We start from the raw sequence: 72,089 nt of genomic DNA on the forward strand, positions 1-72,089 counted from the left end.
GTAGAGGCCTTCCTGCTCTATACTACTATGCATTTAGTTTTTCAAAGACATGCAGTTGTAAAGAAATCTTCTGAAAATTCATCAAGTTTGGCAGTAGGAATCCTAAAATTTACATCGAATTTTAAAGCCTTTGTTTATATCGAGCACAAGGTTGTCCACATTTCTCTATTCTGATACAAGTCGTTTTTGTAATAAAGAAGGCAAGACTGAACAATATTGTGCTGGTGATGAAATTCATTAAAATAGAGACACTAAAAATCTACACCTTTTCTTTCTATACCTCATTTACCTGTGTTGACCTTGGGTAGTAATTCTGTAGTTTTTGGGCTAAGGGTGACCATTTAAAAACTTAATATTTTTACTTTATATTCCATTATCCCAGGGAAAAGGAATGTACACTTACTGGAGATACATCAGTGTTTAATATTTACGAAGTATAATAGATAAATATTATAAGTTTTTTTTCAAAGAGGGATGGTTAAAAGAGACCACAAGCTACAGCTAAAGTGGGGCGGTCCTTTCTGTACATTTGAGAACCTTGTGCCATTAAAAGCACCATGAAGGTGATGTCTCTGTGAATGATAGGAACTGAGCTATTCCAGTATGTGGGCAAAACCACCCCACTCCATTAGAATGTCATACCAATATTTCACATGAGATAAACAAATTATTTTAAAAATATCCATATTTGGGTCTTTCATCATCTTAAGTAGGTCGTCTAGAAAAGAAACAAACAGTAACATATGGTTTTATACTTTTATTTCATTTCCTGGTAGTAATTATGTGTAATATATACAGGATGAAAGATAATGTAGTACATATATTTTGTGACTTCGTTGTTAACTCTATTTCACTGTACACCATCCCGTAACAAAGCAAAGTCTGCAAATCACAGGATATTAATTCTGTTCCCTGAAATCAACATCAAATATCCCGATCAAAATGTTTCCTTAAAATCGCTTTAAATTTACAAAAAGTGTGATTAAAACAAACAATAAATTTTGAAAAGAAGTTACGTGTCTATATTTGCCAACAGACTTGAAATTTGTCAAAATATCTTTCAATAATATACCTCTTAACACAAATTGAAACACCATAAAGAATTTATTCTAGAATGATCATGTACTAACAGTACTTAAAATTCTAAGTTTCCTGTGACATTTTAGTATTTTACATTGACACTCTGCTCAAGAATTCTTAATTGAAGCAAAGGAAAAATTAAACTAAATGCTTTCCAGGTGGAAAATACATGTATAACAACTTTTTCTTTATACATTTTACAATACAATCAAATACAGTTATTCCCATTGGTCAAACGTCTGTGACAAGATTGGCATGAAGATACTCCATCTTCCAGTCCAGTTGGCAAAAATTTGGCAGTGTCAAATGCTTTTCCACATCAGAGTACTGAAAACCCCATTACTCTGTCATTTGTGATGTACAGTATAGAATACTTTTTTCACATTTTACAGTGATTTTTGTTTAGATTGCTTATCCATGTCTCTTTCTGAATTGATATATCCAAAGATTGCTTCCTGTGACGGGACCTTTTGCTCAACAAATAATACAAATTTGACCTACATTTGTAAGAATATTAAACATATCGAAACAAATTTATCTTGCCTGAGTTTTCAAAACACAATTTCAAATACAAACCAATTCATGGATATTCTATAAAAAAGAAATTCTAATACAAACATGTTAATCCAAGTGTGACTAGTTAAACACAATGCAAAACTGACCTAAAATAAAGATTTCATTATATCTTCATGCATATCATACAATTATAAAATAGATTTAAAGACAACTACCATCTCCCGGCAGTAGATATAACAGGTCACACTTTTAAATTGTTTACAAGTCATACAACAGTGACCCATATTTCATGGATTTATATGTACATTGGTATAACAATTGCTTTGTGCTGAAACTTCAGATCAATTGTGATTTTTTTTCTTGGTTTCTTATGAAAACAAACTTTATTCCAAAATTCTAAAACTGAATACACAAAGAAAGCTGATATTTTAAAAATAATTCTGAAATGTAACTCTCGTGAAATTGACATTTTCATGGACTATCTAAAAATTGACCCTTCATGTTTTAAAGGGACTGATTCACGATTTCCCCCAAAATTTTGTTTTTCACTTTTAATGATCAAAATCTATTGTCTAATGTGTTTAAAAGATTTCACATAAAAATTAAGGTTATACATCATCATAGAAGCTCATTATTTGTTTTGTAAACAAAGATTGCGGTATGTTATTGTTTACGAAATTTCAAAAGAAATCGATGTCGATCTAAGTTTATTATATCTTTTACATTTATAGCATTCTTTAGGTAAAATGTATCATCTAAAAGTTAAAATTTGTGACTATGCCAAATTAAGATGCTTTATATTATAAAATTAAAATTTCATTGGATTGTTTGTATGCATGAAAAGACTCGAGTCTTTGTTTACATAACATGGATTTAAGGCTAAAATATTACTTTTATTCTTGCGTTCAGAAGTTCCAAATTTTTTACTCTCAACATTTAATTAGTTATATTTTTGATATTTAACATCAAAAATGAAAAATATTTTTTTCAAAAATTGTGAACCAGTCCCTTTAATGTAAGATAAATGTAGTAAATTCCTATTTCTGTGGGATGAGTGTACGTGAACATAAAATAGTTTGTAATCATGATAGGAGACCATGTTGTTTATACGTATCCAATAAATAGACATGAATGATCTTTCTTAAACTTTGTATAAAAACGATTACAACAATAAAATTAAAATATAATTCATATATGTTTCTTGCCATTTCTGAACCAAATGAGTAAATGACAAAGTTGTCTTTGGTATACAAATACATATATTAAAATTCTAGAGTCCAGTTCCTTGGAAAACAGGAAAGCTGTATGTTTGATGAGATGGCACGGTTCACAGCATGATCATGGTATAGCACTAAATGTATGAAGGAAGTACCATCATTACAAGTTCTTCAGTCTGAACACATATACACAGATCACCACTCTCATGGTTGGATGATTTCAGATCAGCTTTATACAATGTCAGATCCTCGTCTGGCTAATACTGTGACTAACACACATGCATGGCATTGCCATTTTTGTGTCAAATTGCACTAGTGTATGCACAAGAAGTTCACTTGCACCAACAATTTCCCCCACAAAAGAGAGGATTATAGTTTTTTATGTTTCACTATCACAGATGAGCAGGAAGAATTGCACTTCAAAACAATTGGGGCCATGTCCCACCCTGTATGCACAGGTGACATGACACACCCCTTCCTGTCAGTAATGGCTGACAGACATGTGGGGTTGTTGTAGACCCTCCCTAGGCCTGATGAACACCTCTTTATTTACGGAGAGTCTTTTCACACTGCAGACACCTGTTCCTCTTCTTCTACAAGACATTAGGAAAATTGAATGGAGAAATATTACATCAATTCTAATTCTAAAAAATAGGGTTCAGATCAGTACAGTAAAACACACTTATAACATTCTTGTAACAAATTCACCCTTATTGCAAAGTAATATTTATTCCCTTATGAGTGGAAAATAACAAAATTTGAATTAAATATCAGAAAGTTTGGTTATAACGAACTGCTTTTCACTGGCCCTGGAGGTTCGCTATAATGGTGTTTTACTGTATATGTTCCCATACTAAAGAAGATCAATCACAATCTGTTTTGATGCGTAGGATATTGCACAGGTAAATATTTTCAGAAAGTGTTATTTTGTGTTTCATATGAGAATTTAGTTTTAGTACCATATATGTACATACATTGTATATAATGGTGTAATGTTACAATATCAGCATCAAATGATATAACATCTATATATGTATACACCTGTACATATAACAGGAATACTGTTTATGAAATATAATATGGCTGATGTAAATCTGGAATTACACTTTCTAAATACATTGAAATGAGATTTGTTGAGGTTAGAATCAAATCATAACTCTTCAACTTCCATGTGAAACAAATCATGCTAACAAGGAACAAAAGGGAAAACTAATCCAAACAAAAACATGGAGAACAACAAAAGTAAGACATGTTACCAAAAACAGGGGGAGGGCAAGCAAATGTTTGTTAACAAATGATTTCATTTAAAACAATACATTGCACTGTCTGAAATTGGATTATTGCGAAGTTTAGACCAAATCATTGCAATGCTGAGATCATAAATCGAGATGATGTCCTGCGTGTGATTCCCCTGTTCTGACAAAGCTTTTGGCAGCCATGGATTTTTTTTAGGGAATAGGGGAGGAGTGTGGTAACCTACCATCATCAGAGACTTGGTAATAAGGTGCCTGCCCATTGCAGTATCCTACAACCCCTTCATGTGAATGAGATCGCTCCATCTGCCAATAATGCTTCTGGCGAGCTAGTTGGGCCATTTGTGTAGCAGAATGGTAATCAGGCAAGGGCGGTCGGCGGACTTTAGTGTACGTTTGATGGATAATATGGCTATAGGCTGTTGAGGAATGCAGAAGGATAAATAACTTTTGTAAGAGCATTCAAGATTCCACATCAGAGTATTTTTACAAGCAAGAAATCTTATTTCAGATTTATATCATAACAAATTCATGCCCACAGTATAATTCATATCAAAGAACATTCTCTTTCATTATTTTCAGTCAGTTGTATATTCCACAGATTTTTGATATTTCTTATATGAAATACATCTTTATTAAGGAAAGTACATACAGAAAAAGAGAATCATTCACACACTATTTGCATTTCAGAAACACTGGTCAGATGAAAAAAAAATCAGGAGTTTGTACAGAAGACCCAGCTTTACTTCCACTGAATAAAATCCAAAACCTTTTTACCAATATTAACTTTTTATAAAAATGTTAATATATAGTGCATGTTTGACATGGTGGAGATAGAGCTGGGTCTTGATTATTGTAATGAGTTAGAATGTAGATGGAAGCAGCTAACAGCCAGATGTTAATACAAGCAGAGATGAAGTGCAGAACTCGCTATGTACAGTGTGGGATGATCATGGATTGTTTCATGCGATATTGATCCACGTTTTCATCACGCAAGTTTCTATTAAAGGGGGATGACTTTTCCTCTTTCTATGCTAGGGGGAATTTCAAAATCAATATCACAGTCGATGTAATGGACATGAGAATAAATAGTCTCTATATATGATCTGAATGATTTCCTTATTAGAACTGTGAATACACTCCAATTAGAACTGGAATAAATTAATACACGACACACTCATCTCACCTGGCGAATTTTGCATGACAACATTATAGGGCGGTAATGGAGGTCTTGCCCTAGCCTGGGGCAGAGGTGGAGTACTATGTTGATGAAGGAAGGGCGGTGCTGCAAGAGAATACAGACATCAAACATAGGGGCCAGAGTTCATAGGCATAGTAACTGTAGCAGCAGAGCTGGTAGCCATGCAGAAGGAGAGGGAGATAGTGTAGCGTCTACGACAACACTAACACATACAAGAACAGCATCAGTGTGGAAATTCATTTGGCGTTTATACCTACGCCAAGGAGGTCTTGTTTTAGTGCGTGCCTTTATATGCAGACAGGATAACAAACACTACTGCATTTTTTTCACAAGATCATTACTTTCTGGCAGCTATTTGGGCACAAGAACAGTTGCAGACAGATTTGGAAGCCTTGACAAAGGCTTGCTTTTTGCTCCAAATAAGTTTGTTTCATCTTTATGTATAATTATTCATTTATTATTTTTTTGTGCTTCACTTCTCAGATGGTTGATTTTTAGAACAGTGATTGTTTAGCATTACTTTAATGAACTGAAACCATTTCTTAACAAAATAAAGAAGGAAAACTACATGTAATACACCACCACCAACACACAATCATCTAGTTCACGACAGCATCTAACACAGAAGAATCTACTCATCAACAGAAAACACTACATGTTTGTGCATGGACAGGAGACACAGAATTTGTTGTTTGAGCCAGGAAATGGCCAGTCTGTAGTAATGTTCTGCAGATTATAGCATTATTTCAGAATTCAGCATTTTCCCCTTCCAAACCGTTATTCATTTAGTAAATTTTTATTTGCCTGATTATTTGATGTTCCCGAGATCATGTTGCTTAACTGAAACCACATGCAGTTTAAAACCTGTTAACAAATTTACAAATACTCTCTTCATTCTAGCCCCACAATGACCAATACAAAGCTGTCCACTAAGCTGTATACACTGACCTGTTTGGGGGCCGTGACGTCGGTAATGAGGGGGTGTGGAGTGGGTGGATGATGAGCTGTTGTTGGACCCCACGGAGTTGGTGCTCTGAGTATCATAGTTTGTGGAGATCATACTGTGCCGTGCCGAGTCCGGGGACTCATGCTGGTTGTGGGACAACCGAGCATACTGTGGGTTAGAGCCCTGGCTGGTCTGTGTGGTGTCAGTTGAACTCGACTCATTGGAGGTTAATGAAGTTTGGGAAGTGTGTGATCCTAAAATAATTTGGTGACAACATTTTACTCTCATTCCAAAGATCCAAACAGGCAAAAAGTTTCATTTTCATATACTAATACATATACTAGTAAGAACAGTCAAACAAAGAGTTCTAGTATTTCAAGTCTGAAAAAGTGTGCTATTCTGAAATCAAGCAATACATTCCATACACCGGATTATCATAGTTCATTGTAAAGTAATGCGTCTCACTTGTATGGAGCATGCGCAGAAAATACAAAAGGAAAGGCTTATAACATAAAAAAAATGTAATAATACTGCATTCATAAGAACCACACAAGACAAACTACAGGTAACAAAATGATATGATCATTAAAACATAACCAAATTCCGCTACTTAGTTTTCCCTTCCAACAACAACATGTAAGTTAGGAGGACGAGGTGTCATCTTACCCGTGCGCTGGGGTCTGCGGTAAGCTATATTACTAAGACTGACGACAGATGAACTCTCGGGTGACAGATGAACTGGATGGGACCGTAAGGCCGCTGAATGGCGGGGAGATGTGGGTGGTCGTCGCCCTGAACTTAGGGACGGACTGGTAACCCCTGACGGTGCAGGGGGGAGGGGATAATGTGATTTATGAGGTTTGACAGAGGCGGACAATCCCATCAGTTTCTGGATTGCCTGTGGAGATTCAGCACCTGACGGCAAAAGAAATACACCTCAAGAGTCATGCAGAAGATTTGTTTATATTAAGGATGGGGAGAGCGTTAGTGATGATATCAAATGAGAACGTCACAAGCTACAAGACAGAGACAAAAGAAAAAAGTGTCAATGAAAATAAGTTTATTACTAGCTAAGACAAAAACAAGCTAGACAAAAATGTTATTTTCTTTGGATGTATTCAAATCATTTGGTCAAATAATGCATTACAAGTGTAGGAAAATTTCATATCGAAGTGAGAAAAAGAAGATAAACATAAATAGGTTATAAATGTATATGGAGTCATACTAAAAATATACGAAATCATAACAAAAAGTATAAACTTGTGTGATCTCAGAGTACATGACCAGACAGCGACACTTCTTACCAAATTTTGGACCTGATGGGACGGCAGCAGCTTTGTCATCCTTGTTTGGTATTGTTACACTTGTAACACTCGGAGAATGGTCAGCTCTCCTAGCTGTAATTACATGCGATCAAATGTAATCCAATATACAGTAAGCAATCACAAAATATAAAGTTAAGCCAGGCATAGCTCAAATTCAATGAAATCTAGTAAAACCCGTGAGACTGGATCCACTCAATACCTAACACAACATCCAGATTATACATATCTTAATCTTATAATTGTGTTCAAAACTTTGGTGTTATAATCAATTCCTCCACATTTCTGATTATGCAACATCCAGTTTAGCCACATTGTATTCGTTAGGTAATATTGTTCACCAACACACCTTTGTTGTCTGGTTCACACTGGTATGACATTTCTCGAAGTTTATCCTCATCATAGATGACCTTAATGTTACTGAGGTATGACTTCACTCGTCGCACCATCTGCGCCTCCTCGTACATTTTCTTCGGATTGGGGAGGGTGGAGCCTCTACGATTCCTCACCCTCTTCATGGTTGCCATTCCCATGATCCAAGAACTTTCATACATACTTTGTGTGCCAAGGAACATTGTATTGACATCCTAGGAAGGGGGATATTAATAAAATGTGACTTCTCAAAAAAAAAAGGCTTTTCCCATTTCACAACTAAACATTTTCTTGTAACGACAGAAAAAAATATTTTTCGAAAATGCATTCTGATTTTTTTTTAAAGTATCAAATCCATGCAACTGAAGACAATAACCAAGTGACAGTTCACTTACATATTTAGCTGAACACATATTACACAGGTGGCGAACTTCTTTGGCTATCATTCGGAACTTTTCGAAGTTTATCAGTCCATCGACTTTCGTATCATTTCCATCTTTCAGGAAAGTTAGATCTTTCATAGCAATTGGGAATAATGGCAACTGGAATAGGGAATAAAAAATCAGTCCTGACTTTCTAAATGCATTATCTGTGAATGTGTAAACTTACAAAGTTTTAAAGCAAATCACCCAGTAAATAACAGACATGATCTATAACTCACACAAGTTTATGCAATTACACATACATGCACTAATTTTTCAGCTAGGTGTAGCAAAATTACATTTGAAAAATTAAATATGCAATGATGATAAATAATGAAGAATACTGAAATTTCCATCTGTATTTAATTCATAAGACTTCCTTACCATCGGTGGCTGTACATGATCACTACCGACATAACTTCTGTATTTGGACATATTTTTGGAAGGGTCAATCAATTCTTTCAGGTCCTGAAAAAGAATGGCATTGGAGGGATAAATTTCCCATACCTTTGATATACATGTATAGTGTGTGCAGGAATTATAGTATGCACATGTATTCACAAATTAATTTAATACATGTACAAGTCCTAAATACACTATAAAATGTTGACAATAGTAAAATCACATTCTACGAAACTTGTTAACATTTTTGTGCTGACTTACCTCGTACACCTTTAAATACTTGCTAGGTAATTTCTCCCATGTGTTGCGTAATCGACTTACATAAATTTTGTCAAGGCCACTTAATATTGAAAACATGGAATTGAAATTTTTGCAGTCTTTGCAGTGCTCTGGAAACAAAGATTAAAAAAAAAATTCAAGAATTTCCTACCCAAGAAATTCACTCTACAAATCCAACATGAATAAACATTTCTAAGAAATGCTTTTATCAAAGTTTTACATTCAAAATATAATTAGCATGTGAGCATGCAATACTTCCACATTCTCATACTTACAAGTACTTGTAATCTTAATAAACACTTGGACACTTACTTGCAATCTTAATAAATTGTTTGATCATTCTCATTCTTTTGACAATGTTGATTTCTCCACACACCTCCGTAACGACCCAGTACATCTCCTTATTGACAAGCTGGTTAAAAAAAAAAACAATTGTGCAGGTTGAAATTCCAAACTATTGTTGACTTCACCATTAGACTTGGTGAAATTTCGGCTCATTCTAGCAATGATGGCTACACTCACCTCTGTAAACTTCTGCAGGTTTGGTGTGCCATACTTTGACTTGAGACCAAACAGATTGTCGATGTACTCTGTGGGTTCAATACTCTTAAAGACCTTAAAATCATCCAAGGTCAATTGTGATGCGACCTCTGTGGTATGGAGTTGTAGCAGGCTTATCTGAGCTTCCTTAATCAGTTCCCCTCGTAACTCATCCGGAACCAGGGTCTCCGTGTTCATGTTGTTCTTAAGGTAATACCTGAGTACACATGGAACAGTACGCCTGGGTGAGTGGTCAAAAAACAAACAAGATAATTAAACCCCTGGACCACCAAGACCTGGCACAATGTTGTCAAAATGTTGGGTTAGTAACTAAGTGTTAGTATAGGTGAAAATATGCAGCGCAGCAATGACCTGTTGACCAGTTGTAAATTTTTACAGGATTTTTTCCATACTTCAAAATAATACGTTTTTTACAATACTGATATTCTGTTAAGCACTTGGCTGTTTTTTCTCCTGTCGATTTATCTATCTCTGTGACTTGGTCAACAAGTCCTTGAGTATCTATCGCAGCAAGTCATAACTCAAAAAGTTGGGGTTTATTTTCGTCATACTCTTTAAAAATTTAATAAGCTACATCAAAATAAGAGTCTCTAAACAACAAAAACAAAATCACACAATCTATGACAACAGTGACAGAGGCTGCTAAGAGATGTTGGAACACACAGGGAATCAGCACTCACTGAGGCAAAACTAAACATGTCAAACCACAACAATTTCATCCAATTTCATCCAACTACACACTGCAGTGACAATAAATATTAATCAAAATCTCCATATCTAAACTAATTCTTCCTCATTGTATCACAATTATTTGAACAGTGAATACAAGGTTTGTAAATGAGAAAGCAATTACCATGCATTCCTGACAGCAAATTTACATGCAGTGAATATTGCAATCAATATCAATAACATACCGAGTTTTTTCCACATATATAAAGAGCAGAGTGAGAAAAGCACATTATTAGCAAGCAAAGCCAAAGCATATACTATGAGAATGTGCTGTTACAGCCATTGCATTATGGTGAGCCAGGCCCATATTCACCCCTATCTAGTTCTCGACACCCTACTCCCTAGTTCCCAGCCCTCTGCATGCTAGTAACCATCAGTCTACATGTATTAGTACCCTGCAATCCCATCATTGTGAGTGAATGTATATTTCCTTTATTTCTTTTTTTTTTTCAAAGAGTCATTGAGCTGTTATATATATGACTTTGTATTAATTGGGTTTTATGTTTTGTTTGTGTATTTGAAATGCCAGTCAAATATATATCTTTTTATTAATCGTCCTTAGTTAAACTGATAGTACAGAAGCACTTTTGTTAATTTCCGAGATTAATAGATAGTATTATATCATTAACTGTGTAATAATTGTAATATTGATTAAAACAATAAATACGTGTATGTTTACTTAGCGTACAACGTTCGTGATTTTCTTGTATCACAAACTACAGCAAAACCACAACAGATATAAAATCTACAGTTGATATGCAATAACACCAAATTTTGACAACAATTGAAATGAAGAGGTGCACAGGCAAGGCCAGGGGTTTACTGGAAACAGTTACTTACAAAGTCAGGTAAAATAGATGACACATCATATACAATAAAAAGACAGGAATAATATAAAGAACGAGTTGTTCATAATCTTTAACCATGACAATCTTAATTGTTTTGCATATTTAACATCACATGCATCCATTCTGGATAATGTTTTACCAATAAATAATAAAAGCAGTATAAATATTGAAACTTTCTGAGAAAAAAAGTCATAAAAATTTCAAAACCTTCTACACCATGCAAAGCTACAAAAATATCTCTAAGAAATGTTATTTCAATCCAGAAGTGGGTTGATTTCGAATTATTACGGGGGCCTGACTGCATGCTGATAAGAAAGTCAGAAATAAGTAGGAGTCAGAAAATTCACTGGTAACCTAGCTATAATGGGTTAGAAAGACACTAAATCTACTGTATAACTATCACGGATTGGTTACGACAAAACGTTACTATTCCAACTACACTATGTTAATATTCAATAGATTTCACGGGTTTATACAAATTTTAAAACTCTAAGCAAATGCTTTTCTTCTGCTCAAATAATAATATTGCATGACAAAATCAAAGTAACAATTATTTTCTTCCAGAACACAAACTTGATGAAAGTAATGATGACATTATGAAATAAATCATGTTGTTAAAGATGAAAAAGCAATCCCAATAACAAGACGGGCTGTGGTCATACAAACTGAATACGAGGCGCATATAAATACCTACGCTACATTTAACTATACAGAAAGCTAGCTATGGATACTGTGTATGAGTTAGTAAAAGCAGTTGTTTACCTTCCATTTAAGTTGGCCCGGTCAGGAAGATTGGTCAAGGTGTCTGGTAGTCGCTTCTGTTTGACCAAATTTTCATTCTCTACTGTTACTTCACACAATGAGTAGTTGCTGAAATGAAAAAAAAAATACAGTATATCTATAAAATGTTATTACATTAAATTAATATTAAATATTTCATAGTATCCTACAATATAAAATAATCAAAAAATCTACTATACAAAATTGTAGAGCTTAATAAAATGTAATATCTCATGCAAGTTTGTTACCTGCTGGGTTCTGTAATACTAAACTCCTGGAGTGCAAGTAACACCACCTCTCTTGCATTAGTGTCCTAAAAAACAAATAAAATTTCACATTATATTGTGACACCTTATCCCTATAGTAACTAAACAATTCATGAATAACTTTCTAAATGGTATTTCTAAATGGTAAAGCATCAGTTACCTTGGTGATGGCCAGAAATTTAAATGTCTGGTCTGCTTTGTAAATTTTGACAACCATGTCAGGGAATTCCTTTGCACTTTCCTCCACTGGGAGTGCAGATAGGTCAGGATTGCTGGCACTGAGGTGTTGTGACTGAACACCAAGACTATAGAGAGAGTTGGAGGATGGCAGCCGAGCTCGCGATGGACCTTTGTAGAGACTTTCATCTGATCGATTCAGACTTTCACTGTCAAGCATAAAAACATAACATGTATTATACTACAAAATGTTACACAGATTTCCAAAACTTCATAATCTGTACAACTACAACAAAGCTAATAATCAAGGTTTCAGACAATGGATCAAACTCACTTGTTTCCCAAACTACCCGAGGAGGGAATTTTTGAGAGAATCTTTCCTCCAATGTAGTTGAGCACATTATGTTTGCCAAGTGTGTAAAACTTTTTCTTGTCCCTCTTTTCTTTCTTTTCACTTTTGGGAGTCTTGGATTCCAGGTCCCCCGTGGATGATCTTTTGGTCAGGGTCGGTGTTTCGCCCTTACTCACTCTCTTATCTGGAACATCTAACAGCTCCTTGAAGTCTGAAATCAGATTTGACTGAGCATTAGGAACATCCATTTAGAAATAAGTATCATTTCCATTTCACCCAAAAAACACTTAATAAGTACATCTCAACATGAAAGAGCTATTTCCAAGTTCCAGTTTACTATATAAGCACTAGAATACTATAACACGTAATAAAAATATCAATAATAAAAAAGTATAAAAAGAAGTTTTGATTGGTTCATCCTGCCTGCATGAGCTGTGGCATAATGCATGCTTGTTTATTTGTTTCATCATGATTTATTAAATGTTAAATTCCAACATACCCAGCAAATTGCACTTGACATTAAGAGAGAGGTGAGTTGTTCCCCTTAGTAGTTCCAGCGCACGGTTATGGGAGACATTGCTCAGACTGGAACCATTGACTTCCAAAATCTGTAGGAACAAACAGTTTGAATGTGTTTGTGCATCTTGACATGATTACACAAAGGAATTAAACATAGGAATGTGTGCACTACAATGTCCGAGGGTTATCATGGTTATAAGTTTGACAATGCCAATAAATGAAATGCATATGAGATGAATATAGGTGAGCTGAATGTTTAATGATTTTTTATTCTTCTCAATATTAGCTTTATAATGATTAAATTTTCTAAATTCAAATGAGGAAAAAAAGCTAAAAAGCCCCAATTCTGAATATAATATCAAACCCGGCTTCTAGAAAAGCATTTACAATATTGGTATTTTTGAATTAAAAGTTTAAGTTATTTTTAAATCACTTTCTTCAATTCAATCATTCAGTCTGAATATAATGTTAAATTTTCCGTAATTCAGTGTATTTCTTTCACCTCCTCAGAAGCCCAGCTTGAGAGAATTCTCAGAATAGATTACCTGGTCTCCCCTTTTGAGGCCAGCTTCGTAAGCTTTGGAGCCCTTTTCTACTTTGGAAATAAATATACCACAGCCCCTTTCCTGCCCCCCAAGGACAGAAAAGTGTAAAACTTCCTCTCTTGTGGCCCTGGTTAATGTGATATTTCTGGGTCGGGCCTTGGCAGCACAAGCTATATTCAGTAGCCTTAACTGACCCATCATTTCCTGTTAGTGAATACAGAAATGGTTAAGTGAACATTTCAGAAGAGAAATAAAGCACAGATAACTCATGCCATGATATCATCATATGATGAATGTGTTCTGAGCAATTCATGAATGACATTGTAATTTTGTAAGGGATTAATTTCATGAGTGATGATGATATGACAATGATGTTGCCTGTGCTTCACATTGGTTTTTAAAAGAAACTCCACCACATATTATTGACCAAGGAGTATTCTCCACTACACTAACTCAAAGCATAAATACATATTAATGCATTTTAAATATAATTAGAAATTGTTGACTAATGAAGTATCAAAAACATTCATTTTTAAATGATTTTTACTCCTTCTCTTGGTAACTCTTAAAACACTTTAACAAAAACTAGTGCAGCATATAATTGGTCCGTGATCAAAGAATTTATGAAATTCCATTCTTTGCACTATATGTACAGTTGTATATACTGTGTACAAGATATATGCATGCATTTTGTCTGAATCTGATTAATATCAAGTGCCAGTATGCAGTAATGTTCTATAAATCTTATTCATCTTTCTTAGTTTAGAAAATGATATGTGCATATGCACTAAGATCATCTTTCACTGGAAAGATGTGAAAAGCACATCAAAATTGGATAATTTTTTTTTCAATTATACAATGATGCAAGAAAATAATAACAGAGTTGAAACAATCATCAAAATCTATTCTATCCTTATGGGAAAAAAAACCTTTGAATCACTGATTTGAACTGCAAGCCCTTAATTGCCACAAGTTAAAATACTGGTTAATTATGAAAAAAAATTGTAAAATTGCAGTTGTGTTGAGTTCCATGATTCATTTGCTTAAAATGCATGTACATGTAGCATATACATGTAAGCAATACAATTTCTATCTATTCATGACCCAAATTTAAAACTAAATATAGAATATTGTTTCAGCTCTTGTCTGTGACAACCAATATACTGCAACAGTAGTAGTATTGCATACCAATTGTTTTTATAACTTCAATAGTAAAAAGAGAAAATTGGAGAATTTCAAAACATCATGCATTGAACAAGAACAGAAAAATCCATTCCATTCCAACCAATACACACCGAACTAATCTTTCTACTTGTTTCAATGCTGATCTACAATAGATAACTTGAATAAAAACTATCGTTTTACAATAGAAAACAAAGCTTCACCACCTCTAAATATACTTCATCCCATTTACTGAAGTTTAAAAGAGCACTAAAAGTCTCCATCCTGCTACATTGGTGTTCAAAATTTTTTTTTTATCAGTGTTGCTCACCTCTCGTTCTAGGAGGCCTTCAAAGTTCTCCAGGAACTCACAAAGTGGGGCATCAGTCTCAAAGTCCACAAAGTGGTTATTGACCCACAACAGAACAACCCTGGTCACCTGAAGAAACATGCCATACAACAAGTGGAAAATGTAATATAGCAGGTACATTCTTGGCAGCTGTACAGGTATTATCTCAAAGATTTAGTAGAAATATTACAGTATGTCTAATGATGCAGATAAGTTTTACCAATCTGTATATTTAAGGTTGATTGTTGACAATTTAATGAGGCCAGAGCTAGTATGCCTCTTCGAATAAAATGCATATTGCACAGGTCATTCAATTTCAAGTTGTTGTAATCTCCTGTTTTACACTTGGGACAGAAAATAACAGATTATGCCAGAGCATAAATTTCCTGGATAACATTGAATGTAAGAACCCCAAATTCATTCTAAACGTTTCTGGTATTAGTAATATGGATGATGATACTTTCTTGCTACAGACCTTATTTCTATAACTTGATGTCTCGAACCAGTTCTGTAATTTGCTGGCTAAGTCCATGTTATCTTTAATGAAGACACGAAAACACAGCAAGAAATCCTCTACATATGTGGGGTCAACAGCTGAGTGCTCCTGCACTAAATGCTGCATTAAGTGGTCTGGTGTTCCCTGAATAATGAAGAACATGTAATTGTATGTGTATTGTATGCTGTATACAGAGATGACTCTTGTTTACTGTTACTATGGTTACTATGATTCTGATTTAACTGTCTGTAAACATTAGACAAACAAGTTACAACAATAAAATTCTTCACCTCTGTCATAAAAACACTTTGAGAAAACAAAATTTGCTAAGTACAAGTATAATACCAAACAATTTATCAACAATATTCACATACACAAGGAATTAATAACACACTTTGCCATCAAAAAGTTCAACTCCTGACATAAACTTTAACAGAGAATTCTGTTTTTCTGACTACAGCCTTGTATGTTCTACGAGTTTTAATTTTGTACACTTACTCTTTGCGGCCCTATGTTCCCCAGGGAACCCAAAGGATTAAGTCAAGTCAAGTCAAGTCAAGTCACACTTACTCTTATGACAATTTGTCCCTTCCTGTTTCCCCCATCAAATATTCTGTGTTCTGTTACCATCACAACCTGACCTTCCTCCACATGTTTCTCTGTATTTTCTTTGCCCTGAAAAAAAGCCATTCCAAACATAGTGTTAAAAATTTAATACATTCTAAAGACGAAAAAGATGACCTCCAAAACGCAAAGGCAGAATTGTAAACTTACCTTGTCCAAGATTCGGTGGTAGTCCTCTTGAGCAATACAGACAAACTGACAGTCATCCAACAATGTCCGCATCTCTCCCTTGTGGTACATCTTTTCCAGGGTTGGGGAAATCCCAAAACTGCATTCAAATACAAATGTTGAATATTGAAAAGTATTTACCAAATTTCAAAATAATTAATTATGCAGATGATTTTTACAAAACATTTCTAATGCCTAAAAATTGTCAAGTTCATCCCAGATCATAGCCATGGTAAAATAGGTAAAATAGAAAGTATTGAGTCTCTTAATGTTTCTTTATAGTTTCTTGGCAATCCAAATTAATTTCCCCCAAGATTATACAAAAGGTCATGAAACTTCTTTCTTGTTCATAAAATCCACAATAAACCCGCTGTGTGAGGGCAGTAGTCCTTGACGACCATTTTCAGTTACATGATGAAAGATGTTCTGCATATAAACTATTGCCACATATTAACTTCACAGTAAGATGCCATTTCTTCACAAATCTGTGAACTTGAACAGTCTTAACAAGATTTGGGAGTACTTTCTGATGTATCAAGAAAAACACTTGATATGATCAACACCCAATATGTGCACATTTTATTCGAAGACTGACTTTTTGAACAGAAATTTCAGAGATGAACTTATCATCTTCACACTTTTAATGGAAGCTCACGCCCAGAAATTCACGACAACTTTTAATTCTTCTCTGTTAATATTCAGTTTTAATTCCACGTATGTTGCAGTCGTCGTTTTTCATCTCACCTGTCTCCCATCTGGAGGAACTCCGCTGATCCATCTGAGTGGATGATCTCCACCTGACCATTCAGAATGACGGACCAGGAATCCAGCTCCTCATTATCCCGCATTACAATCGTCCCTCGCTTCTCGATCACAGCAAATACCATCACCGCACACAACTCACGCCGGATTGGCTGCGTCATGTTGGCAAATGCCTGCGGGAAAAAAATAACTTCAATTAATTTCTAATTTTCCTTAAATACTGAATGAAACTCACTCATATGATAGTCTTCTTAACATTTACTCTCAACAATACCTCTCTCTCTCTTTCTATATATATATATATATATATAGAGAGAGAGAGAGAGAGAGAGAGAGAGAGAGAGAGAGAGAGAGAGAGAATGAGAACTATAAGTGGATATACACTTTGTTCTGTTCAAAAATTGTATTTTTCAATCAATGCATTATACATACAATATCTAAGAAGAAAATATTGTCATGGATTTAATCTCTTACTCTAAAATGTTGAATGAACTCCAAAAGTGTTTCAATGTCATCCTCTGTTCTGTCTTTTGGTTCTTTTTGCAGACATTCTTGCACTGCATCTCGTATGGACTGAAATGCACCATTATAAAATAAGTATTTTAATCTAAAAAAGTTGCTTTGTCCTTTATAAACTGCATGATTTTACAAAATGAAAAAAAAAATATCTACAAGTACTTCTACTTTGTAGGTTCTACAATTAATGACTCAATTGTTAAATATAGTGCTACCCCAATATACAATGTGATACTAGTGTGTCATTTATTGAGACTGTACATTTGAATATTACAGCACACTGTATTTTTAAACTTAAGATTAGGAGTCATTCTTGCTCACTATCCACTAGAAGGAAGTTGACACAATAAGAGCTATGTTTCAGCTATTCACAGTATGAAGCAGTGGGTGGATAAAATAAGAGAAACCCCTTATATGGAACACATCACTGACATCCGATTCAAAGATTATTTTTAAAACATATTCACTCTGATATAATATATTTTGAGAACATGTATCATAAGCACTTAATAATGCATGACTAGAGTAGTTTAAACACTGTAAAACAGTTTTGCAACAAATCATATAGTACATGTATCACAAAGTTATGCACCATTAAGTCCCCACAAGTATTCATATCCTGGAGTAAGGTTCCATTGAACTAGGGCTCATTTCCTGCAATTTATGGAAATTAAACTTTGCACTATCAGGAAACTTGCCATACTGGCAGAGAACCCCTATTTAATTTGTACACCAATGACGACTTAATGGCTTGTGTTCTAATTCATCATGTGGTGAACCTATCAGATGACACATTCCAAGACAGAGAATGGAAATATAGGTCTAAAAAGTGGCTACTCCATAAGCTCTAAATTTTCATTAACATCAACCTGCATCAAATGTCTTGTCTAATGTAGTCTGAAAACTTCTGTCATTTCTCTTGATGTAGATTTAATCTATCTATGATGTTCAGTATATTTCTGTATTCTAAGTATTGTAGATATGCTTTTCTTTGTGGTAAAGGTACTTAATATTGAATCTTATACCTATGTGCAACTGTGCAAGATAATATTACCATCCATGTGATAGCTGCACTCATCACCAAATGACAAGAATTTGCAGAGTGCACTATATGTATACCAAAGCTTTGTATACCTCTGTGTTGGACAGTTTGTCCTCTTCATCATCCGAGTCCACATAACCCTCTGGCATACCCGTCAGGTCTATGTCTGCGTTTTCTTGGTCATCAATAGAAGATTGCATCATGTCAGACCCAGAGTAAGCGCTCGACGTATCACTCGCTCGGGAACTCCTTTTCATCTGTATTTCATTCCGTGAGTATATTTCATTTTTATAATCTGGAGGAAGCTGCAATGACAACAGACTCATTTGACAAACCTTCAGCCATCGATATTCAGCCTTGATTACTTTAAACAGAGTTCCATATACAAAGCATATTCCTTTGCAAAGGGGGGGGGGGGGGGGGACATAAATTTTAAGAGCATACCCAGGGATTTTTTTAACCCTGTGAATCCAGGGGCCAGGGCCTTCAAGTTCAGGAAAAATTGTGATATTTCATTGAAATTGGGAAATTTGTTTCATACAAATAAATAATAAAAACAATCAAAAAGTTAACCATTTCATATTTTATTATCAATGTGGCTGGCTTAAACAAGCTTTATAATTTCCAGTCTTTGGCAAAGAAAAAACTGTCACAATTTATTTGCAACAGAGTGGCACTGAGGTTGGATGGCCTCTCATGACATATTCTTATCAAAGAATTCATTATTTGGGAATTTTTAGGCATCATTTTGGGGAAAACACCTGCTTTTCAGCATTGGGAATGAGGCTGAATTTCGGCCCTCTACAGACCCTAAAAAATCCCTGATACCTTACTAAATTAGCTGTCCTAATGGTATTATCTCTCTTTATCATTCAATATATTATCTATAAAACTTGCATAGCTTTCATTTCTTGTTTAAGTCTTTGCTGCTAGTCTTGTGTTCAACACTCAAAAGATTTATGGAACTACTTAGACAAAACTAAAACAAAACTGTACACATAGTATACTAGTATGCAGAGTGTTTTTAGAGTACAAGGCCAGTGATGACTAATAACATTACTGTGAGATTTCACATGGAACACAGCCTAAAACATATGCTTCTCTCACAAGAAAACACAGTAACTGGCTTGAAATATTTCAGAGATTACACAGGCCTTGAGTGCTCAATTTAAACATTATTGTTGGCTTTGATTCAAATGCTCCATGTAAATGGGTTTTTTCTTCAGGAATCAAGATATTATTAGAAATGTATAGTATTAGTTTCCATTCAGTTCCTATTACAAAGTAATTTACAATAATTATGTTTTATCAAGGAATAGAGATACAAGTGTTAGTTAAGTCTTTAAAGTTTTCAAAGGACTAGGACAAATATTAATGTGTAATACTGATATTATCACACTAGAAATTCAAAACTTTCCAATTTTCTTAACTGGTTAAAACCCTTCATCTATCAGCATGCACATTCCTCACTAACAACATTTTACAAGGGAGAAGTGATCTATATCTAGTTGTCTGGGTTGCAGTTTGCGACTTTATCGACTTTTAGATAGGAGTGCAATAAACCTGTGGACCTGACCTCTACTGTCTGCATTTGTTACACATGACCCTTTTACTGTACACACTTGTTACACATGACCTTTACTGTAAACACTTGTTACACATGACCTTTACTTTACACACTTGCTACACATGACCTTCACTGTACACACTTGCTACACATGACCCCTTTACTGTACACACTTGCTACATGTGACCTTTACTTTACACACTTGTTACACATGACCTTTACTGTACACACTTGTTATACATGACATTTACTGTACACACTTGCTACACATGACCTTTACTGTATACACTTGTTACACATGACCTTTACTGTACACACTTGTTACACATGACCTTTATTCTACACACTTGTTATACATGACCTTTACAGTACACACTTGCTACACATGACCTTTACTGTACACAACTTGCTACACATGACCTTTACTTTACACACTTGCTACACATGACCTTTACTGTACACACTTGCAAGGAATTTTTTAGGATCTGTAGAAGGCCGAAATTCTGCCCCATTCCCAATGCAGAAAAGCAGTTGGTTTTTTTTCTTCCCAAAATGACACTTAAAATTTCCAAAAGGATGATAAAAAAAAATTCCAAAAATCACAAATCTAAAAGTTTTTTGTTTGATTTTCGTTAAGAACTCATCACTCAGCACACTTTGGGTAATTTATCTAACTTATTAGCTTTATTTCATTTAAACTCAGGATCAGTATTCTATTTATTTGTCAATATATGACCAAAAAATTGCACAAGTTTGACTAAAAATACTATTATCCTAAGATTAGATTATAGAACTGTAAAAACAAGGAGACTATATTTTTATATTTCAAAACTAAAGATAAATCTTTAAGTGAGGAACCCATGTTCCCTGACCATCCTGACGAGTGAGCAGGAGGCAAATCAACAAGAGAATTTCAGAGTTTCGAATTGAATATGGTCATGATAGTGACAAAAGTATTTCAGTGGGTTTTTCTACGATTTCAGATAGTGATAAAGAAAACGAAAGTATTTAAAATGTTGATGATTTGAGTCCTGATGATTCAGTCACCACATACATTAGAGACAGATGCTTATTGCCTTAGATAATATCTTACTCGGACTATGACTGGGTCATGGCTTTACTGGAAAATTTTCAATTTTCTTTATCATGAAAAACAGGAAAATAAAGTTTTCTTGAATTGGTAGATAAAATCATTTGGTTTTTCTAATAATTTAAAAAAAAAAAAGATTTACAAGTGTTTCCAATTTTAACCAAATGTCGCTGTTTTACTCCAATATGAAATCAAAAGTTTAAAAAAATCCCTGCTTGCTACACATGACCTTTATTGTACACACTTGCTGCACATGACCTTTACTGAAAACACTTGTTACACATGACCTTTACTGAAAACACTTGTTACACATGACCTTTACTGAAAACACTTGTTACACATGACCTTTACTGAAAACACTTGTTACACATGACCTTTACTGAAAACACTTGTTACACATGACCTTCACTGTACACACTTGTTACACATGACCTTCACTGTACACATTTGTTACACATGACCTTCACTGTACACACTTGTTACACATGACCTTCACTGTACACATTTGTTACACATGACCTTCACTGTACACACTTGTTACACATGACCTTCACTGTACACATTTGTTACACATGACCTTCACTGTACACATTTGTTACACATGACCTTCACTGTACACATTTGCTACTCCTGTGGTACACATTTGCTAGATATGACCTTTCCTGTATATATTTACTTATATCTTTGTACCTGCTCTACTGTTGTGTCACAATGCATTTTTCGTAGTTTGGCTTCCTCTTGTTCTAAATCAAACATTCGATTGATGTTGACATTGTTACATTGTCCAGTACGACTGTTTTTCATAATCTGGACATCAGGATAATCGATCTAAAACAGAGACACATATATATTTGACTGCCACAACCTATTTTTCACATTATAAAGATGAAAAACAAAAGAAAAAGATTCTTAAAGAATAAATCCATTCACAATGCAACATCAGAAGATAGAATCCACTGAATTTGAAAAATCACATGCATCATTATTTCCTTGTTTGGATCCCATATAAAAATGTGTGAGAGAAACCGACTCAAAGATCCACTCCCCACAATATGAAATCCTTAGTACAAAACGTATTCCAACATTTCCAAACCTGATGTACATCTTCAAGTTGCTGATACCTCCACTTCAACATTTTGAGGCTATATAGCTTTTAACTTTGTTTTCATCAGTCATACTATGATGTGCACATCCCTTTTTTACAATAAAACGGATGTGATAATTTTCTGTTGGAAGTTTATGACAGGGGAAATGATGAGGCTAAGCCTAGCAAATTGAGATTCAGAATAGAGGAGGCTTGTAACACTGTCAATCGACATCATAAAAGAAACGTTGTCAACAGCAAGAAATGTGTAGTACCTCGATCCTGTACCTGAGAAAAACCACATCCTCATACAGTATTCCTCATTGACGAAAATCAAAACTTGCACATCATTTACAATTTCAAATAACCTTAAGATGCATCACAAAGAAGTCCAATATGCCATCACCATTACTAAGGAACATGATCTAGAAACAAATATGTATATAGAATAAATAACAAAATAATTACTCAAGTACTTGAAAATGTAGTGGGACACATCCGTTGTCGTGTGTTTCTCGTTTCAGGAAACAGTCAGTTGTAAGGATGGACTAGATAAACAGGGTTACAACATAGAGAGCAAAGTCTCCACTCAAATCATGACAGTGGCATCAGGCTTTTGATTTGCTGAATCTAATGTTGTGATTTGTATGAATACATATATGAAGAAGTGTGCTGTAGGTTTTAGAATGCAGAATATATTCACTTTGACTTATTCACACCCTCCCACCTCTTAGAGATTTTTTTTTTTTTTGGGAAAACATTTCTTCCTCTGATTTTATGATTTTGTATTTGTGAAATCCTGTTATCTTCACACCTTCTTTAGTCTGGTGACTTAATCTTTAAAGTTGCCCATTAATCATAAAGGCCTTGTCAGTAAAGTGACTTGAAATGGCCATTTCCAACACAGATCAACTCTAGGAAGAGCTGTCCTAGGAAAAATCAATAGAGAGTTGTATGCCTCCAACACATTCACTGGTATGTAATCAGGGACTTAGCTAACAAATTTATGGGGATGAATTGTGCTAACACCCTGTTACAATAAAACACATCAGAAAATGTAACCAATCAGAAAAAAAGTTGATAAGTTCAAATTCTTTTCATTTTTCCTCAACCTCTTTTTAACTCATCCGGAATGTTAATTTGGAATAATCACCGTTATTTACAGAACTTGTAGCAGAATATTCAGAGACTAATGAAGCAGGGAATGAAATTGGAAAATAGAAAAACTAAGCTTAATAACAGTCTGAGGAATTCTCAGGGTAAAAAAACCCTAATGTGTTTGTTTTTGTAATCAGCTGGTGTAGAATTATATGAAGTATGACAGAAAGGCAGGGAAACTGTGATAAACCCTGCACACCATGCCAAAACAATGATGCAACAGTCAGCTTCTTCAGATTAAGATAACTCAGTACATCCCAAAACACTTGTTCCTACATACAAAGTCAGAGAACACTGCAACTGGGTGTGACATTCACTATCCAAAAAATCAAAGTGCAGTCCAGATAACTTGTTGCAAATTCTTTATAGTAAGAGTCTACTACTTACAAATTTGGTTTCCTTTGGAACTTTTCCCATATAGGGATTTTTTATAAATACTTACAACAATCATCTCCGACGGTTCCAGAATGAGGCACTCGCTGGCCCGCCGGGTACATCCTGGTGTTCTTTTGCCAAAACTGAAAGAAGCAAAAATGATATCAGCACTGTCATGTACTGTGGTAGTGTTCTTGTTTCACAATGTCAGCAGATACTTTTATCATGTTTCATCAGTCCATTCTAAAGGCATATAGTAAATGTGATATTATAAAGTAACTGCAAAATCTCACAAATTAAGTCAGTAAGCCAATGGGTTCTATGAATTTTGCCCTCAAGCAATGAAAACACAACAAAATATGAATGTCGATATAACCTTGGAATTTGAATTGCAGCTATAAAAATTTATTCAACTTGTTAAATTATAAATGATGGACAAGTTCACTTTGTTCAGTTACACATGATATTCATGAGGCACATATAAAACAATGGCCAACATGTGTAACTGTATAAAAAAAAAAAAAAAAAACACCATGACAAGTATACATAAAAAAGAGATGATATGCACCGAATACGTAAATTTGTGGCTATCAGTGATCAGTATGACAAAATGACTGATCTGTCGATCAAATATCACAAAACTTGGCTTTGTCTCAATGATCTTCATTTATTTCAGTAAGAGCATTATAGACGATTTCCATTTAAATGAGAAGACTGTGTGTCATGTCAACATCATTAAAAGAGCTATTTATTGTAGGTATATAGCAGTGGGCCTGGGACAAAGAAGTGTGAAATGACTAGCAGGCTCGGGGACTCTGACAATAAGATGAGTAAATACCCAATTATTAGGACATTACTTCAATGTTTGTCTACATTCAACATTTCAATCTGAAATAGTCCTTTAAAGTTTGGTCTCTAACATCAATATAGATGTACTGCAAAAGACAGACTAAAAGATAGAGATCTATGAAAAGAAGATTACATAATTATTGAATAACTTTTTAAACAGATTCAGTCTACAGATTTCTATTCATCTGGCTTAGGTTTCAAACAGCACCTCCAAAATATTTCTGCAACAATATACCTGTCAAAGTTAACACTGGAGTCAGACAGAGACCAGACACCATCATCATTTTCTATCCTGATGTCCGGCTGTATTCTAGGAGATCTAATTTCACTACTTGGTCCCACAGAACACATACTTTTTGGTCGCACTTTGAGTGGGGCATATTCCGCGTGCACACGTGTTGCATATCGAACTGGTTTACCAGGCGATGATTCATACATTTTTTGAACACATAAATTTTCAGCTCCATTAGCATCACTGGATAAACTTTTTAATAAACAACAACAAGAATTTAATTTTTCTGAAGCACTAGTTCTATGTTCACACAAATAATCCATCTCCTCCAAATCAGAGTCGGGGGAACACTGCTCCCGACTACAAACATCTACACCCTCTGACTGGGGCAGGAATTCTTCAACTTCACCAGAGCTGCCAGCATCCAGAATCAGTGAAATTCCCAACGAGTGTGATGCATCGTTTTCTTGGCCACTGCACATCAGGTTAGACAACTCTGGGTTGGGTAAACAACATTTTTGAGGAGAGTGTTGACTTTTTACACCAAGCACCTGCTCCTGGACAGGTTCCGATTGCTGTGTATCCACCTCCTGGTTCTGATCATTACCAGATATGTTGGCATTGCCAACAACGTAGAAAAACATGACAGGTTTTTCACAACAATCTCACAGTTGACAACCAAAAAAGATCCCTCTGCAGAACATTTTTTTCAGCACTATTTTACCCCCAAAACAGCAGAATCAGCATCTCTGATAGTTAAGACTTGTCCCGGCTTAACAACACACTTTGGGCTATCACACCCCTCCATGTACAAGGCACTGATGGGTCAAAGCTGAAATTTGAGCCAGCTGTAATCTCCCTATTGATACACACAGACTGGCAACGAGCCTCCCTAATTAATGACAAAAGGTGGTTAATGGAAAAGTGTCACAGAGTTGCACATAAAGTTCACCGATATATAAATAAACACAAGGCATGTAGATATGAATCCAGTCAGGTGGAAAATCTGAATGACAAATGAGAATGCATGTCTAACTCTTGGTGAACATAGGAGAATTGCTCTAGAGTTTTATGTCACATGCAGTCTTGCACTTTAAATAGTGTGTAGGTAAAATAATAATCCTGGCATTCTGTCTTCTTTGTGCTGGATTTTAATAACCTCTTTAAAACTTTTTGTTGTTTCTCTATATGCCCTACAATACACTTTATCCTGATCACAAAATAACATCAAAAAATGTAAGTCCAGTCACTTTATAAGCCACCCCAGTCAATCCTTCTGCTTTCTCAATCAGTTTACTCGGTACATCCATTTTTTTTTTCCAGAGAAAAATTTAAATCATTGACAGATCTTTGCTCAAATAATACTTGATCAAGCATGTAGGTTTACACTGTAGACATACGGTAGATAAAATCCCAACACCCATAAACACATCCAAACCGAATCAAATCAAACAAGTGTTTAAAAGACATCGAATCTGAACTCTTTCCAAACAAAAAACGACAGGTGCTCTCCGGGACCTGTTTAATGAAATGTTACTAGATCAGGAATTTGATATTGTCCAACAAAATGAGCCAAGTGTGGGTCCTGTCTGTTGTCTGACAATTTTTTTTTCTCTCTTCAATAATTCTGCACAGAAAACAAGGAGACAAATTGCTGGAGAATGACCCCCAACATCTGCTTGGCGCATATTTTGTCTTCTAGTTAAAAGCCAGTACTTGCACCTGGATTATCTTCATTGTCCAAAACCGTAGCACCAAATGACCAAAGAATAAGCCAATCCAAATCCCCCTCATGGACATAGAATGACCCAGTTACTTCCTGTCACTCTGAAGGATCTTGAACTGGGGTTTTTTTTTTAAACATGGTGCCAAATGTTGACAGATTTTTAAACTTTAACGACAATGATATAGACTTGAATTTTTAACTACTGGCATGACACAGTTAACAATCAGCATCTAGTCAAAGAACGTCCATGAATATATTGACAATTCTACAGTTACTGACTATCAGCTGCAGAAATAACTTGCAAATGGGCATGAAAATCTTAGATAATGTTGCTCGTTAATTAACCTGAAAGTTTTAGATTTTTCTAAAGATATAAAAATTCTTTCAGCAGCAAATATTTCCCTAATCTCTACATACACATGTGCAAAGTCTCATGTGTCTGCTTATTAATCATCTATACAGATTGCAGCCACTATCTGACTATATGGTCTCGAGAGTGCACAAACACACCACAAAAATATTCACTTGAAGGAACTCCTAAATTTGAACTTGCATTTCCGCATACAAATTACATGCTTACAGTATTTCATTGAATTTGGGAAAATTCAGTGTGTGTGCATTAAGTTGCTTTGATGAAGATATGATTAAAAGTATTTTCTTCTGTTAGCACATGTACTGCTAGCCCTTGTGTGAACAACATGTCACTGCTCTCCTATTTTCAGAACAAGTTGTATGTAATTAATATTTTTCCATTACAATCCATCAATTATTATACATATCTGAGAGGGGTCGGAAGTTGGTAATTACAGTTTTGAGTCTGTGTCAATACTGAATAACGGAGGACTTCCTGGGCTTTATTGGAGTTCAATTTACCATCCTTTTTTGGTCAAAGTTGTTCTTTGTATTGAAGGATTTCAATCCAGGTTTTTTGTTATTGTTATTTTGCACCTTTTTGTTTCATACCAGGATTACTGTTTGTGATTGTTAGAGTTGACCTATTTTGAAAATCAAAACAGACACAAGCAATTACTGAATGCACTAAACATTCTTAAAGTCACTATAATCTTAAATGATTATAATCTCAAATGATACTCTTTCAAAAGAATTTTCTGTGAAAACATAGTTCAGGTCATAGGATATCCTACTCCAGCATGCTAGAAATCATGGAGAAATACTTTTGACTTGGCACTGCTTAATATATATAGGTACATATATAAATGTTAACCGAGGCTGAGTAAGTACCCAAGATAATGGATGCATCAAATGAAGTCAGATTTTGTTGTGTTTATATGTGGAATTTTCTATCAGTTGATCAAACAACAATGTAGATTGGTCAATTAATACACGAAATGCACCAATAAAAAGATGGCTTTGAAGGATTTTAATTTTGGGGTAATGCTCTTCCACTGAATTTTCGAGTAAAGATTTTTGGAATGATGAAAAAATAAAGGTGGTTTCATTGGAAATTTTTGTGGTAAATATGGGTTTTCAACAATATTAAAACATTTACAAATAGTTTTACAAAATTCTGTAGCAATTTTAGGGGGTGATCCTATGTATAACGGCATTTCCTGTGCTTGGAATTTTTTTGGGGTTTTTGATTTGACCCATTAATGGTAGCAAATTATATTCTGCACTTCCAATTTCTGTGGTTGCATTTAATACTAGTGTGTATACCACAGGCAATTATATCACATAAGTTTGAATTTACTATTAAAGATTATTCTTTTAATAGTAAATTTGAACCCAGGCGATATAATCGACTGTGGTATATACCTATGAGCATACATATATATTCTTTGGGATTATAATTTTTACAGATTTTCCAATCCACGAAAAATGGACAACCACAGAAAATCCCCGTTATATGGTACATCCTTAAATACACAATACCACCAGTATGTGTCCATGCAAAAATTCTTTTTAGGATGCTTTTTTAAAAATAAACAAGTTTGATTAAAAATCCAAAAATAACCCTTTAAATTTTTTTCACTTAACTCTCAAGACATCAGATAATTGTGTTGATAGATTTCAAAGACTGGTGGTTTTCATCAAAGTCAAGCCAACCCAGGAGCATACCTCTTGTAGAATAAGTTTCAGAAAAGTATACATTAAAATGTGGAAAGTAAAACCAGGAGAGTCATTTGTCTGCCAAGTTTTGTTTTGGAATTGGCAGTACACTTTTGAATTAAGGTCCTTATCAGATACCAGGCTATCAAAATTCCTTCAGTTCTGATAAAATCACCATTGCAAAAGAATTAATCCTGAATCTCACTTCGTTTCAGAAACTGATTTCATTTCCCATTGAGTAAGTTATAAAGTTCCTGAAAGTTTTGCAGAAAACACGAACTTTGTAATTGAAATCTTAATGAAAAATGTTGTTTCAATTTTTACAAATCATGTAATATCTACAAGGAAAATATTTTCAGTTTTTTTTAAAAGTATCACATATTTAGAAAACTTAAAAATAAAAATGATCAGAAAAACTATGTCCAAATCAAATCAATGTGATAAAATTGATACGCATATGTTTACATACCAGTACTTACCTGACAAACTCCACTTCTCGAATCATTTTATACCTGGAAGCTAACTAATCACATCCCTTAATTCCCACAGTGGTGTAACAGGAAACTAATTAATCCTTTCAAACACATAATATAATTCCATGATTAAGTACTCCAATATAACAGCAAGCAATGTATACTACAAATCTGGAGGATGCAAAACAGATTTTCCCTATGCACACATCTGTCTAAACAATATATCTTGTTAATTCCCCAATCTTATGTGTTTGGTTCCTGTTGCTTTCTCAGCCAGATACATCAGACACTGTTTTCAGCAGGGGCATCTATCTAAAGGCTGCTGTAGGCTGTAGTAATGACTTGTTCTTTAAGCACTAAGAAGTCACCTTCAGCTACCCAACAATGCCTTCCTCTTTGCTTCACTGAAACTCCTTTGAAAATAAGTACCTAAGAAACTGTTCTACCACTACAGGTTGATGTCAAAAGTTTGGCTTCATAGAATATTAATATTCCTCAAATCTAGACACTTGAACTTGGAAGTGCAAAGTATCAAATGTCCAAATCCACTTGAACCAAATACAGGCATGTGTCAAAATTGAAGTCATTCAATTTCTACTACCTACATACAAACACTTCCTAAACATGAGGAATTCTCAGATATATGTCATAATAATGAAGAGGAAGTGCCGGGAAACAAATATCTGGAAATCTAACACACACACACACTCATCTCAGTAGATCACACAAAGGTTGTGGTGAATTCTCCAGCCCCACACTTAACTACTACAGATCAGATACACCTCTGACTCACATCTCCACCCCTGAGTAATCCTACAGATGTAACAGATGATTCCACTACTCCATACGATGATAGAGGACAGCAGTGGATAGGAACAGAGAGACTCCTTACTACAAAGGACAAATGGCCAATCTCCTGGGTCCTAAATCCCAGGGTAACTGATCCCCCATGGTGTGTCCATAAAATCATGCAACATGATAACCATCTGGAGGTGATTACAAAGCTGGATCAGATAACCATCAATCCTAGAAGATCCCACAGATTTTGTACTGTACTATTAATTGCCAAGACAACCAGTGATTATGTCAAACCTGTATCATTATCCTGTGATACTACAACAAGCATTACATACTCCCATCAAATTCCTTAAGGTATCAGAATTCATATCAAATTGGAAAATTATATGCAGTAAGTGTTGAACATTTTTGTGACCTTGCATGACCTGGGGGTATATAGATTAGATACTTATCTACAAAAATATGTCAACACTCATATACCTTGTGATCACACTTATTTAAAACTAAATCAATGACCTGGAGGGAAAAAAATAATGATTGCAAGAAAGAAATATATTAAATTAAATGTTCATTTAACTTTTGGGCATAAACTGTAGTTAACTGAGAGATATCATATTTTCAAAAAAGATCAATCTTGGAGCCCCCAAAAATTACCCCCAAATCTATGATGTAAGAACAGTTTATCAAGTTAAATATAAGAGGTCCTTTTCACTGCTTACACCAGACAAAATGCATGACATGCTTATCTTTTGTAACATATACTCCCTCCCAGGAATCCAATGGGAACCAACCAAAACAAACAGCAAAAAAGCACATTTGCTGTCTGTATTTTCAATGCATCAGAGAGAAAAATTAAGATAAACAAAGATGCATCAATATTTTTAAAAGGTATTGATATGAAGGGAAGAAGCTGTCCTACAATTATCAGGAGAAGGGTCCATCTGCTCCGTCTGCCCTCTGTCTGTTTGTGTTAGTCTCTGATTCAGACTGTGATCGGGTCATTGATGAGTTAAGTGGGTAGTGACTCAGTTCCTTCTAACCTCTTATTACCCAAGTGTAACATATATGTACATGTATCTATTAATATTAAACTGTTCATAAACTCTTGTATTTTTTTTTTAATGAAGTTAAAATGCAGAAGATACAAATCCAATTTCCTTGAATTTCAATGTCAATGAGAACTCTCTTTCTGCCATTTCATTCTCAAGGTGATCTTCTAACATTTGAAGGTTAAATTCATAACCTTGAAACTATCAAATAAAATCTTCAGTTTTTCCCAGTAAGTTTTACATTCTTCCTTTCAATTATTTCCATGCTTCTTAAGTTTCAGGGCCTAATGAAGTTTTATTAAAAGACTATAGGAGTGTAACATTTTTTAAAAAAAAAGGGGGGGGGGGTGTCGCAGGATATCCTTTCTTAATACTAAGTACACAGGAAGTCAGTGTTTAATAAGATGAGATACTATATACTGGCCTATTTTTGTTAAGCATCTCACTTCATAGTATGGAGGTCTGTCAGTACATACTGATCATTGAACTGAGATTTCTTAACTATGCTAATCACTCCCTCTATAAGATATCCGTAAATCACATCACCTAAGAAACAATAGGGGACTATATTCAAGTGTTTCCACATTTAAGTTTCAATCTATTTTTTACAGTAAGGATACTATAATCATTTTATCAATCATTCTGTATTCAATACACAATAATATAATTCCTATACCAATTTTAAAACGAAAAACATCTAAAAATAAGTAAAAACATCCTTGTACTCATGACAAACATGCTCCATTCTGTAAAATTACTTTGAAACAAAAACAAAAAAAGAGGGTGGGGCAAAACAGAAATTACAAAAATGACATTACCTGATTATTTCAAAATTTACAGATTCATGGCTACTAAATGATCAAACTCATTTTGTGCAACTTGTTTTTACCAATTAAATTGTCCGAATTAGAAATTCTAAATGCTAAAATGGTTGTTTCTTATTGCAGAATATGATGTAATTCTCCGGTTTGACGTTCCATTTTTTTCAACCAGGGAGCTACACAACTGCAGCTACAAAAGATGTGCATTATCAATATTTCTGCAATCATCAAAAAAATTCTGTTTGTTATCAGATGTTTTCTACATGCGTAATGTAGTCGGCATGAATCTACCAGCATTGTTAATAAAAACTCTGTAATGTGCATGTGCACTCTCTATTATTATCATGGTCCTGTTTGAAGAAATAGCTTATATATAAATATATATATATATATAATAAATGAAGTCACTAATGAAATGCATGTATTATAATGACGTGTGCTATTTTTGATTTTCATCATCATTTATCATGGGATGCTTATAATAGTTTCTGAATCTTCTATTGGCTGTGCAACATTTGCCAATACTTTGTACAACAATTTGACTTTGAATTTTGTACAGCAGTTTAGAAATATGCTTAAAACTTTTTTATTTCCTATTTCCCCCCCCCCCCCCCCCCCCCCCCCCCCCAAATGAATCAATGGATTTTTGCAACCATTAAGAACAGGAAAACGTTTTTAATTTTATGGTCTGCAAATGGAAATTTTACAAATTTTTTTATCCTTTCTGAACATGAAAATCAGGCATATTCATTTACACCATGTGCACCTACTGGGGTCACCTTGACAAGAGCCAAGTTGTCTGTCGTCCATTGGCTAACCATATTACATCCACTCAGGGAAAATATTCAATTTTTCAGTACTATTCATCTCTTTGTAAATAAATCTGATAACAGATGAACTTGATAAATGTACTGGACGGATGAACATTGGCTATAAAAATCAAACTTTTATAAAGAAGACATTTAATACTAAAAGTGATTGAAGTGAATATCGGTTTGTGTTATAAATATATGTAAGATAACATAACTATGATTCTCTCTTACAAAGGCTGTATGGAGAGATAGGGCTGGGGTTTATTGAGATGTAACAGTCAATTAATAGCTCATCTCTAAGAACAGACTTGTGTTTACAAACACTACACAAATAGACTTGTTCCCAAATCTTGATGTGACACAATCATCCAATGTAAGCGGATTCTAAAAGGAATCCTATCAAACACAGCTGCTGGATTCCACTAGATTCTTTGTATCCTGAACTCTGTCTGAAAGCTTTAAAAATTTAAAGCTTTCAATTGTCTAAGAGACCCATAAATGCAATTTAAAAATAAATCACAAGTTTTTCCTTCCAAAACTTCACACAGAATGTGAATTTTGATAAACCTTTCAGTTCTGAAGAAAAAGGTCTGCCAGACAGAACAATCAAAACATCAAGATATATTTAGTTTTATGTGCAGATTTTCAGTCAAGTGTCGACCTACAATGTACCCCCCAGAAAAACGCACATAAACCTACTGAAAATAATAATTCCTTTTTTTCCCCTCTCCCCCAACAGTGCCAGGAAATCTCCTCTGTTGGCGAGATAAGTGACAACTTGATATCAGAGATACAGCAATATAAACAACTTATACACAGTGAACAAAACCAGCAGAAAGTAAAGAGATCTACAGGGAAGAGAAAAGGAGGGTTCAGTTTCAGCAAAATCACTTTTACACACCTTGAGCTGTTGGCAACAGCAGTTCAAATCCTTGAAAGCTCTTGAAACTCAAACTGAACCATGTCTAAACAATAAGTATTTCCCACCTTTTTTCCTTGAAGATGTTAACTGCCTTTAACCAAACAGCCCATTTCATATTGGTAAATTAGATGCCAGATGTTTTTTACTGCTGTATATCATCAAATATGCTTTTGTAGGTAAAATTACAATTAGTTTTTTCCACTACAGATTATGAAGAAAAAAACACCAACTCTGGCACCACAATTTAGATTGCTCTGAATTGAAGTAGCTACATGTATGAACAAATTCATCAAATCAAAATCCAAACAAAACAAACACCCCCCACAAAACAAACACCCCCCCCCCCCCAACAGCTTCCACATGGTGACTTAAACAATGTAAAAATCAACAACTGGAGCTGCCAAGTTTATCTTCTCTGTGTAGATACAAGTAAACACTTTGGCTGGTAGTGTATAAAATATACAATGGCTAGACTCTGTTCATGGATAATTAATGTTAACAGATGAGGTATCATGGAAGCTGGTACAAATTACAGCATGGAACTATAGGATATCTTGACATCTGTCTACAGATACTATAAACAGCAGTATAAAACTGGCAGCCCATCACTCAATACCCATAATTCCATTTTATGGAATTAAATTATTAATAACTATCTTAGTGCCACAATTTTTTTTTTTAGCTATTCCCATCTCAAAAGGGCCTTCCCTTTATAATATCCAAACAAAAAAATCTTCATTTTCAACCCTCCACCTCAACTCAACCACAAAATACCAATACCTTTAGCATAAATCATGACGTAAATTTCGATCCACACACGAATACAACAATATAAGGTGATTACTAATTTCCTCAAATACAAACCATCATTACATCAAACAAAGTACTACTGCCTACACATTTCTGCCTTAAGCACATGCAGAGACAATATCTCTGTCCCTTCTTAATTTGTGGTTTAATTTCATTACATCTGGCAAGCAAAATATCAGGGACCCTTTGTGAAACCAGGCAACCTATAAAATGTAGGAACTGAAGGGCAATGTAATACCAAGCAAAGGCTGTTATAACTAAGCCATGCCATTACAGGAAAATTTCATATGATGCCATTTCCAAGAAAACCATGCGTGTCTAAACTAGTGAGCTAGGAAACAGAGAACGGTTTGTTCATATACTTTTTAGTGACAACAGGAAAAACTATAATTTCCTTAAAATGATATTTTTAAAAGCATGATTCTCAGTGCCTCCCTGTGTCTCATTTAATGCTCAAAAATAAACTGCAAGTTGTTACATAAGGGAAATGATGAAGAATAAGTCTGGCACTATACCACACCAAACCTAGACCATAAGCCACAGCAGGTTTTACAATGACACACCCAAAACTCATCACCATTAACATTCCAAATGCATCTATTACAACATTTGTTGGTGTACTAGATTACAGCACCCCTGCTAGTTTCTGTGTATCTATCTATGTGCCATTCCTATAGATATCCAGACTTTCCAGTGCAATATCGATTGGTAATTCAATGTAAGGTTTAACACATCAATCTCTCTTCTCAAACATTTCTATGAAATCAATTTCCCTACTTCAACAAAACCTATAAAATCTGATGGACCCCTCGTTCTATCTACTGAGAAATATAGTGGATAGATAAAAAAAAAAATTCAGTGAAATATTTAACAAAATGACAACATGATGGTAGCACCCACCTGACACAGTACACAAATGATCTGTCAACTTTAGTCCATTTCAGCATTCCAATCTAACATCCCACATGAATTAAATTACTGTGAAATCTCTCTGTCTGCTTGTTGATACTGTCAACACATTACTCTCAGTGCTTTATTGATGCAAGGTAAAAATTCCCCCTACCTGTCATTCCTCAAAATCCGACCAGCCATGACCACAACCGCTTATTAACTCATTAGAAATAATGTTATCTGCACGTTATATCACAAAAACATACCAAGACGATTCAAGTCTTAATAATCACTGCATATGATCTCTATTGAAATAGTATATAATATATTTTGTCTTACCTCAACTAACGAAATGCACACTAGGGTAAACTTGCTTGTAAGTCCAATCAACCAAATACTTTCAAAAATGTCAATATTTTCATTTAAATTCCAGTGCAAGGATATCTAAACATTGGAGCAGCTATCCCTCTTTGCAGTTGAGTTTTGGACAATAGATTGCATGGAACACAGGGAGAGAAATAGGACTGGGCCACCATATAAATAAACATCCCTGTTTATGGCGTGGATATCCTTCCTGTGCTATATTCGTGGAGTTGTAGGTCACGACAAATACATACGTAGATACACGTTACAGCTTATAACATTGTGTCAATACCAACCCTCTCATCCCATTTTTTACCATGATGAAAATTAAGCTGTCACTTTTGTATTGATTATCTGAAGGCTTTACACTTCCATAAGCTGCGCTGAAGGGATCACTAGAATAAATTCATTACTACATGGGTCACTTCCTAACAATACTCCGAAATAGTCAAAATCACTGTACCTTCTCACAATTCACCATTTAGAAAAACAAGCTCTCAAAATCTTCTTATACTGTGGGAGAAGCTGACTTGAAAGAAATTTACAGTAATTTGTTTCAACCTTGAGAGGTTCTTTTTTTGGCTTTAATTTGTTAGTACCTTACAAATAAAAACACTGCAAGAATGTCAATATCTCTATTGATACCTCCAACATTTTCCACATTCACCCAATTCACTGCTCCAATCCTTATCAGGCTAGTTTCCCATATGCTATACATGGCAGTTAACAATGCAGACTGCACTGGAATATTTGTATGCCTGAGGCCAATCCAACGCAATAAATTAGTTACTAAAGAATGTGTAGTTCTTGCATATGTCTTGCCATGCTTGTTAGAATTTCAAATGCATAAAGATTATTGACAAAAAGGAGGAGACAACTTAGGTTCCTTTAGTTCTCGTTGGGGTTTTTGGAGCAAAACTTCTCTGTAGGAAATTATTTGAGCAGATTAATTGACAAAAAATCTATAACAGCTCTTTCTTCACTTGAATACATCATAAACTATGCATCTTGTTTTGATTTAAAAAAAAAGAAATACTTGGAAAAACATGTATGCTTTCCTCCCTCTATATAGAAATTGACCTAAACATTAATTGTGTGAAAATTGAACAATAATTTATTCAATATTTTGTCATTTTTGTGAAACTTTCACATGTTATACACAAGTCATGATCACTTTGCCCTTGAAGTTTTCAAAAGGAGGTATATGACTAAATCTTATGACAAAGTAAGTATTAGAACTCGGCATCAGAGTTATGCAAGTCCTCTAGTACCTGGCGAGTCTCTGTTTGGCTGTCCATTAATAAATAACACTTTGTGATATGATATCTCAAACATTTTGACCTCCTATAGACTTGATATTCTATATATATGTAAATGGGGGATGGTCATCAACTGTCACATTTATGTTTAATGGCAACAAGGTCAATTGTCAAATTTATAACAGGTTACAGAATTTCATAGATTGTGTGAGGCAAAATTACCACTATTTTTCAAATTGCAACATTTTTTATTTAAATTCTAGTATACAGGTAGATAGCAATGGTAAAAGATAGATCTATATATTTGGTGATCAAAGTTATAGCACTTATATATCAAGAGCTCTTACACAGATCCCACCCCCAGCCCCCAAAAGTATATGTCATGTGAAAATTTATTTCAAAAGCCAAGTGCAAGATGGCAGCTATATATGCCTGTCAATCTATCCTACCTATACAGCCCTAACATTAATTTACCCCCCCCCCCCCTTCCAAATCTAAAAGATGGAATTATTCTCACTCACAATCAAACTTTTGCAAATTTAAGTCCTATGATTTATACCCCTTTCAATACATGTTTTAATTACTATCCTATGTCAAGAGCCAACCATTACAGGCAAATCATGTCATATGCCTACTGGTACCTGTCAAACTAATACAGAAAATAACTTTCATCTTAAAGATATTCTTTCACAAAAATGTTTTCTATCAAATAATGGCATGAATGTGTATCAAAAATGCCTGTCAGTATATGGTATAAATTGTTTTACTTCCCCTTGGGAACAATAAAAATGGACACTTTACAATTAAATGGCCACAGTTAAATGCTAAACTTTTAAGTGCTTTCAGAAAATAAAGTGTACCTAGAGGTCAAACATTCAAGATCTGTCAGACAAGGTATCTCTTTTTCTTCTCTAAACAAAAGAATTGTACTAACAAATAAATTATATAGAAAAATCTTCAGTTTTAGTTAATATACATTACTTTTCAATCACATTATAAAGCCAATTAAAATAGATGCACTATGTGACTTGCAATGAAAGCATCTTTGCAAGAGAAATGCTACTGAATCCTGAAAGATTCATCTCCATTACAGAAATACTCATGCCCCATGAAGTTTATTTATTCATACCTGTACTATTTATGCTACTGATCTAAAACTCTGCACATCCGACTTTGTACAACTGCATCTCTCTCCCATTTAACCATGTGACATGATAAATATCAAAGCTGGACAAACCACAGGAAAAACTGTTCACAATGAGACAGGCACACAAAGGTCCTTAACTCTCAAGTACCAGGCACCAACAAAATATGCTTCCTCTTGTATTCAAGGAAAACTGAACTTTTCATCTACAAGATTTGATATAGAGTGTGTTTTATATTTCACCACATTTCTTTTAAACATCTGCTCTACACAAATGATTAGCAAGGTCATTATCATTAGGTAGGTGAGATGCAAACTGATGGGTGCTAATGTCAGAAAAATTTGCAGCTTTTAGAGATGGGCAACACTCTTTATATGCATACATGCAATTTTCTCCACATTCATGTAGGCAAAACATCACGGTGCTTTTTCTGGATGATCCCTTTTGTTAGCTGTGTTAATAAAATATTAATGAAAACCAAATCAATATTACACCCGAAAGGCATGTTAATGTAATCACATAATTAATGAGGACATCCTATCAGCATTATTAAATACAGTACCCCATAACTTTTAAATGCAATCCCTACCTCACATGAAAATGTTACAAGTGCCAAAAAAAACTTCAGAAACTAAATTGCTCTGACAATATTTTGTCAATTGGCCAACCTGTTTAATAAAACATTTGGTTGGAATTCAAGCCAATCAAATACCTGACCACAAGTTTTTGTAAGGAATTACCTATCATTTTGGCTCAAGTGTACAACTTTAGAATTATCCCTACTTATCACTGTTACCACTACCTCACATGGACTTCTGACTTCTGTGCCAGGCATTCTAATGAGTATTACTGACATCAAGGCAGATTCAATTGTTTGTCTTAATAGTACACGCTAAGCAAACTCTTTCCATACCCTAACATTATGAACTCACAATCTATGTAATTCATTAAAAAGATCCAATCTCATTACTTATTATACAGGCATCGAATTAGGATAAAATGTTCATCAAATAAAGCTAGAGGGTGTACAATCTAATTAAAATTAGATCTTTGATCCGCTCATGCAATTGCATGAGCGGATCAAAGATCTAATTTTAATTAGATTGGAGGGTGTAAAGAGAAAAAATTGTATTAAAAACCCTCCCAACCTACACTTTATGTATGAGGAGTAATCTAATGAATGATCAAACTATTGTTTACAATGAGAGGCATTATCTGGTACAGAAAAAGCTAGTATCTGTCATGTCTTCTACAAGGAACAACAAATCTGGTATATTTTTTTCTATTCCAGTCTGACCTTTTCACCTTACTTAAGCAATCTTCCAGTGATATGACTCTATACAAGAAGAACTTGTGAAATGACAACATTACATTATGAACATCAGGATGTTGGGCCAAGTGATAGGAAGAGGCTTCTTAATGCTCCTCCCAGTCAGTGTCCTTGTACATTACCATCGCACGCCCCAATCACAAACTAAACACTGTCTCCAACTTCCTCATTTCCTCTCAAAAACCTCATTCAATGAACTCAATGCCATGTTAATTTATGCATCTGGGTCAAATTTAGTGTTTTCTCTGGTGTATATATACCTGTAGCATTTACTCCTCTCCAGGGGATGTATCAGGAAAAGCAAAATTAAAGTCTCCCATGATCTATTAAATATTCTTAAAAATTTCACACCATTTTCAATTGAGATCAATTTAAACTCCCTTCAGTTATACATGTACCATGTCATGATAAACATAATTTCTTGAGACTGTCGTGAAAATCATATCACCATAACAACATCAAATAGGTTCAGAAGTAGGGACATACTCTGAGTAAACAAAAATTGTCTAAATTACATTAAACATGTACTCTGGTACTTACGAATTGTAACAGTCTTTGCCCAGTTATCCAGTGTTAGAATGGGCACAGTAGGTCAGCTTCTGGAACTGGACAATCTAATCAGACACTGACCAATTTTGATTAACGTGTCCCTCTAATCAATAATGTCAACTATTTCCAAGTCTTCCAATCTCTCACTCTACTCAATCTCTGGCAGCTGATTGCTTTTTTCAATCAACTTTTTCCAGAAACAAACACCAGGATTTCATGCAAGACTGAGATTGAAGCAATGTTGTTTCAGAACATGTATGTATTGTTATTAACATAAATATGATTTGTCAGTGTTCATACAAATTCCCTTTGGTGTTATTCATAAGTCCGGGATTAGACTGAACATCATTCAGGATAAGCCGACTCAGATCTTACCTAATGTCAATGCCCAGTATTGTAACTAGGGTGCTCATTAGGTCTTATGAATATCCTAGGTACAGCCTCCACCTTACAACCATTAGCTAACTGACTAACAGAAGTCTGTTGTCTGTATGTTCTTACATGTAGATCTTATCATCAACACATGTCAGAGACATTTCTCTTAATGAGGGCAGGTTCACCTAGAAATTTCATAAGTCATCATGACTTTCAACATCATAAACCACAGACATTCTGATTTTTTAATTCACACAAAAATGAATATCATCTGAACATGAAATACTTCAGATGCCCTGTGAGAGCGTGACCATAGGCCCATTTTCTAGATGTGGAGACAGATAGATAAGTTGATGAACCAGGAAAGACCATCTTCAACTTCCCTATTTCAGTAAATTTAGATACATTATCTAGAAACAGCCTTTTAAAAGAAGACAAGATTATGGGGAAAAGATTAGCTGTGCCAAATGCAAATTATATCCTTGAAGATATTTTCATACATGTCCTAAAAATACATATTATGATTCAGAACATTATCATTGCAAGGATATATACATTACTTCTGAAGTATTTTCTATACATCTTCCGAAGTATCAGTTCATGCATCCAGTTGATGCAACAGATGTTCAACTGCATAGCAAATTATCCTCATTACTACTACCTATCTTCTAAACGCTCACTGCACAAAAGAAAAAGACACAAGGAAAACAAAAGGATAAAACCAGCCCATGAAAGCTAGCTGGATCCCTTGTAACTACTTCAGTTAATTTAACATTATGTCATCCACTGCCAAACCCCTCTGTGTGTATTGCCTGTCTCTTGTTTCTGTTGATCAATTAAACCTAATTGAATGTACAACATATGGAAATAACTATTGTAGCTAGCATGATTAGATTACCACAAGGCCTCTGCCTAGGACTCCGGAGCCAGGGGTTCGATAGAGCATGGACTCCCAACTCGTGCTTGGATAATATATAGAACAGTTAATACAGATATTCCACAACCATAACATTCCCAGAAACTTCTGTCAATGGAGCACAGAAAGTGATATCAAAGAATCATTTTCTATATAGCTTTTTAACTTTGATACTGGATACTATTTATCCTGATAATAAACAATTTACAAACTTGCAATAACACTAAAAGGATAATAATGCTTGGAAAACATTTTTCCATTGTCATATGAAATTGATGTGGCATCTGTTTTATATAAGTAACTGCCAGCTGTTCTAAAACAATGCACTTCAGATGCTGATGCTGTTACCAGTAACTTCAGAAATCATTACTTTAACATTTTTCGGAATGCATTACATGTCAGAAATCATTGCATTCCCAGACGTCATCTTCATTTGATAGGAGATTTTAAAAGTTTTTCCTAAACTATTCCGAAATCTGCAGATATTTAGATATTGTATTAATACATAGAGTCCAGATGTTTATGAAATTAGCAAATATATTCTTGTGATTTTAGATTCTATAAATGATCTTAACATGTACATATTAAATTTTTGCATATTATACATGTATATCTATTACTTCATCTAGTTTTGAGAAGTCTGCAGCAAAAAAAAATTGCATGGCCTCGTGAACTTGTCCATGGTGACACAGAGAACAGAAATATTTATTTACAAATGTTCATTTGAATTTTTGTAAAAAAGCTTTTATGTGTCAAGAAGTCTACTATGTCTATGATGGTCTACAATAAATTAGGACGGACACCTCTACATGTGCTAAGAAAGTATAGAATATTGAAATATTGGTTAAAACTATCGAAGACAAATAATTGTATTTTACAGAGTAAGCTTGTGCATTTTGACAGCCAACTCGTGCCAATATTCACCAATATAAGTTCAATAACCCTATAATATTAGTATGTCCTTTTTATAATGATTGTAGAAAACAGTATTTAAAGAAATATTATTATAAAAAACTCTCCACTTTCAAGCTTATCCAACTATTATCAACTGGAAATATTACCGAATTATGTAAACTTGGTAAATATACTTATATAAATGTTCGTCTATTAGATCTCAGTTATTATAAGATTATCCTCAGTATCTACCCTGTCCATGTACATCAGTATGATATATTATGTTTTATTACTATTTCATTGTATAAGTTGTTGTATATACTTTATACCTATGAACTGTATGGTTCTTGGTCAATAAACAATACAATACCTGCTTCTGGGCAGGAACATGGAGCCTTCAATGAACACAGACCCTGACAACAGTATATACCAGCAAGTACTCAGCTCCCCTTGACTGCAAAAAAAAAATACAACAGGGTTACTAAAGAAAGATAACTCTTTCATTTGAACTTCAGTTAATGTAATGCAAAAAATAGCACAACACGCACTGAATACTCCAAAGAAATACAGATAATAGCAATTTTATATGATTGCTATTCAAAGGTATCAGGTATGATACTATTCTATTTATAGTTTGACACTGATCATGAATTAACACACACCAGACCACACACCTCTGATGCTAAACAAACTCACAAACAATATATATATACATACACATCGACCTGTTTATTTTGCCACACATTATGAATGCTGCTGCTTTTCTTTTGATAAATATGTCTGCCATTTATACTTCTGTGGGTGGGGAAGACAAAATTCGGTACTGATCGATACAGACCCTGTAGTGTACTAATATTCCACTTGCGTACCAAATGATTCTTGTGAACGGTCTGCACGGAACACTGAATGGTTTCCTAGAAATGCTTTGCACGAAATGCAGACCACATTGTGAACAGTCTGCACAAAATGGTAGACATGGCTTGCATGCCTTGTAAATGGTCTGCATGAAATGGTAGGCATGGCATGCACACTTTTATTTTTTCGGCATTATTTAGTTCGATCTTCCTGGGGTAGTTTAAAAACGAAATAATTTGAATATACATGTAATGGTAATATTCTCGATATTAAAACAGGTTGAGAAAGAAATGATAGTAATCCATTTTTAAATGATTGTTCCTGTCTGATGCTGTAAATTACTTCTTTTAAATCATCAATAAATATACAAAAACCAACCATTAAATAAATCAAAAGTTTCCATTTTACTTCCTCAATGACTTATGAGCATGTTCGGAGAACCACAAATTAATGAGTTTCTCTAAATTTAAAAAGAAAAGAAAAGAATGTAAAAAATTGTATCGTCATGGAATATTGATTATTCAGCTTATGAAATCATTGATTCATTGTCAATGTGCTCTATTAAATGCATTCAAACTGAAAACGAAATGGTTGTGTCTGTTTCGCTATTTTTATCTTTAAATATATGTATAACAATAGGAAAATAATTTTTTAAAAACTTTTCGTCAGGCAAGACTGAAACATATTCTTGGGGGGGGGGGGGGGGGGGGGGGTGTGTGTGTGTGTGTGTGTGTGTGCATCTAAACATCATACAAGCCAGTCGAGAAGAACCTGTCACCTTGGATAAGAAGGAACAATACAAAACAAAAGGAAAAAATCAAAATATGAATGAAATAGATGGAAAAATAAATCACATATTTAAATGAATAAATAAAACAAATAATGACTACAGTTATTATCAACAGATTCTTAGTGTTTTGATCCAACTCCAACTGCACTTTAATATCACTAGATACATAAAAATAATAAAATCTAGCTTAATCATAATTCTATTTCTTGGAGCAATATTAGTCAGATTAATTTATTTACAACATATTGCTAGCAATTTTGAACATGCCATTGCTTTCCAGCATTGCTGTATTTGCCTCGATCAGTTTTAAACCTAAAGAAAACTATTTGCATATTACACATTCATTTTTAAGAGACAAAAAATTATAAACATCTCATTTGTCATATCTCAATTGCCCCAGCCAAATTTCACAACTTCTGTAATAAGTCAAAACTGTTGTTAACTTCAAATACCCGGATTAGCTGACCTCTGTTGTGGTAAAAATAAAAAAACACCTCAGAATTGGCACAGAAGACACAAGTTATACACAGGTCGGTCTCTGCATTATCCAGACAGTTCTAATAAACAATTTTGATAAAAATGCTTTTATTGAAAAACGAAACATGATTAAAGAAAATAAATTATTCCTATATGCAAAAAAAAAAAAAAGGAAAAGAAAATGAGGGCAGAGGTATATACCATGTCTCTGAAGACTACCATGGGTGTTCAAACTGCTTCAAGAGCTACGAATGTATCGACATTTGCTCTGCATAGTGGTTTTAAAATATTTTGATTACTTCCAAATGTTCACTGTTGAATGTCCATTTTAGAGAAATTTTAAAATAATTGCTTGAACCTGTATACGTTCCAGATCCCATACTGAAATGACTTGCATGGTCTGCAAGTTTCTAAGGGCATGGCTTGATCATGTATGAAATGATTCTTGCACAAAACAGTTTGAACACAATGGTGAACGGTCTGTACGGAACGGTGTTCAAAAGGTCTACATAGAACGTTGAATGATTTGCACGGAATGCTGAACGGTTTGCATGGAACGATGAACAATTTGCACAGAACAAAACAATATTTTGGGGGTGTCGTAGCACGCTTCAGGGTCTGTATAATTTAATGATCATCTGACAAAAAGAGAGAATCATAGTCAAATATTGCAATCTCTACAAACTTGAAGCTGGGAAATTTAGAACAGCATCCTTTAATTAACTAGTAATGTGTTCACATTTCAGTAACAGTAAATGGTCAGTAACATATTTGATGATAGCCTGTGTTAAAGGAAAGTCTTTCCTAGTAATGAAGGCCAATAAGGACATTGCTGATTTATGTTATACTGATGGGATACATTTCGTAGACCACCCCCCCCCCCCCCCCCCCCCCTGGAGTGGATACCATTCTACCACAGGTTGATATTTAGATAAAACTGGTACCTTGATGAAGCCAGTACCCATTAAAAATGCAGATAATCGTCTAGGGATATAGATAAGTATCCTGGTTGCTATTCTGACACATGAAGACCACCAAGTCATATACTCTACATTCAAGTTAATCTGAGCATATAGCTTATGTGATCAAATTCATGATCAACACCATCATATAAACAAGTAAGCATATTATCAGATCCCTACAAAACACCTACAGATCTCACTTAACACTGCAGTAAACAGCTGCATCAAATTTTTAATTCACTAAAATATTCGTCTTAGGTGAGGTTTCTTTTTTTCTAGGATAAACAGAACAGCAATTCATACCAATATAGAATGTCATTGGCCTCGTGGTATTCGTATCGAACAGTACGACACAGAGCTCTGAGGGCTGGCTCTCGAAGTGATGAAAGGGCCTCCATTCCATGTAGATAGGAATACACAAGGTCCAAATCCTGCAAAAAATTATCAAATGTTTACTCCCTAACCATAAATTTATATTTGCAGGCAAAAATTCTATGATTTATAAATTTAAGTGCTAATGTTTTCTATATTGAGGGTCGATTCACACTGGGTTACATAACTTAATCCACATTATCTAACCCTCACATATGTGGGTTTACTTGAATTATTAAAAATAAAGCACTATAAAAACATGCCAATATTTCAATAGTTATAAGAAATTTGTCACATCTTTATAACATTAGCCAAATTCCAGCTTTGACATGCTTTATAGTAAACATATTCATAACCAACTTCACATTTACACTGCACTTGATCCGAATTAGTTAACCCACTTTGCAGTTTTTCTTAACCCACTTTGGAAATGGTTTTAAGTCAGCCCAATGTGAATGCATTGTGAATTGACCAACTTTAACCGAGTTAACCAGATGAACTTTGTAGTATGAACTAACCCAATTACATGTTCCAAATATACTCAAAACCTAAGGGTATCTCTCTTTTCCTTGTCACATGATCACAATGTAACGTACACATAAACCAAACATACCTGGGTTTGTTTCTTGAAACTTTTTCTCAATACATATACTTAATTAATATGGGTTAAACTTTATCAAAATGTCTTCAAACAAGAACTGTTTAAGAAACATTATATAGATGCTCCCAAATGTAATGATAGTAGGGATGTCAAAATCGATATTTTCATTATCTTAATATTTGATAGCATTAGTCAAAGAAAACTCAAATATTCAGATCATTTTCAATAAACATATTACGCTTAATGTGTCTATCATAGTTCATTTTCTTTTTCCAAATATACTACTCAAAATTTGATAAGGATCATAGATATTTTTCTGTTTAAAAAATTGATAACTGCATAACTGGCAATATTGTGTCCAAGTGAAATAAAAAAACGTCTTCAACAAACTTGCACGTGCATTTCATGCCATGGGAAATGCATTTTTCATCACAGTTTATGCTTTTGCTACCATTGCACGATTTTCACTCAGGCATCAGTGTCTGATTCTTTCTAAAATTTCAAACTCACTTGAGTGTTTACACTACGTTTATCAACACAATGCCCCCTCAACGTGCGTCGCCTGACGACAGAACAACTGGGCAAATGTATTGGAATGCTTGACGCTGGCTATTCACAACGTGACGTTGCAAATACACTAAACGTCAGCCAGAGCGTTGTAAACAGGGCCTGGAACCGACAGCAAACTTTTGGTACAGCAGCACACCGACATGTGGGTGGTCGTCGGAGGTCGACAACCCAATGCCAAGACCATTTTGTGGCTCTTCAGGAACGACGCCATCCCTTCTGGACAGCAACCAGCCTACGTAACGACCTCCTGAACGCCTCGGGGGTGAATGTGTCCACTCAGACGATACGGAATCGGCTTCACAATGCAGGTCTCAACTCGAGAAGGGCATGTGTTCGAGTCCCTCTGACTGTTCGACACCGGCGGGAGCGATTGGACTGGGCTGAAGATCATGTCACTTGGACACAGAACGATTGGGTTCAAGTTCTGTTCACCGATGAGTCCAGGTATTGTTTGGACTTTACAGACAGGAGGCACCGAGTGTGGTGACGACAACGTGAACGTTTCCATGATGCCAACATCAGTGAACATGACCGTTATGGTGGTGGTTCCATCATGGTCTGGGGTGGAATCAGCAGGGATGGAAGAACAGATCTTCATGTCCTGGAGAGAGGAACAATGACGGGGGTGCGGTACCGGGATGAGATCCTCGATGTTTATGTCAGATCCTACGCTGGTGCTGTTGGCCCTGAGTTCATCCTGATGGATGATAACGCCCGTCCTCATCGCCCCAGGGTGGTGGAGCAGTACCTTCAGCAGGAGACAATTGTCCACATGGACTGGCCAGCGCGCTCGCCGGACTTGAACCCAATTGAGCATGTATGGAACATGCTGCAGGTTGACCTTTCGAGCCGTAGAGCACAACCCACGACTTTGGCAGAGCTCGGAAACGCCCTCGTGGAAGAGTGGAACAACCTTCCCATTGGAAACATCCAGGTGCTTATTGACAGCATGGCTCGACGTTGTCAAGCCGTCATTGATGCAAGGGGAGGCCATACCCAGTATTGATACTTCAAGTGTAATGATGGACTATCCCCAAAAACTGTGTATTTCTTTCTCTGGTTTGCTGTTAACTTTTTGTAATGAAATGCCTTTTGGTGTTGTTATCAGATTTCAAGCATTCCGTATTAATAAAAGTTCATGCTGTTCATGAATTTTCATTCATAACCTGAGTAAACACATTTCTAAGTCAAATTTATATCTTTTGTTATCTTAGTGGTAAATTACACACATATAACCTAGTGATCCTTATCAAATTTTGAGCAGTATATTATCAAGTCTAAAGAGTTATCTTTCTTTGGTTTTAAGACTACACGAGTTCTTGAGTTATACACAAGAAATGGTTTAGGAGCATATATATACCCCCCTTACGACCTTTCTCTTACTCTTCAAGAAAGAAAATAAAAAGTTTTAAACAATATAAGTTCTATCACCAAGAAATGATATATAAATGTATCAATAAAACAATCACACAATTTAACACTGAATAAGATGTGTTTGTGAAAGACAAATGCCACCAACAATGGCCAATTCCAAAGATGGCCAAGGTCACAAGGACAAATATCTTGGCACCAGTAGAAAGATCTTGTCACAAGAAATGCTGATGTGCGATAAGAAAGCTCTAAAATTTACCATTTAGAAGTTCTGACTGACACCAATGTCAATTTTTTTAAAAAGTAGGTCAAATGTCAAGGTCAAAAGGTTTAGAACCAAAGGAAAGGTCTTGTCACAAGAAATACTCATGTGAAATATCAAAGCTCTAGCACTTACTGATCAAAAGTTATTAGCAAGGTTAAAGTTTTTAAAAAGTAGGTCAAACTCCAAGGTCAAAGTCACAGGGTAAAAAATGTTGGTACCCATGGAAAGGTCTTGTCACAAGGAATACTCATGTGAAATATCAAAGCTCTAGCATTTACTGTTCAGAATTTATTAGCAAGGTTAAAGTTTCTAAAAAGTAGGTCAAACTCCAAGGACAAGGTCACAGGGTAAAAAATGTTGGTACCCACAGAAAGGTCTTGTCACAAGAAATATTCATGTGAAATATCAAAGCTCTAGCACTTACTGTTCAAAAGTTATTAGCAAGGTTAAAGTTTCAGATAGAATGACAGAATTACAGACAGGACAAAACAATATGCTCCCCGATCTTCGATCTCAGGTGCATAAAAATTAACTTGCGGACACATACCGGTCCTTTGTACAATAAGTAAAATTCAGTGTTTCTAAATATATTAAACCTAAATGTTATGAAGACATACTACTTTATAAAATAAGAAATGTTTCAAAACATATATGCCTCTCCTCCCTTGTTTGGTACTTATATTGAAAAGGATCAGAATGTCTCTACAGTAATACTAAATGAAAATCTAGTCGGGGCAACCATAACAATAAGTTTGATCTCTCAAGATACTGAGCAACCATTTCCAAATAATTAGTCATTTAAGTCATGACCCTTGACCTTGTGACTTGAAAACTAATGGGGGTCACCTACTTGTGTGCTCAATATTTTGAGAACCCTTTACCCATTTCATGACAGACATCAAACTTGGTACACTGGTTCTACCTTTGATGTAGATGACTTCCATTGATTTTTAGGTCACAAAGTCAAAGGTTAATGGTCAAACTACTCTGGACATAAGATATTGTCCACTCAATAGCTTGAAAACCCTTTGCTTGACATACATCAAACTTGGTGAACTGGTACATCCTAAGGAGCATACAATCCCTGGATTTTGAGGTCACAAGGTCAAGGTATTGACCGAACTACTCTGGACACAAGATAATGTCTGCTCAGTATATGAAAACCCTTTGCTTCACAGATATCAAACTTGGTACACTGGCTCGTTAGGATGTACCAGTGTACACTGTCCCAGTGTACACTGTCCAAATAAAGCCAGTCCAGGTACTATTTTCTATGCATTAATGCAGTAAAATAGTAGGGGCTGACTAAGTTTAGTCAGACTGCAGTGTACAAAGTCTGCTGTCTGTCAAGCAAAGGGTTATCAAGATATTGACCAGACAATGTTTTCTTAAGCCCAGTTTATTTGACCCTTGAACTTTGACTTTGTCACCTCTAATTCAATAGAGGTAATCTATTCCTTTGTTAGAACCAATACACCAAGTTTGATGTCTGTCAAACAAAGGGTTTTCAAGATATTGCGTGAACACTCCGTCTACTGACTGATCATTATAGGTTATAGACTTTGTATGGGAAAATATGAAGACTGAGTTTTTTGGCGCGTAGACGGACTGACCTTGCAAGGTCCGTCCGCGACAAAAAACGAAGTCATCATATTTTCACATGCAAAGACTATAACCTTTTTATTATATACTCTCAATTTCATTTAGAAACAAACAATAATTTTATTTTTAACAATTTCTTTATTGGTTTAACTGAGTAAAATATAAAAAATTTGAAAAATAATGGCTTGTGTATTGATTGCGGGCCGGAATGTTTCCGGGCATATATCGTGCAATATATTCCCACAAACTTTTAAAGAAAAAAGAAAAGATGAAATTGAAAGTATATAATAATCCAACATACTGCCTGACAGGTCCCCATTTGGAGGGGGGGGGGGATAATAACAACAATTGTAAGCTAACATGATGAAATCAAGCCCACAAAATAATGTCTCTATGAGTGTATGTATTATGTAGAACTATCCATTGCAAAACAAATTTCTTACCTGATAAGTAAAGTTGAAAACATTAAATTATTTCATGAGAGAAATTTATGTTGAGCAAACATTATTTCATAAAAAAAAAAATTAGTAACAGGTAAAATAAAAAGTATTGCTAATTAAATTAAAACATTGAATTATTTAATGAAAGAAATTTATATTAGGCAAAATATTATTTCATTGAAAAAAGCTAGTATCAGCAGTGATTTATTTTTCTACACCCAATTTATATCTGGGTCCCTTACCCTTTCAAAAACCACCAAATTTTCCTACTTGAAGTTGCGTTTTTTTTCCCTTAATTTGTATTGTAAACATATGTTTTTGTTGAATTGAATTTTTCACATACAACATATTTTAATGTGCATTTGTCACTTAATTAAAGGCCTTTCATATGGAAATTTAGAAAAATAACTGAAAGTGTTAAGAAAGAGAAAGTTACTAATGTAGAGCTATCAGTGTTATTTTCATCTAGCAAATTAATTTCAGTAAAATGTTAAAATTACTTTATATTGTAATTGACATATATACGTGTATATATTCATTTAGGTTAATTACAATGTTATAGATTTTCCCCCAATTTGATAAAAATGTCAATGATTTTTTTCCCAATCGTAAAGGCCCAGGCCATTTATGAGAAATGTTGAGAAATCATTGATCAGGTTAAAAAAAGTACTGGTTATCGTCAGCACTATTCATGTTAAATGTATACATTTTGTACAACTAAAATCCCCTGGATAAAAAGCAATGTATGCAATTTCTACTTTGGATCATTGCATCCATAGATAGACCGGATCACACACAAAGAGCAGAATGTAGGTCACCAGACTCTTCCTAACAATGGTACAATGCATCGTAAGGTCTGTCACCATTTCATCCTAGTAAATCAAAGCATTCAAACATGTTTGAAAGAAGGAAAACATAATACCCTATATATAAAGCCTTTAAACCACTCTGGCATCATTCAACAATGTGATAGAACTGTAACTCTCAGGAAAAATATCCACCTGGTGTGAAGCCTTGGATTTACAGTCCAGTTTTTAATCCACATGATTTCCGTATTAGATCTCTGTCATTCCAATTCCCCCCCAGAGAACTACAGGTCTGCATCTAATAGGACTAATAACGGGACTGAATTCGTTTTGTTTTCAAATTTCTCCATGACTGTATAAATTATACCCTAGCTATACATGTACCTTATGCAGTACATACTACTATGAATATATGTAAAATATAAACTACTTATATCTTTATATCAAATCATTACTGTAATTATCCAGATACAAATTCTAATTGAAAAATAACAGTTTAATACTCACCTCCACCCTACCCCCAATATATGAAATCAATTAATATTAAGAATAAATAATTCAGAGATAGATATACTGGATACAGTTAGTTTTGAATGTATATAGATTCAAACACCATCACGACACCTCAAACATTATGCCCCATATAGAAATAACATTATGCATGCCCTAGAACTTACCAGAAAAATAATCAAAGAATTGCCCATAATAATTACCTGTTCTGTGCGTTGATGAGGGAATTTCTGCAGACACTTGATGAATTGAATATCACTGTGAGCAGACATCTTCCCACGTCCTTCACCTTGCATAGAGGGCATGTAGCCCTTCGACTGATGGTGGTACGGTGTAGTGTACATTTTTACACCAAAGTCTTCTTTCTATCAATACTACATGCTATATATTCCTCTATATCTTTTTTTCACATTCTCGTTACAGATTAGACAAAATAGGTAATTATGGTCACTGTCTCAGATAAACATCAGGAACATATTGTTTTTCCATCACATATTTGTCAGATACGATAGACACAATAGCTTTTTTTCAGTCTCACATTGAAGGTAGAGAATTCAATCATCGCAAACATGCAATTCTTCTTGGTGCTCAGCGTTGATTCTGCCACTGCTTATATCCAGACGAAACTTCTCAGTGTCTTGATCTGTAACAGAAGGAAATGCTTATGATTCCTAAACGTAAACAAATAATGCTACTGATATTCAGTGTTTTGGAGTAATAGATAAATAAACCTTTTTTCTGATGCATAGACCAAAGACTTTTAAATAAATAAACCCAATTACCAATTTACTGCCTTGTAATTGAGACATCATGACTGCTTCAAACAAATTCCATGATTAGTGTACTTATTAAAAAAAAAATACTGAATGTGAACTCATGTTAACTTTAAATGGCAAATACAACCAATCATCTGAACTATTATGAACTTCTTTCTTAATTTTCTATAAATCAATGCACAAGATTAATTAGCTCCTACAAATACTGCTTAATTCATCATCTAAAGTAATCGTGAGAAGCTGCAATGGTGGTGGTCGATCAATATGTTAAAAGTTTAGTCAATCAGTGTAGTTTAGCAATGAGAAGATCAGTTTTTTGCATGTCTAGATCAGTCTGCTAGTTCAATTTCTCATTCTCAACACAACTGTATTCCCTTATAGGACTTATCCCCCCACCCAGGGCAAACTCCATTGGTTAATAGAGTACTAATATATCCCACAGTAGGGCATACTTCAATGAGAAATACAGAACTAGTTCCCCCCACACTCCACTGTGAAATACTGAACTAGTTCCCTCACTCTCCACTGTGAAATACAGAACTAGTTCCCTCACTCTCCACTACGAAATACAGAACTACATGTAGTTCCCCCACACTCCATAGAGAAATACAGAACCAGTTCCCCCACACCACTACGAAATACAGAACGAGTTCCCCCCCCCCCCCCACACTCCATAGAGAAATACAGAACCAGTTCCCCCACACTCCACTGTGAAATACAGAGCTAGTTTCCCCACACTGCACTGTGAAATACAGAACTAGTTCCCCCACACTCCACTGTGAAATACAGAACTAGTTCCCCCACACTCCAGAGAGAAATACAGAACTAGTTCCCCCACACTCCACTGTGAAATACAGAACTAGTTCCCCCACACTCCACTGTGAAATACAGAACTAGTCCCCCCCCCCCACTCCACTGTGAAATACAGAACTAGTTCCCCCACACTGCACTGTGAAATACAGAACTAGTTTCCCCACACTGCACTGTGAAATACAGAACTAGTTCCCCCACACTCCACTGTGAAATACAGAACTAGTTCCCCCACACTCCAGAGAGAAATACAGAACTAGTTTCACACACTCCATAGAGAAATACAGAACTAGTTCCCCCACACTGCACTGTGAAATACAGAACTAGTTCCCCCACACTGCACTGTGAAATACAGAACTATTTTCCCCACACTGCACTGTGAAATACAGAACTAGTTCCCTCACTCTCCACTACGAAATACAGAACTAGTTCCCTCACTCTCCACTACGAAATACAGAACTAGTTCCCCAAACTCCATAGAGAAATACAGAACTAGTTCCCCACACTGCACTGTGAAATACAGTACTAGTTTCCCACACTGCACTGTGAAATACAGAACTAGTTCCCAACACTCCACTGTGAAATACAGAACTAGTTACCTCACTCTCCACTGGGAAATACAGAACTAGTTTCCTCACTCTTCACTGTGAAATACAGAACTAGTTCCCCCACTCCAGTGAAAAATACAGAATTACTTCCTTCACTCTCCACTGCAAAATACAGAACAAGTCCCCCCTCCTCCCACTCCAGTGAGAAGTACAGAAATTGTTTCCCCACCCTCCACAGAGAAATTTATAAACTAGTTTGGACTGTTCCCCAACTCTCCACACTCCAGTGAGAAATACAGAACTCACTCCCCCACTCTCCACTCATAAAGACTGAAATAGTCTGCTAAAAGACACTGTATCCCAACAGGCCAAGCTCCAGAGAGGAATATATATAACTTTGCATATAGTACATTGTATATAAGATTTTCAATCTTATCTTTAACTATTCCAACTAAATTTATCATGCACATAGTATATATGTATTAAGAATTACCAATGTCCATTGATGCATTACAAAGTTAACCTTAAAGAAAATTTCTGTCTGACATTGTTGCATGATTGTGAAAGGTAAAATAAAGAAGGAAACTACAACACTGAATGAAATCTCCTCAACCTCCCAAAGGCATGATTGAGCAAAGCAAAATAGCATGGGTTTCATTTTCTCTACAATTTTCCCAGCAATTATCAGTAAAATCTACTATAATTTTATTTTGTACTCCATTGCAAGAGGGTCAAAGCAACTACCAACTATTCTCAGACAACACTAATCTAAATACATCACAGTGCACTAATTGCATTTTTTAATGCCTTTATCAGTTTTTGGTTATAATTGAAAATGTTTACACAATTGAATAGAAACAATTGCTGTAATTTATCATTAAATCTGACATAATGAATGCTACACGACTTGGGTATTCTATAACAATATGTTCAGCTAGTGTTTGACATCATCATAAACTGTGCATATGTGTGAAGCAATTAGAGGAATTATTTGAACTCTTGAGTTTTGTACACAGAAGCTGTCTATAGCTTATATTGATTCCAATTCATGTGATATCCTAACACTGCAATGAGGTGCATAGTATATGAGATAGAGTGTGTGGCAATTGCCTTTACCCCCACCCACACTTCTGTGCCTTTGTATCAATTTATGTTATCAAATAGTGTACCATGGATTACATATACTTCCTTTCAGAGAGTTAACTTTCCATAACATTATGAATATTTCAATATAAAGTCGATTTAATTTGTTTTATTTGTTCTAAAAAAGGGACAAATGTTGATAAGAAACATACTGTTGTGACTACTTTACTTAGTATTTATAAATACAACATATTGACTTTAACTATAGTGATATTTGCATTTGTAATTTCATACACTAGATGTATTGTGAGACACAACCGCCACTGCAGTGATTTTTCTACATTTTTTACAAGGGTCCTGTGGCTTTCAAATTGGGAAAAATTGTCGACATTTCAATCAAACTGGGAAAAATCAATTTTATCATAAATAAGTTTTAAAATCATATCAAACATTATATTATCTTTATTTTATACATCTAATTTTCTTTAACCTTCTAAAATTTTGAACTATTCTATCCAAATCATCATTCCCATAACTCTTTGTTAAGTTGTATGTATATATATTTCACATCAAATGTTTATTTTTTTCAAATACGTTTTTCTTTCAGAATTTTATTATTGGGAAAAATGCATGCTAAATTGGGAAAAAATTGACAATTTTTAGGAGGGGAAAGGGCCGAAATTTCGACCCAAAATGGGCCTTAAAAAATCACTGCACTGTCAACTAAAAGTAAATCTTATGGCAACAAATTCATGTCACTAGAATTAACATCTGAAAACTGCAAAGTATAGGTAATGATAAAGTCTTAGTTTAAATAGGTAGGTCAGAGGTCAAAGCTGTCCATTGTGGAACTATTCAACATAGCAAAACCCCATCTCATACAACTGCGAAACATAGACAATGATAAAATCTTAATTCAAGTAGGTAGGTCAGAGTAGTGATGGGCAATCGGACCAAAAACCACAATCGATTATCAGACACATGTAATCGATTAATAATCGATTATAATCGGAATTGGCATTGAAGTGTTTTCCCCTCAAATTAGATGTAACAGAATCATTAAATTTATGCAAGGACCTATATACTAAGTATATAGCCTAGGTCCCTGATTTATGGAAACAACATTTGAATTTTTCTTTGTTTCATTTATTCACTGGTAAATAAATCAGAATTCCAATATATCAAGTAATGGAATTTATCTATAATCTCAATGTACCGCAGATATCAGAGATAGGCTCCTTTATTTGACTGTTGAATGTCGTTGTTACCGTCCTTCATATCTCCCGCCATTTTGTTTGCTTATTTTTGATCGGGTTTGACATACAGAAAATAAAATTTGAACAAAGTTGAAGTGATGTCCGGATTTTGTTTGGTCAACGATGTCGGCGACTTTTATTTTGTAATCGATTAGTAGCATCGTAGGTCTCTGAACGACCGACAATCGATCATCGGCGACAATCGTTTCATCACTAGGTCAGAGGTTAAGAATGTCCATTGTAGAACTGTTCAAGATAGCAAATCTCATAACTGCAAATTATAAGTAATGATAAAGTCTTAATTTAAGTAAGTAGGTCAAAGGTCAAGGATGTCCATTACAGAACTGTGCAAGGGGCTTTCACACAACAGCACAACAACCATATATACACAATATCAAACCCTCTTTCTCAAAATTAAAATTTATTACCAAAGTTTATGTTTCTAATCAGTGGATAAAAGGATAATGTCAAATGGTCATGAAATTTGCACTTTGATTCGGCATAATTGAAGAGGCCTTAACACAGAGATATCATCCACAAAATTTCAAACCTCTTTCACTTCTAAGTCAATACAGGAGCTGTCCTACCATTTTCACACTGGGTCCAAGGTCAACAGAATTGGAAAAATTGACACGTAAAATGATCAAATTTGAAAAGTATCATTTTGTGCTTAATAATCAATAAAAGTGAAGGAACTATGTTTTGAGCCTGTAATGCATTTTAATGATCACTCTATATATATCATGTATATATATATATATATATCTAATAGTTAAATGCATAATTGTAACATTCCAATACGCAACTTCCGAGTTATCAGCTCTTCAGTGATAGAGGTATGTTCAGTGTTCCTTTGAACGCTTGGGTGGGTATAAGATGTATACATATATATACTATAGACTAGTTATGTAAATACGGATAAAAATAATGAAAGTGTAAATTATGTTAATACCAGCCATTGGTATACATTAAACTGACCATTTCAAGAATAATATTTGATTGAATTACGCCATTAAATTTAATATGAAATTTTTTTATTTCCTCTTCTGCACGAGTGATATTTTAATCTGAAGAAAAATGGTGATTATCGATTTTGTTTGAGCTATTTTATTATTAAATACTAATAAACTTACTAATATTGTATATCCCTGCAGTTTGGGTGATTGCATGATTGATGTCCGATAATCAGCCTTTAGGCAATATATGAAGGCAGCGATAAGCATTTGTACCCACCGCGTGTGGACGATAGTATGTTTTGCATCTCACTGTGCATAAGAGTTCCACAAAGGGAAAGAACTATTGGGCAACTCGGAAATTGCGTATTCTATACACATATTAAACACAGAAACCATTTTATAAGAACATTTCTACGAAGTAATTTTATTCATAATAATGACATTTTATTCATTTAATATTAGTGGGGTTTTTCAATTGATATAATTAGTTAAAACAAATTGATATATTCAGATGTAATTGCCTGTGTTTTAATTTAAACAAACATAATTACCGAGGGACAGAAATTTCTAGGAATGATTTTTCTTGATCCACAATCCGCTTTACCGATACCGCTTTACTACTCGTCGAGGAAATTCAAACATTTTCATTCTCACACAAGAACTGCTTCTTGAAACCAAATTCCTCATGTTTGTGGTGTTTTGAACTGACCTTTTTCAATAATTTTTTGTATAATATCTAAAATTGTATGATAGAATTACAATTAAATTTAATAACCAAGTAAACAATCTATGTTACATGCTCTGAACTACTCATTATGCAATAAGAGTTCATGTACAAATGACATTCATCATATATCTTTTAAAGACAAGCATTCAGCTTAAAACGGCACCAAGGAAAAAACTATCTTTCCATGGTCTTGAATGAATACAAGATTTTCAGACGCTAGTCACTCCAATCTCCAGTTTCATAGTCTAACGCTAATCAAAATTTAAGAATACACATAATAATATACGATGATTATACCCCCCCCCCCCCTCCCCTTCATACATCAACAGCTTTTCAATCAAAACTTTGAATTTGTTCCAAGAATGTGAATCTTCTTTACATATGCTATACAGCTAATCATACAATAAATTGTGTACAATACTGTAAAGGATAAGTTCAGTCAACATATTTACAGTGTGGAACATGAAGATACTGTACATTATTTACACCTGTCCAGATTTACCTGGATTACTCGCTTCATTAATTCTTAAGTACATGTGACCACTGTATTTAATTAAGTTAATTGCAACATTTCATCCTTAAAAGAATATTCCATCCTTTTTTCACACAATTTCATCGCATGAACTGCCTAACAATGACACATAATCCTTACCAAAATATTTTTTGCATGGATTTTCCGCCATATTGGTTTTGGACTGTTTACAATGAAAACGAGACTGCTTCCTTTGACGTCACTTCGCGCCACTTTGAAATATTAGAAAATCTTACAAACTCTGCTGGAAAAGATTTAAAATGTGCTGTAGAAATTGGCAAAATGTTTCAATATTTGAAATGAAGGCGATGGTGTAACCTGTCAAACAAACATGGAACATATGTTGCTTGCTTCATGTGAATATTAAGCGACACAACTTTCTCTAAAAATTAAAGTTTGATATAACATGTATACTAAGTAAAGTCGCTTATAATAGCTATAAAAATGCATTAAAATTGCGAAAGAAATCAAATAATCATATAACTGATCAAACTTAACAGATTTTCGACAGAAGTGAAAACTATTCAAGATCAGATAAATTTTCTCTTATATACTTGTGAGAAAATAGAATTTGTCAAAAACAACGTTCCGACAACAGTGCGGAGAAATGGTCTTTGGAGCAAATGATTAAAAAAAAAAAAAAACAGGGGTAAATGTTTAGCATAGGATGTATATTCAAGTATCAAATCAATGATGAAAATTAATCGCAGCAGCTTTAGATTTCTTAAAATCACGTGTATATTGGAGTGTAGTTCGTCTTTGATGTCGAAGATCTCTGCTAATTTCTGCGCCTCGAGTGTTGTGGGTTCGAAGATGGCTGTCATGGAACGTCTTTCCACACTCTGCGGGACAAGACAGTCCGGATGGAGCGCGCTGTCGATGCTTTTCTCTCATTTAGCATAGCCCTCTTCTGCTTTGCCAGGCACGATTCTCTTCGTGTATCTTTGCGCCCATCTTCACGCTATCTAGAGCGCCAGGCAATTCAGTCAAGAACTAGATCTTCATGGATCTTCCCTAATCTCGGCTGAGATTCGGCTTGGCTGAATATTTGGAAAGACGCCTTCATCGATGATCGAAGGCGTCAGTCCAAATATTCAGCCAAGCCGAATCTCAACCGAGATTAGATCTCCCCGTGTGTCAGGTTCGATGTGAAACAGCTTGGTGGATACTTTCAGGGAGTCTTTGTACCGCTTTCCCTGACCACCTCTGTCCAGCATGAGCCATTTTCTAGGTCCACTTACAGGAGCTGTTTCGGGATGCGTGTGTCATCCATTCTTCTAACATGACCAGCCCAGTTGAGATGGCCTGACCGCAGCATGGTGTTCAGTGGCGTAGCTTCCATTGAGGCAACCGAGGCAGCTGCCTCGGTAAAAAAAAAAAAAAAAAAAAAAAAAAAAAAAAAAAAAAAAAAAACCTTTTACGTTGTTAAAATGTCGATAGCTTCTGGGGGGTGCAGCCCCCCAGACCCCCTGCCTCGGTAATATTCGAACCCAAGCTACGCCTATGGTGTTGGTGCTGTACATGTTAGCGCGCTTGAAACTCAGTATCTGGGATCTTGTCCTGCCATATGAAGCCCAAAATTGTAGACAGACATGCTGTGTGAAAGAGGTTTACTGTATTGGTGTGTCTCTGGTATACCGTCCAGGTCTCACTTGCATTGAATAAGGTTGTCAGTACAACTGCTCTGTACACGCTGAGCTTTGTCACTGTGGTTATGCCTCGGCGGCCCCATACAGTTTTGTTCAGGCGGCCAAAGGCTTGGCTTGCTTTAGCTATGCGGGAGTTTACTTCGTCATCAATGTGGACGGTTCTAGATAAGGTGCTTCCAAGGTATGTAAACTTTTCCACAGGGTAGAGGCGCTCAGATTTGATGTAGATGCTCGGCTCAATGTAAGGGCTATTTGGTGCTGGTTGGATCATGACCTCAGTTTTTTTGTTTGTTTTTTAGCGCTTATCGTCATTGAACCAAAGTTGCCACAAGCATCCGAAAACCTGTTCAGGCTTTGTTGCATGTCAATCTCTGTTGAGGCATAAAGGGCGCAATCATCTGCAAAGAGAAATGTCTTTCAATCTTTTGAAGTGAACCTTGATCTTGGTTTTCAGGCACTGCAGGTTGAAGACTCCCCCATCGTGATGAACCTTGGTGGGCAGTCATATTTCTCCATGATTAACCATAAACCAGTCGTGTTGACTGTATCAAACGCTTCCGTGAGGTCTACAGGTGTTGTGTAGAGGCTGGCGTTCTGTTCTTGACATTTCTCTTGTAGTTGTTTTACAGCAAAGTTCATGTCCGCTGTCCCACGACCTGAGCGGAATCCGCACTGACTTTCAGGTAGGATACCATTTTCAAGGTCACGAAGAGGTCTGTTCAACAGTATGCGTGCGGGGATCTTTCCAGCGATGGGTAGGAGTTAAATTCCTCAGTGGTTGTCACAGGACTGTATGTTTCCTTTACGCTTGTAGAGGTGAACTATTGAAGCATCCTTTGGGCCCTGTGGTAAGATTTCCTTTGCCCACATTGATTGGAAAAGTTTGACCAGTTTCTGAATCATCAGTGGACCTGCGGATTTAAAAATCTCGGCTGAAGTGGCGTCCGCCCCAGGAGCTTTGCCAGCTAGTTGATATTTGCTTTATAACCTTTTTGATCTCTGGAGCAGAAGGAGGGTCGTCAAGTGTTGTGTCAGTTGGGGTCTGAGGTAGGTGATTGGTTGTCTATCGTTGCTGGTTGACGATGACCTGTGTAGAACCGACTCGAAGTGCTCTGCCGTGCACCTATCAAGAATCCCAGGCTTGTCTGTAATATGTTTGGTTCCATCGAACAGAGAGCAATGGTGGTGCACCAACAGACTGAGGTCCGTACAGTGTTCTAACAGCTTAATTGAAGCGTTTGGTATTGTGGGTGTCAGCGAAGCCCTGGATTTCACCGGCCTTTTGACAGAGCCATCTGTCCTTCATATGCCTTGATTCAGTCTGGACAGTCTGTTTTTCTTCAACAGGGGATGCTTACTCCTCCTAGGCACCTGATCCCACCTCTGGTATGTCCAGGGGTCCGTGTTTGCCCAACTATCTATTTTGTATTGCTTGTAGGAGTTATGAGATTGATCACTGTTCGTTATCTTCACCTTGCATAAAGCAGCTGTGTTGGCTGGAGTCTTGTTTGAAAGGTTTAGCTTTAGGATCCTGTTTTTCTTTTCAAGCAGCTTGTCTATGGCCTCATTGTTTTCACCAAACCAGTCCTGGTGAGCGTGCGTATTAGGACCCAGTATGTCACTGCATATCGCGTGTACAGTATTCCTGAAATCCTTCCAATCCTGGTCAAAGTTGTCAGAGTTTAAGGTCAATGACTCGAGTTTCCCATCCAACTCACTAGTGACTTGCTGCTTGGTGGTGACATTATTTAGCTTGTCAATATCCAGACGCTTGGGTGGTTTCTTTCCCTGTGGACGCCTAGGTGGTTGAATATGAAAGTTGAGCTTGCATATGACGAGGAGGTGGTCCGTCCAACAGTCTGCTCCACACATTGACTTCGTCACTTGCACACCAGTCCTGTCTCTAGTTCAGACAATAGCATAGTTGAGGTGTCAGTGTTGCGAGCGTGGGTGCATCCAGGTGGTTTTGTTTCTGGTTGGTAACTGGAAGAGTTTTTGTGACACTAAGGCGGTGCTGGGCACACAATCTGAGAAGGAGTAGACCATTGCTGTTACATGATCCAATGCCGTACTTCCCAATGGCATCATCCCACGTTTCTACATCGGACCCGACCCTGGCATTAAAGTCTCCGAGAACCACTAGTTTGTCTTGTTTGGGTGTGAAAGCAATGATAATGTCGAGTTCCTCATGAAACTTGTCTTTGGTGTCATCGGGGTTTGTCATGATAAGGGCATAGCAACTAACAATGGTAGCATTTCTCTTTCTCTTCAGTTGAAGAGTAAGCGTCATGAGACGATCAGAGTAGCAATTTCCCTCAGTTCAGCAATATTCACTTTGTATCCGGACAGTTCCTTTACTATGAGTGCTGTTCTTTCCGGTCTATTCGAATCATCTTTGCCTATAGGAGTGTTCAAACCTTCCACGCGCCGACTGTGATCGCTATCTGTTGTTTTTCTTGTTAGATGTACATGTATTTCGACCGCATAATGGGGATCATTTCTAGCCCCTCCCCAGGCTACAGGGGTGAACAGTGCGTACCTGAAGAGGGCTGCTCAGTCAGTTGCCGGGAACCTTTGCTGTCTCGGTCAAAGAGCTGACGACCAGTGTCTTGTGCCGCCTGCGTGTAGGGTCACAACTGCAGCTTCTAGTGTATCCACACCTGCTGTTTTCGCCGTTTGCCACTCGCCACAGGACTTTGGGGACATTATTGGAGTACAGCAAGGGGAAAATGTATCCCCCCTTTTTATATCCCTCGTAGCAAAAGATCTGACATACACATCATGTGGTAAGTTGCAAATAGCATAGGAATTTTATTATATATACGGGAATGTACAGCTTTGTCAGAAATAAGGAGGTTTTTCGTAGTCAGTATTTAGACCCATGAAATGTATTCAAATTACGTGAGATAGTGATAAATTTAAATGTGTAAGCAAGCACTGAACATTTTTATGTACCAATATAGAATATATTTGACTTAGTCTTTCCTCCCCAATGCATATATCCAATCAATATTGCTCATGATGTCATTTTCTCTAAATTATAGTACCATATAACTAAGTCTATGCACATGTATGTACATTTGTACCTCTGCTATATTTGAGTATATCTGTAAAATCTTATGTAGGCTCTACCTTGGATAAGGCACTTAGTATCCTGAGAGAAATAAATGAACTTGAAGAGGGACTAAAATACATGTATTGACATTCGCAAACTTTTACAGGTCGACACACTTAATTAAGTTCCTTATTATATTTTTACAGTATGATTCTTGCATTAATTAGCGCCGCGCATGTACTTTAATAAATGTTTCAACTTTCATCGCCTATGGTAGATACCGCCATGCTCATTATACCTATGTACTCATTTTTTCTGCTACATGGTCTGGGGTAATGGAGAAGATTTCCCAAAATAAAATATATTTCTCTATATATATCACTAATTCAGTCATGTTCGCCAGCCAAGGGTGACGCTCCACGGGGTTTCTCCTTGAAAAGAAGTTGCTCCACCTTGTAACCTGAACCCGGGTAATGGATTTCACAATTTAAGTAGCTGTCTCGTGTTCCTGATCAGTATGTCTGTTGTATGTTTAGGGGTAATGAAGATTTTTAATTTGAGCTTTTAAGGAAAAGGAGTTTATTTAAGACCTCCTTGACTTCACAAAGGACAGCGACTTCCCAAGGCCCATAAAGGAGGGGGGGGGGGTATGGAATTTACAAATGTTATTTACCAACCCCTAAATATGCTATATATTCTAATTTTATTTCAAAGGTCGATGGACAACGCACATCGAGACAATATGCAGAATAACAATTAGTCATTTGAGTGATTCATCTGACTTAAAAAAGAAGAAAACGCTTATTGATTTTAAGTACAGTGATAAAATATTCTGTGGACATTATTGCCCGGCCGTTTCAAATGTCAGGGTAAGATGCCTGTCGATTTCTGGCTGAAAGGTCGTTGTTTGAAATTGCAAATATAAATCTATAGCAATGTTATGCCAGTTTTTAATCTTATCCATGCGTCATATATACAGAGCGTACCTGCAAGCGAAGTAGAAATAGTCTTGGTTAATATTTTGATAAAAGAATTTATATTACTATGGAGGTGATACACATAGTTTGTTGGTTTCGGGGTCTTTTTGGGGGGGGGGGGGGGGGGGCGTCAACAAGTCAACAATCACTCAATTTGCGTAAGGGATGTCAACAATCATTCAATCTACGATTTGGGTGGGTGGGGAGTGTCAACAATCATTCAATCTACGAAGAATATAATTGTTGTTACTAATTGCTTGGTTCATTAAATGTTTCCCCTGGCATTATCCATTCCTTCACTGCTTTCCTTGAAAACAGGAAAGAATTCGGAAGATGCTTTAGTTCATGTCTGTACCAATATGTTCAAGACACTTGGGTACATGGGTTGATAAAAATCTAAAAAAAAAAAAAAAAAAAAAAAAAAGAAGGTACTTGTGAATTTCCTATCGCGATGGTCAAAAGTTGAAAATATTACCCTTCTTGTATACTCTATACAAATGGACTTCAATGAGAAATCTTCGGAATCAACTGAATTTCATACGGTAAATTTGTATTTATTTTACTTATTAAAACTTTTCATATTTTTGATTTTCATCGTCTTTGAAAAATATAGCAAGTGTCGTTAAAACGTGTTATGTATACATGTATATATATATATATATCATATATATACACCGAATCAGCATAAATTAAGCGTTAGATCTTTCGAATTTCCCCCATCGTTCACAACAGTAATATGGTTGAATGTGGATAAAGGATATCACAACAAACACAAAGTTGAAAAAGACTACTTCAAAAGTTTCTGTAATACATGTTGAAGATGAGTAGTGATGTCGTGTAGTGAAACGAAAACCTTGAAATTTGATGTTTGTCCGACTCGCACTTTTCAAGGATTGTCGTGCTGTTTCTACCATTTAAACATTACCAGCGCTTGGTGGAATCGGTATAGAACAGCATTCCAGTCTAGATAAGTGGGTAGATAGAGAGGAAAACACCCATAATATTTTACTTAAAAGGTCGTAAGTGAAAGTCATAATTATATGATCTGGGTCGAAAATTTTCAAGTATACATGTGTGTATATATATATATATATATATATATATATATATATATAAAGTCAAAAAATAAAATCCAATTCTCAAACTTAAATAAATTAAGATCTAACGCTTAATTTACGTTGATTCGGTGTATATAGTATATATATAACACATTTTAACAACATTTGCTACATTTTTAAAAAATGATGAAAATCAGAACTATTAGATAAAAGTTTGAGTATTGGATTTTATTTTTTGACTTTATTCTACCCCGATACCAAGAAAAAAGAATTTATTGAATATATATATATATATATATACCGGTATATATATATATATATTCTGCCGGAATATTACTATTTCCCTGCTCTCTTAACGATCCTTTCACAGTGCAAGTCATTACCCAGAGCTACCTTGCAAAAAACCAAAGAGAAAAAACCCACTGCAATTATTATCGTCTTCGCATTATCTTGGCACATGTATGCAAGGACTTTGTACAAAGAGGTACCATTCCAATTTTCTGTCTCGCGGTTGCAGATCAAGTACTACATGCACATGTATATCGGAGGTGGGGGAGGGTCACAGAGCTATGTGAATTTGTTCTTAATCCACAGGCACATGGCCCCTGTACCGGAACCCCCCCCCCCCCCCCCCTCTGTATTTTATCTGAAAATAGTCCTGCACAGGAATATAACCGGAGATATCTGATAATAGTCCTGCACAGGAATAACACCGGAGGCATCCGATAGTCCTGTAATGGACAGGAATAACATCAGAGACATCTGAAAATAGTCTTGCACAGGAATAACACTGGAGATAACTGATAATAGTTCTGCATTGGGTAGAAATAACACTGGAGATATCTTAAATAGTCCTATAATGGGCAGGAATAACACCGAAGATACATGTATCTGAAAATAGTTCTGCAATGGGCAGGAATAACACCGGAGATATCCGATTTGGATGAAAAGTGGATATGTACAAAACTTTAAAATTTACTCTATTTAGTGAAAAAATCAAGTTTTAGAAGAATGAAATACAAAGAAATCAAACTTCTGTTGGACCCAAACCCACAATCTACAGATCAGTAGTTAACATCCACAATCTACAGATCAGTAGTTAACACCCAAACCCACGATCTACAGATCAGTAGTTAACACCCACGATCTACAGATCAGTAGTTAACACCCAAACCCACAATCTACAGATCAGTAGTTAACACCCACGATCTACAGATCAGTAGTTAACACCCAAACCCACCATCTACAGTTCAGTAGTTAACACCCAAACCCACAATCTACAGATCAGTAGTTAACACCCACGATCTACAGATCAGTAGTTAACACCCAAACCCACCATCTACAGTTCAGTAGTTAACACCCAAACCCACAATCTACAGATCAGTAGTTAACATCCAAACCCACCATCTACAGATCAGTAGTTAACACCCAAACCCACAATCTACAGATCAGTAGTTAACACCCAAACCCACCATCTACAGATCAGTAGTTAACACCCAAACCCACCATCTACAGATCAGTAGTTAACACCCACAATCTACAGATCAGTAGTTAACAACCAAACCCACAATCTACAGATAAGTAGTTAACACCCAAACCCACCATCTACAGATCAGTAGTTAACACCCAAACCCACAATCTGCAGATCAGTAGTTAACACCCAAACCCACAATCTACAGATCAGTAGTTAACACCCAAACCCACGATCTACAGATCAGTAGTTAACACCCAAACCCACGATCTACAGATCAGTAGTTAACACCCACGATCTACAGATCAGTAGTTAACACCTACAATCTACAGATCAGTAGTTAACACCCAAACCCACCATCTACAGATCAGTAGTTAACACCCAAACCCACAATCTACAGATCAGTAGTTAACACCCAAACCCACCATCTACAGATCAGTAGTTAACACCCAAACCCAACATCTACAGATCAGTAGTTAACACCCAAACCCACGATCTACAGATCAGTAGTTAACACCCAAACCCACGATCTACAGATCGGTAGTTAACACCCAAACCCACGATCTACAGATCGCTAGTTAACATGTTAACCTACTGAGCTACCCAGTTATCTAAAAGGTTACTAGTTATTGTTATTATAAATATTGCTGATATTTATATTTTCATTCATATTTCAAAAGGAAGTCAGCCATTATGACGATGTTTTATTCCCTCCTTGACATCAGTGTCTGATGCAGAATAACGAACGATAACTCCCAAGTTATTTCCATCTTCCAACGCTTTGCATAAGGATCAATACTGATCACGGATGAACCTGTTGCGATAGTGACCTGGAGGTCATGAGTTCGAGCACCAGCCGTGCCATGTCAAATCGAAGTAATTTATCTTTGCACAAAACCTGACAAATAGGAAACAACATGCTACTAGAAAATAGAGACATTTCATTTTACTCCCTAGATTTGTCACAGTTGATTGATTTCCGTTAAAAAAAAATGTTCAAGCCTGAAAGCTAATGTTATAATAAACTAATTATAGTCCTCCATTATCTCTCATTCATTCCCCTCTTGGTACCCCACAACTGGTTTCGTTCCACTACATACCAATACATGTAGCCCTAACCCTATCACAGCAATCAAGATACACACATCATCAATATTAACAAAACTGAGTTACAGGTACTCTGCATAATGATATACCAATGAAACAATTTATGCTGTCGATTATGAAATAAATTTCCATTTCTGAAAATACATAAAAAAAAAAAATTAAATCCAAAGTAGACATCTAAAATCTATAGCCTACATGCTACATTAATAGAAGGACTCCAGTTACTTCAGCCTGCTCAAAGTGGGTAGATACTTTTGACTTGGAGCTTTGTATATATGAGACTTTAAACAAAGCTCTTGTATTAATACATGTAGTAGATTCAGATCTACATTAGTGTGACCTAACTTAGGCAGTGATAGAATATCCAGGGTGGCCCAAAATGAACAGTGCATGTACAAACTTTTGTGATGAGTCTAGAAAAAAATACAGAACTCTGCATGTTGTTTTCAAAACTTTTTGAAATGTCTCATTTAAAAAAGTCCCTGTGTATCTGTACCAACAAATCTGCATTTTAATACTTTAAAAAACAACAAACAGAAAAGATTAGGAATTGTATATAAATATTTTAAAATATTCAACAACTACATATATATATTACAACAATATTTCATTATATTGTAGAAGATGAATGTGTGGTATTACTTGGTTAAAACATGACTAACGTACAATAACAAATACAAAATAGAGTAAAAGAGCAACGACTGACACCTGATGGTGGCGAAGTCAAGTCATGGGGTTTTATATTGTTGTAACATTCAATTTCTACTGTACCTACTCTGTACAGATTCAAGTTAAAATACTCAATACAAATAAACATGCACCTGACAGAAATCCTCCACGCCAGTGTCTATTTGAAATATGAAAACAGGATTTCATTTTAGATCTTTAGTTCCCTATAGTACCGGTATACAAATACGTTTCTGAAAATCTCCGTTGGATCACGGTTTGGAAAAAACGCAGTAAACACATTTACTGTTACATGTTTACAACACATCAGAAGTACAAAGACACTTAAACACTCTGCATGTTTGGTGAACAGATCAAAGGATCTTCAGCAAAGGGCTGCTTTCCAATCAAAAAGTAGAAAATGTTGACGAGTCTCTCCTGCTGCGTAAGGGCCGACGAGGATTTCCTCATGAAGACCGTGGTTACACCTTTAGACACCAGTGTTAATTGAAACCTTAGGAGATTAACGCCCCAAAATATGGAGGCAGCATTCATGGCTATCAAACTCAGCAGCCAGCAGTCGGACCAAAACATAGTATACAAGGTGCTGCTCCACGTCCGATCAGCGTAAAATCTGGAAACATACAAGGCACAGTGCACCAAGAACAATGTCATGGAAACCAGACAGCTAATGATGAGCCAACAGAATAGAGCATGGTTCTTCTTGGCCACGCAGGTTAGCAGGAAAAGGCAATGGTGGTCCATGTTTTCATAGCACTTTTCACACAGACGACAGTGCTTTGTTCTAGGACCTCTGACAATCTACAATCACAATCAGAGTACATGCAAAAACACCTTTAATATCTTATGTTATTGTCTTCTCTCTGAAAAACTCATAATAAATATTGGGTAATATGGCTACTTTACAACCTGATTTACATTTGTAACATCGACTATTTGAAATCTAAATTTAATGTTACATCATTATCCAGCTTCTCCACAGAAACAGTAAACCCCAGTAGCAATAAGTCTTACTTTTACATGGAGTGGATACTATACCCCACAGCTGCCACAGAACTGGTCGGTTTTTCTCTGAGGCACACACAGGTCCATATGATACCTTTACATTGAGACCTGTATACTATACACCACAGCTGCCACAGAACTGGTTGGTTTCTTTTGAGGCACACACAGGTCCATACAATACTTTTACATGGAGTGTATACTATACCTCACAGCTGCCACAGAACTGATCGGTTTTTCTTTGAGGCACACACAGGTCCATACAATACTTTTACATGGAGTGTATACTATACCTCACAGCTGCCACAGAACTGATCGGTTTTTCTTTGAGGCACACACAGGTCCATACAATACTTTTACATGGAGTGTATACTATACCTCACAGCTGCCACAGAACTGATCGGTTTTTCTTTGAGGCACACACAGGTCCATACGATACTTTTACATTGAGACCTGTATACTATACCCCACAGCTGCCACAGAACTGGTTGGTTTTCTTTTGAGGCACACACAGGTCCATACAATACTTTTACATGGAGTGTATACTATACCTCACAGCTGCCACAGAACTGATCGGTTTTTCTTTGAGGCACACACAGGTCCATACAATACTTTTACATGGAGTGTATACTATACCTCACAGCTGCCACAGAACCGATCGGTTTTTCTTTGAGGCACACACAGGTCCATACAATACTTTTACATGGAGTGTATACTATACCTCACAGCTGCCACAGAACTGATCGGTTTTTCTCTGAGGCACACACAGGTCCATACAATACTTTTACATGGAGTATATACTATACCTCACAGCTGCCACAGAACTGATCGGTTTTTCTCTGAGGCACACACAGGTCCATACAATACTTTTACATGGAGTGTATACTATACCTCACAGCTGCCACAGAACTGATCGGTTTTTCTTTGAGGCACACACAGGTCCATACAATACTTTTACATGGAGTGTATACTATACCTCACAGCTGCCACAGAACTGATCGGTTTTTCTTTGAGGCACACACAGGTCCATACAATACTTTTACATGGAGTGTATACTATACCTCACAGCTGCCACAGAACTGATCGGTTTTTCTTTGAGGCACACACAGGTCCATACAATACTTTTACATGGAGTGTATACTATACCTCACAGCTGCCACAGAACTGATCGGTTTTTCTCTGAGGCACACACAGGTCCATACAATACTTTTACATGGAGTGTATACTATACCTCACAGCTGCCACAGAACTGATCGGTTTTTCTCTGAGGCACACACAGGTCCATACAATACTTTTACATGGAGTGTATACTATACCTCACAGCTGCCACAGAACTGATCGGTTTTTCTTTGAGGCACACACAGGTCCATACAATACTTTTACATGGAGTGTATACTATACCTCACAGCTGCCACAGAACTGATCGGTTTTTCTTTGAGGCACACACAGGTCCATACAATACTTTTACATGGAGTGTATACTATACCTCACAGCTGCCACAGAACTGATCGGTTTTTCTTTGAGGCACACACAGGTCCATACAATACTTTTACATGGAGTGTATACTATACCTCACAGCTGCCACAGAACTGATCGGTTTTTCTTTGAGGCACACACAGGTCCATACAATACTTTTACATGGAGTGTATACTATACCTCACAGCTGCCACAGAACTGATCGGTTTTTCTTTGAGGCACACACAGGTCCATACAATACTTTTACATGGAGTGTATACTATACCTCACAGCTGCCACAGAACTGATCGGTTTTTCTTTGAGGCACACACAGGTCCATACAATACTTTTACATGGAGTGTATACTATACCTCACAGTTGCCACAGAACTGATCGGTTTTTCTTTGAGGCACACACAGGTCCATACAATACTTTTACATGGAGTGTATACTATACCTCACAGCTGCCACAGAACTGATCGGTTTTTCTTTGAGGCACACACAGGTCCATACAATACTTTTACATGGAGTGTATACTATACCTCACAGCTGCCACAGAACTGATCGGTTTTTCTTTGAGGCACACACAGGTCCATCAGTGTCATGTGTTTCCCACTCTCTTGATCTCGAATCGATTCTTTGGCAATTCCTACCAAGCAATGACACAAAATGTTGTATGTGTAAATCATTATCACATAAATACAAACTATCAATGTACCATGTTCCACAAAATAACAAGCTTTACATACCTGGATCACTTCTGAGCACTTTGATATACAAATAAACCATCACTAAGGCAAACAGTATCGCTAGTACGATGAAGGTGGGATATTCATTACAATCTAGGTGCAATTAAG

General features: G+C 35.7%; 2 protein-coding genes across 34 annotated transcripts in view; both read right to left on the bottom strand.

The window, feature by feature from the left end:
• Window positions 1-742: 742 nt before the first annotated feature.
• On the bottom strand, window positions 743-58,958 carry LOC125671586 (rap guanine nucleotide exchange factor 2-like). 32 transcript variants are annotated; one of them, XM_056162337.1, is made up of 32 exons: window positions 58,893-58,958; window positions 52,288-52,727; window positions 45,851-45,978; window positions 42,834-42,917; window positions 24,247-24,322; window positions 22,253-22,390; window positions 18,998-19,210; window positions 17,822-17,920; window positions 17,330-17,520; window positions 16,568-16,685; window positions 16,364-16,468; window positions 15,773-15,937; window positions 15,280-15,387; window positions 15,083-15,115; window positions 13,788-13,991; window positions 13,223-13,331; window positions 12,706-12,934; window positions 12,355-12,580; window positions 12,177-12,241; window positions 11,911-12,018; window positions 9,533-9,767; window positions 9,323-9,422; window positions 8,993-9,120; window positions 8,714-8,797; window positions 8,303-8,449; window positions 7,885-8,122; window positions 7,518-7,610; window positions 6,880-7,128; window positions 6,216-6,467; window positions 5,253-5,351; window positions 4,294-4,485; window positions 743-3,406 (listed from the first exon to the last, which is right to left on the bottom strand). In XM_056162337.1, the coding sequence occupies exons 2-32, from the start codon at window positions 52,426-52,428 to the stop codon at window positions 3,378-3,380; spliced, it is 4,386 nt and encodes a 1,461-aa protein (XP_056018312.1). In that variant the 5' UTR covers window positions 52,429-52,727; window positions 58,893-58,958; the 3' UTR covers window positions 743-3,377. The 32 variants fall into 32 exon arrangements, with proteins under 32 accessions (XP_056018312.1, XP_048763341.1, XP_048763351.1 ...); XM_048907384.2 differs by having other exon boundaries at window positions 9,533-9,791; XM_048907394.2 differs by lacking the exon at window positions 15,083-15,115.
• Window positions 58,959-68,632: 9,674 nt separating this feature from the next.
• The window catches only part of LOC125671597 (uncharacterized), a 20,074-nt gene continuing 16,617 nt past the window's right edge, over window positions 68,633-72,089 (bottom strand). For both annotated transcript variants that reach the window (XM_048907422.2, XM_056162363.1), the window contains exons 7-9: window positions 71,982-72,074; window positions 71,775-71,881; window positions 68,633-69,577 (exon numbers count right to left, since the gene is read on the bottom strand). In XM_048907422.2, coding sequence (XP_048763379.1) covers window positions 69,101-69,577; window positions 71,775-71,881; window positions 71,982-72,074 — 677 coding nt within the window. In that variant the 3' untranslated portion in view covers window positions 68,633-69,100. The remainder of the gene's footprint in view (window positions 69,578-71,774; window positions 71,882-71,981; window positions 72,075-72,089) is intronic.

Source organism: Ostrea edulis, chromosome 4 (genome assembly GCF_947568905.1).
Source record: "Ostrea edulis chromosome 4, xbOstEdul1.1, whole genome shotgun sequence".
Classification (NCBI taxonomy): Eukaryota; Metazoa; Mollusca; class Bivalvia; order Ostreida; family Ostreidae; genus Ostrea; species Ostrea edulis.

Excerpts from the sequence above, each read along its gene's own strand:
- LOC125671586 (XM_048907376.2), bottom strand. The coding sequence starts at position 25,904 with ATGTTTTTCTACGTTGTTGGCAATGCCAACATATCTGGTAATGATCAG. Across the intron at positions 13,332-13,787 it reads GCCTCAAAAGGGGAGACCAG|ATTTTGGAAGTCAATGGTTC; the intron begins GTAATCTATTCT and ends TTGTTCCTACAG. Across the intron at positions 7,611-7,884 it reads GTGTGAACCAGACAACAAAG|CTAGGAGAGCTGACCATTCT; the intron begins GTGTGTTGGTGA and ends ATGTAATTACAG.